Source organism: Arvicola amphibius, chromosome 6, assembly GCF_903992535.2.
Source record: "Arvicola amphibius chromosome 6, mArvAmp1.2, whole genome shotgun sequence".
NCBI lineage: Eukaryota > Metazoa > Chordata > Mammalia > Rodentia > Cricetidae > Arvicola > Arvicola amphibius.
In genome coordinates, this window is record NC_052052.2 from 152,665,854 (window position 1) to 152,736,895 (window position 71,042).

The window sequence follows — 71,042 nt, forward strand, 5'->3', positions numbered from 1 at the left end:
ATCACTCCTGTCAGCCAAGTCCTGGGTTTGGGACCCAGGGCTGCACCCCTGCTGAAAGCTAGCTGGACACAGGTGGGCACAAGGTCACCTTCCTTAGAGGCAGGGAAGGCAGGACATTCCAAATGGAACAAAGGTGCCCCATGTGGCCAGCCTGGATGTCCCTGGACTGTAGCGTGGGGCTGACTGGGTGTGTGGTCTGCCTACAAAGCAATCTGAGCTAAAGAGGGCCCCACTTTACCTTTGGGCTGGAGCAGTGTAGGTTGAGGCAGCACCTGGTACGGATCCCCACCACCATCATCGCCCCCCAGCCATACCCGAGAGAGACTTTGGACCATTAGGTGCTTTGAACACAGGTCTCCGAGAGGACACAGCTAGAGGAAGGGCCTCAGCTGATTGGAACCACACTGTCAAGCCAACACAGGACAATACTAGAACCTTCCAAATGCCATCTCAGGCTGGATGTGAAGGCAGAGGGGCAGGAGAAGAGGTGTTGAAGGAAGATGTCAGAAAAGGCAGGTGGCATCTGTAGATTATCCCTAGAATTCTGCCATCTGTAGCTGTGGGATAATGCCTCCAGCTTGATAGGGTCTTGTTTGCTTGCTCAGGACCTCAGTTTGCGTACCTGTATTTGAAGACGCACACAGTGATAGGGAGGACTCATCAGGGCTCTACCTGAGAAACCAAAGCCTCTGTATGTAATGTCAGAGTTGACCTGAGCCAGTCTCATGTGTTGAATGGACCAGAAGACTGAAACCAGCCGGCAAGAGCTGACTTCTTCTTTCAGGACACCACATGGTTTGTTTTTAGGTCGTTTAAATTGGTTGAATGAGGCTTACCCAGATGATCAAGGTTCCGCTGACTGCAATCCTGGTCACACACATGGATACAGTCATAGCTAGCATGGCTAAACCGCTGGGCTAGCATCCTAAGTCACATGCACCATCACCCACCCACAGCCATACACACACCCCTCATGGCACCACCTGGATTAGTGTTTGGTAGAATCGCCCTGCCATGTGCTTCTGCCCCCAGGAGGATGGGGCAGTGTGTGCTAAGCCCAAAATATCCTCTGGCTGATGTATGTTATCCAGTATCATAAATACAGGGGGGGGGGTGTGTTCCTTGAGGTGGGTGAGAAGAGTTTCTGCCAAGCTGAGAGAACAGGACTTGGGCCTATGAACTTCCCCAAAGTACAGCTGTGCCTGCCTGGAATTCTGGCCGAGTAGAATGGGAGTGTCAACGGCTTGGGTTCTGGCAGCTGCTTAGTAGGCTGAAATGCTCCCTAGTTATATCTCCTTAGCTCCAGACAGGTTCTGGAGGGAGTTGCCAGCCTTGTCCTCACTGGTCTGAAGGCTGCCCAGGGTGAGGCAAGCTCTCTCTCCAGCTGTGGTATGGTGGTCTCTGAGAAAGCCTCACTCCCACAGAAGTTTCTGCTGAGCTCCTGACTAGTCCATGAGAGTGTTGTGGGTGTGGAGAGATGGGATGTTGCAGATGGAAAGCCAAAATTGTCTGCTCCTATAACCATCTTCTTATCGTCCATATGTGCATCTGGCTTATACCCCTTGGGCTGTCAGTAAAACATCTGGACTGAGGTGAGAACACTGGCTTCTACCAGCACAAAGGCTGAGAAGGCATCAGCGAGCGTCTATGGCCTAGAGTAGAGTTTCCCTTGCTTCAGTTCAGTCTGTGAGGAGGCTCTTGTGTCCATAAGGGGCCCACTCAGGCCAGACCTGTCCATGGGAGGGGGCTGAATGCCCCAATTAGAGGAGACTGCAGGACTTTCCATTCTGGGTAGGGTTTTCCCTGTGGAGGCCAGGGTTGGGGGAATAATTTGGAATCTGTTCTCAAACCAGGATCTGGCCATGTTACTCCTCTCCTCTGGCCACTTTCTGAAGGATCACCATTTCTGTATGAGATGCCTACACATTTTATACTCTAAACATAACGGCTTTCCTGGCCTGGAAGTGGGCTCCACAGACTTGCTGAAAGGAGTAAGCCAAGGCCTCAGGGAGGGTGCTTCAGTTAAGTGCAGGATAGTGGCCTCATTCAGAGCTGGCTTGAAGCTGGTTTCTGGGTGAGGTGCCTCCCATACCTTATTCAATTACTCACTGATAGATGGGACTCTCAACCCGGGGCATGTGGATGCTGTGTGACCTGGAGGAGGAGGAACAGTCTCTTAATTCTAGAACTGGCTTGGAAAATTGTGTGTACTCCATCTTGCAGTGAACCGGTCTTGGCTTTCAAAAGCCCATCGAAGATTTAAAAATGCTGTTTAATTACAGTTTGTGTGCATGCATGTATGTGCACATGAGTTCATGCATGTGCATATGTGTGGTTAGATGAGAAAAGGACCTAAAGTGTCCTACCCTGCCTTCTACTGGGCTGGCTGTCAAGCAAGCCCCAGCAATCCTCCTGTCTCTGTGACCCCTGCCCCCACCACTTAACCATGCCAGGCATTTATGTGAGTCCTGGGAACCCAAATTCAGGTCCTTATACTTGGACAGCAAGTGCTCTTTCCCACTAACCCATCTCCCCAAACCTTCAATTAGTTATTGCCAGCTGAGTCCTATTGCAGGCAGCCTTTGGTGTTTATAAACCACCTCCTCCTTCTTCGGAACAACTTTGCAAATGTGCCCTAAATGGGCTGGCTCCTCTGGCTGTCACTTTCACCTGGAAGGCCCCAAGGCTGCGTTATTGAGAAGCGCGAGGGAGGGTGGTGGCCAGAAGTAAGTCTATGAGAATTCCCCTGGTGACTGGGGCAGCCTCCTGGATCACATCTAGTGAGTGCTGTGCCTTTAAGATCCTCTGGGGGCGGGTTGTCAGCCACCCTCATTCGCTGACTGCCTGAGCGGCGGGTGGCTGGAACACTGAATTTGGGGAAGAACCTGCAGGGTGATCAAGTCTCGCTCTCGCGGACCTGGGCCATGCCCGACACACACTGAGGAGGGCCATTGCTCTGGCTGCGGGAGGGAGAGGAGGGAGAGGCGCAAGTCACTTTGGCCATGGGCAACTTCCAGCTGGAAGACTTTGTGGCAGGCTGGATCGGAGGTGAGTGTGCTTTCCAGACTCCCTCCTCCCTCCCCTGCATTACAGGGCAAATAGCGGAGGCCCAGTGCCAGCTGTTTGCACCTGGTGTTCTCGGTGCGCTTTGCAGCTCTGCATTGCCGGGTTTCATCAGGAGCAGAGTGAGCTGAGCGATGCCTGCAGCACCTGGCGTCCCTAGCCCAGTCCGCTTGGCTGGTCCTGTCCTTCCTAAGCCGAGCTCTTAAGATTCACGGTGATTTCTTTGAGCTTCTGGTTTGCCTCAATGTCAGGTTCCGAGGAAGTTGGATCCCATAATGATTAAACGGCTGGTAAGGGCAGACAACCAATGAAGCCACCCGAGTGTGTGCACACCCTTCAGTGACCCGGAGCACACCTGGGTTTGGGGACGAGTCTCCAAGAAACTTGTGCTTAGGTTGGCACTTGGCTTGGCTCTTAAGTCCCGGTGTCAGGGTGGCCAAGAACCTGGACTTTAAGATCAGGTTGGTCTCAAAGGCGTTGCCCCTGGAGGGAGTGGAGCCCTTGGGGCAGGGAGTGGAGCTCTGTGGGGCATTTGCCCAGGGCAACTGAGAAGGATCCCTTTGGTCCAGCTGCTGTCAGTTATCAGCCCTCCTTTCTTCAGTGCCCTCCTCTCCTGTTCTTCTGAACCCTTTGGTCCCTCTGCTTGGCTGTCACTACATTTTACCATAGCAAAGCCAAACAGGACTGGAACAGTTAACATAGTGACAGACAGTAAAGCCCACCCGCTCCTTGCTATGTGGCTGAGGTCCCTGTCAAACGCCTTAAGTTGTCTTCCTTGATGACACATGCAACAAACTCACCACAATGCCCTCCAAGTTTGTCTGAAGCCCTACAGACTTTCCCAGCTCTGGAAACTACTGCTCTAGCACCCTACTTTTTATTTTTTATTTTGCACCCCTGCTTTCAGATATGTAGGCTGAGTGTGAGCAGGGGGAGGGGCGCTTGGCTCTGAACTGCTGCTCCGGTCCTGAGGATGCCTGCCCCACCCTGGGGAAGATATTGGCACTTGGGCATTGGAGCTCCTGTCTCAAAGCTGGACCAGCAGAGCGAGGTTTTGGCTGCTGTTCAACTCCATGATATTCAGTTCAGGGGAGAGTGGAGGGTGAAGAGGACAGGAGCTTCTAGACCCAGCAACCAGTGTCCCTGTGGCCTGACTTGTTAAGCCACCTCTGCTGGCAGAGATGTTGCCTTTTTTATCAGTGTGGTGGAAGGATTCTCGCTGGAAAAGCAGCCCTGTATGAATGTCAGTTGCTAGGGACCACAAAGGCTTCTTTATCTAGGTGACTTTGAGACAGCCCGACACAAGTATGTGTGTAGCCAGGCGTTTCTGTTCTCTCTCTTCCCCTTTCCTCCTTTCCTCCCCCTCCCTTCCCTGCCTTCTCCTTATCCATTCAATTGTTACTCCTAATTCCCTTCCCCTGGAACCTAGTAATCTGTTTTCTGTCTTTATGGCTTTGCCTATTCTCCATAATAAAGTTGCCAGCACATTTGCCTTTTGTGTCTAGCTTCTCTTGCTTAGCATAATAAGGTTTTTTTAGGGGTCACCCACATTGTAACATGGTCTGTACTCCATTCCTATCTGTTTTGTGACTTTATCTGGGGAGATATGAACAAGTGGCTATTCACCCCAGATAGAGCATTGATGACAGACCAAAGAAATGATTCTATCAAAGTCTCGTTGAACAAGTCCATGAGTTTACTAGAGTTACTTTCAGGAGTATAGGCAAGGGGTTAGTTATGGGTGCATGGGTGACTGACTCAAGGAGAGCTGAAGCCCTGAAGAACCCACCCCAGCATGACTGACAGTTCTTAAAGTAGCTGCACATCTGGTCTCATTTCAGCTGGACAGAGTCTCCTCCTTCCAGCAGCCCTTACTGTGTATATAATTTTAGGAAGAGGACCTTGTAAATCTTATGAGTTTCAGGAAGTTCTGAGACTTCTGAGTTTCCCTTCCCAAGTCTTAAGGATTCTTCTTCCAGGATGGGATGTTTCCATTTGGAGGAAATGGCTACATAGTACTAATCACAGCTAGGTAACGGTCCATTGTTACCTATAAATGCCATATTTATTCACCGTATGTCACTTGATGAATTTGTCCCCTGCGAGGAATGCCATGGTACCATGGATGTGCTTATTCTTGTTTGAGTTCTTGCTTTCAGTTCTTAGGGATATATCTAGGATGGGATACTGGGGATAGGATGAGTCATGTAGTAATTCTGGGTTTAACTTTTTTGAGGAATAACTGGTTTATACAGCGATGGCACTGATTCCCATTCCCATCCACAACATACAAGAGTTCTCAGGGCTGGAGAGTGCTCAGGAGTTGAGAGTCTGCCCTGCTCTCCCAGTGTAGTTTCAGGCATTCATATACTCATAACCATCTATCTACATATGTAATTTCAGGGACTCAGAGTCCTCTTTTAGCCTCTGTGGGCAGGCACCACACGCATGTGGTGCACATACATATATATGTGAGATCCAATTTCTTAGCCAGGCAGTGGTGGTGCACACATTTAATCCCAGCATCCAGGAGGCAGAAGCAGGTTGATCTCTGTGAGTTCAAGGCCAGCCTGGTCTACAGATTGAGTTCCAGGACAGCCAGGGCTCCACAGAGAAACCCTGTCTTTAAAAAAAAAATCCAATTTCTTTGTATCTTTGCCAACACTTTTTTTTTTTTTTAATTTTTCAAGACAGGGTTTCTCTGTGGCTTTGGAGCCTGTCCTGGAACTAGCTCTTGTAGAACAGGCTGGCCTTGAACTCACAGAGATCCACCTGCTTCTGCCTCTTGAGTGCTGGGATTAAAGGCGTGTGCCACCACCGCCCGGCTTGTCAACACTTTATAATTTATCTTTCTTTAAAAAAGAATGTAGTCTATCTAGTGGAAGTAGAGGGAAATTTCATTGCTTTGGTTTACATTTCCCTAGTGACCAACGAAGTTGAGTATGTATATTCATGTTGGCCATTGGCATATCTTCTTCAGAAATGTTAATTTTGGCCATTTAAACAATGTTTTAGGTGTAAGAGCTTTCTGCATATTCTGGATTTGAGACCCTTAACAGATAGGTGGTTTGTAAACAGTATCTCTCAGTTTTAAGCCACCTGTCTTCCCTTTAATGAGAGTATCTATTGTGATGTCTAGTTTTAGGGACTCTTTTTTTTTTCGTTGTTTTACTTTATTGTAACTACAAACGTTTCAAAACCCAGGTTAAAAAATATTTCCACATATTTGTGACTTTTATAGTCTTAACCCTTTGCTCTATTTTGGATAAAAGTGAGGCAGAGTCTAAATCCATTCTTTGGCACATGGATGTTTAGTTGACTATGAGCCATAATTCTCGTTTTGGAGTACTTTAAATAATAAGGTCCCAACTTGAGTCTACTCTCTCTGTCTTCCTCAGTACTGGATCAGGCCTCGCACGCTGGACGACACCTCTGGTAACTAACGGTTGACTGATGTACCTCTGCTTTCCAGCCTCCTCGAGGGGATGGCAGGGACACCCAGGAGGCCAGGGTTTGGGTGACCAGGTGTTGTTCTTTGACCTACAGGTGCAGCCGGTGTCATTGTTGGCTACCCTCTGGACACAGTCAAGGTACAGTAGCTGTGTTTTCATGACCCCTTGGGAAGATACCTGGAGTAGGGCCGCCCCTGGAGCCATGCCTCTCTCTGATCTCTGAGGGCTCCCCAGCCCAGGGCAGGCCTTCTGCTGGCCCAGGGGGATGTGATGTCAGGAGGCTTGTGTTACCCCCATCACTGTCTCCTGTCTGCCTGCAGGATTTTGTGAGCTGGTGAGGAAGGATACAGGATACTGATGATTGTCCGCCTCCAAGTACCTGGGGAGTGGACAGTCAGGAAGGGTTTCAGATGTGAGATGGGGTCTGAGTTTGAAGTATGAGACTGGGTTTCCAGTCATTGGAAATATATGCCAGGCACAGGGAACAGCATGGAAAGGGGCTGAGGTAGGGACCCTGAGTAGGGATCATGCTTGGCAAAGGCCAGCAAGACCAGTTTTGCTGATGCATCTGGTTCTATGTTACAACTGTGGACTCAAATCTAGGCAGGTCAGCACTCGGTCCTTAGGGTGCTTTGCTGTCAGATTGGAATAGTTTGAGTAGGCATATAGGATATGAGGACTCTGGAGCCAACAGAGCCATTCCGACAGTCACAGGTACCCCCGAAGGAATAGGGGAGCCTGTCTCAGGTCCTATCAGGAAGAGCAGAGGAATGAAGGAATGAGATTCCACAAAAGGACAGTCTGAGTCCCAGCCATCCCACGTGTGACCCATCCATGGTGAGCAGGACCCAGCCCTGCCCCAGACACATGGCCACCAATAGTGCCCCAGCCCTTCCTAAAACCGCCTGGTCTGTGTACAGAGTAAGCTCTGAGGCCTGACTCAAATATCTGTAGTTTCTTTTCTCTCGGTCTTCCTCTGCATACGACAACGGTCCCTCTAAGGTTAGGACCAGGCTTAATCTATGCCTGATGTATACTTCTCCAGGGCTAATCTATTGTCCTTACTTTTGTCAAGAGGGCCCCTAGATTTATCCATCAAATACCCTCATCATCAGGCCCTGGCTCAGGGAATGGCTCTTTCCCTTGCAGTGAGTAACTGGGATGTCTGGTATCTAGAGCCTTATGACAATATCCTTGTGCTGCTTCAAGCAATGATGGAAACTAAAGCTAGCTGTGGGCTTCATCTGTAAGGTGTGGCACTTGCTGGATACACTCAGGTAAGGGCTTCTGATGCACATCTGCATAGCCTGCCATTGGTGTGCACTGACCACCGGCTCCTGGTGTAAGCAGTGCCAAGAGCCTTGGCTTGGAAGCACACTGCAAAGGCTCAGCATGTCTGGTAGACCTCTGCTGATGGCCCCGAGGAAGCTCTGGGATTCACGCTTTGCCCTTGAGTCAAGACCACTCAGAGCTTGAGTGCTTTGACTATTCAACCTTGGTGGGGACTTACTCTTCCATGGTCATCTACTACTCTGTGGCAGAGCTGGGGCCAGTGAGGGATAGTTTAGGGCCTCATGCCAACTTTAGGTGGGATACATAGAGAGGCCTATATCACCCCCATAGTCCTTGTCATTGTCCTGGTTGGGAACACCCTACCCCAAATTTGACTTCTGTGACTCTCGGCCCCCACACTGCTGCAAATTCCAGAGTGATTCTCCCAGCCAGCAATGCAAAAGACTCCTTCACCATCACTCAGCCCTTCTTAACATGGGCCTGTTTTTTTGTAACTTTCAACCAGCAGATATACTTCATTTTAGATTTATTATTTCTCAAAGTTTTAAGGTTTGCTGTTTGCTGTATATTCCAATGATTTTGCCACCCTTCATTTAAAAAAAGTAATGCTTTCAGCATTGAGTGTATTTCTTCATATTTACTCCCTTCCCCCAGCTCCTCTCAGACACACCCCTCCTTACTATCCATCCTGCTCGGTGTTCACTCTAATTTCTTTTTAAATTTATTTATCATGTGTGTCTGAGCATGAGCCAGCATGTGTGTCTGTGTACTGTGTATGTACAGTGCCCTCAGAGGTCAGAAGAAGTTGTCAGATCCTTTGGAACTGGAATTATAGGTAGTTATGAGCTGCCGTGTGGTGCTGGGAGTTAAATCCAGGTCGTCTACAAGAGCAGCGAGTGCTCGTAAGTGATGAGCCACCTCTCCAGTTCCCCCTTCTCCTCTAATCCATCTAACCCAGTGTCTGTTGCCCAGCTACTGTGGGGGAGTTTTTTCCACTATAGTGTATGTATGTATGTACGTGTGTGTGTGTGTGTATGTATACACATATACAACATATATATCTATTCCAACCCCACTAAGCTATATTATCCATGAGGTCTGAGATGTTGCTATCTTTCTGCTGAGCCTTCTGAGGGTGGGAACAGATTCATAATATCGACACATAACAAATAGTATCTAAGTAAGGCAATTAATCCATCCCCCTAATTATAAACCTAGCGCTTATGAACAACATGATGGCATTTCCCATCGATCACCTGTAGCTATATATGCTTATGAATGTAGATGGATGTCAGTCAAATTCCTGGTCATGCTATTTGCCATGGCTGCTCCTCAGAGGAAAGTGGGTGAGATAGAGTTGATAGTAGGCTCTGGCCTTATGGTGAACCTTTTATTGAGAGGATGTATTCCCATATTAGTTGTACAGTTAGTATTGTCTTTAAAACTATATGTACTAAAAGATACCCTTGCTTATCATGGAAGATTGAGCCTGCAGAGGATGCCAGCTAGGAGACCGTCACTTTGATGGCCTGCTTCTAGGGCCTTCATTCCTTGCTGGCCATTAGGTGCTGCAGGGGACAAGGCCCACTTTGGGATCTCACAGCTTCTAACAGACAGTGCAGGGCATAGGGACTAAGAAAACCTCTTAGGGAGAATTTATATATAGATCTATAAAGAAGTGGAACGCTCTGAAGCCTGGGCAAGTGCTCTTCTGAACAGTTCTGTGGGCTTCTTCAGATGCTCTGTGCCTCTCGCCTCCTGCCCCTGGTTACCCAGATTTCTTAGAGGATGCTTTTCTATGTAACCTCTTAAGTCAGTGCAGAGTTGTTACTATTACCAAGCCCATTCTCAAGGCAAGGGCAAGAGTAGAGGGAGATGGGTGGCCCTGTCTGGTGGGGAATCTAATGTGTACATAAGCTTATGTGTGTCTTAATCTAACCTGAACCCTGGTTTGTGTGTAAGCTCAACAGGAGGATGGGGATGGAAGGCCAGGATGGGGGCAGCAGAGCGAAGGTTGGAGTCAGGAAATGTATATGTGGTTGGCACGGAAGGGAGAATACCAGGAGAAGAAATGGCGTGGAGGGTAACAGGAAGGCCAGTCTCCACCTCCAAAGTGTCCTGGGCATAGGTAGCATTTGATAGGGGGCCCTGGAGAGTTTTAAACCGGGTGACATGATCGCAATTATTTTGAGAAAAACCAGCCTGGCTGTGGTGTAGAGAAGGGCTGGAAGTGAGTGGGCTACACTAGGGCCAAGGCCTCGTCCAGGTGAGAAAGGGGCAGACTAGGAAGATGGAAAAATGAGCAGGTGTCCCCAAAGACATCCTGAAGGGCGGAGTGATGGGCAGCATAGGTAGGTAAAGCCAAGGTCTGCCTTTGTGGACTTAAGAGGCAGCCATCATCACTGCACAGCCGACTGATCTCGTTTGTTCTCTGGCTCAAAGTGGCCTTCTGCTGCGTGGAGCTGGGCTTGATAGATAGCAGAGCAAATGTCCCTAAAGATCATGGGGCACCAGGCTGACCAGGACTGAGCCTGGTCCTCCTTCCAGGCTGGGTCACTGGGGACAGGGCCCATCTCTTTGGGTATCTTTGGAGGTTTGTGACCTGTATCAGTGTCTCTTTGCCCTCTGCTTCCCCCACAGACTCGCCTGCAGGCTGGTGTTGGCTACGGGAACACATTTAGTTGCATCCGCATGGTGTACGAGAAGGAGCGTGTAAGTGCCCTGGGGTGGGTGGAGGATCCTGCCAGGGTCCCCCATGGACTGAGGCCCAGGCCCTGGGGTGGGTGGAGGGTCCTGCCAGGGTCCCTCACAGACTGGGGCCCAGGCCCTGGGGTGTGTGGAGGGTCCTGCCAGAGTCCCCCATGGACTGAGGCCCAGGCCACACACCTACAGTGGCACAATAGGCATGAGAGAGCTTGTTCCTGCTTATCATTTGTTTTTTTCATTGCCACATGGCAAATGCTACCTTACCTCAGCTTACCCTTGGACACCTAGTACATCGCTGGGGAGAAACTGGGTTTGTATGAACTCTCTGGAAATCTCTGAGGACTTTAGAACCACAGCATGGAAAGTTCCTGCATCAACAGGAAACTTGTTAGTTTCACAAAACAGTGATTGCTGGGTAAACTGAGTCACAGCAAGACTTTCCTTTATGTGGGTGAAGAACCTACCCATGTGACTGAGGTACTGATTTTCAAATAGGAAATGGAGTGAGATTTTGTAACACAAACTCCTGTTTTAAGAATGAGTGGGTTGAAGCCGGGTGGTGGTGGCGCATGCCCTTAATCCCAGGCAGAGACAGGCAGATCTCTGTGAGTTCTAGGCCAGCCTGGTCTACAGAGCGAGTTCCAGAACAGGCTCCAAAGCTACACAGAGAAATCCTGTCTCGAAAAAGGAAAACAAAAGAGTGGGTTGCTTCCTAAGAATCTAAAATAAAAAAAAATTAAATTGAGGCTGAAATGACCTAATTGAAAGAAACAGCCGAATGCAGTTTGTGGGGTTATGCGGCTTTTCTCCGAGTCCTGGAAATGTACCCAGTTGTACATGTACAACAGTTGTGACTGTTGATGCCACAGGCCCCATAGTAACAAATGCCCTAGGGTTGCATGGCCTCCTGCAGGTACCAAGCTTGTCAACAATCACCTTGATTGCCAGTATTGTTTTCTCTCTCTTGATTGGCCACTGAGGTCAGGGTGAGTACTGCCAAGCTCAGTCTTGGTGTTCCAAGGCAACGGGCATGATGCCCCAGTCTCCTGAAAGGTAGCCACTGGGTCTTTTTTGGCTCATCATCCCTGTGGCACTTGCCAGCCCGTGTTCCACTGCCAGCACTCTGGTGGGTGGGGACTTTAGGTGGTGTTTCTGAGGTAGTGTTTGTGCAGAAGAGCCTAAAACAAGATATGTGTGTGTGTGTGTGTGTGTGTGTGTGCGCGCGCACACACACGTAAGTGGGGTGCCCGCCCGGATCACCAGTCTGTGGCACAGCTTTGCCCATGGTCAGTTTCTGAGATGCCCTCCTCGAACCTTGCCACCTTTGGCACATGTCAAGACTTACACGTGTGTGTGTGTGTGTGTGTGTGTGTGTGTGTGTGCATGCACATGCGCACGTGTATGTGGAGTGCCCGCCGGGATCACCAGCCTGTGGCACATCTTTGCCCATGGTCAGTTTCTGAGATGCCCTCCTCGAGCTTTGCCACCTTTGGCACATGTGCACTGTTTCAACTCTCCAACGGTTGTGGAATTTTCCAGTTTCCCTTGGAGCGGCTGTGGTTTGATTGACCACAGACACAGAAGACACCCTGCCCCCAGCAGGAAACATTGCTTTTCAGCTTCCTCCTTCTCGCTCTACCGCCTTGTGTGTGCACATGTGTGCATGCATGTAAGCGGAGACTGCTCTTCCGTTCCCCGCTGCCCAGACCCAAACAGTCACACAGGAACTACATTAATTACAACACTGCTTGGCCTCTTATTAAGTTAACTCTTGCATGTTATATTAACCCATTTCTATTAGTCAATGTATCACCATGAGTTTGTGGCCTACTGGTAAATTTCTGGCATCTGTCTCCTTTGGCAGCAACATGGTGTCTCCCTGACTCTGCCTACTCTCTCTCTCCATCTCTGTTCAGATTTCTCACCTGGCTTTATTCTGCTCTGCCATAGGCCAAAGCAGCTTTATTTATCAGCCAATAAAGCAACACATATACAGAAGGACATCCCACATCACGTGCATATGTATGTGTGTATGTATGTTTGTATGTATACATATTTATGTGTCTGTGTGTGGAGAGGGACCTACAGGCTATTCCTAGCACCCCTGGGAGATCCCTTTGTTAGCCCCTTATCACAGATTTACACAGACTTAGTGAGTTGTATTGTATTGTCTGTCAATTTGTCTGTACTCTCTATCCCACCCTCATCTGCCTTACTCCCAGACCATGAGCTCCATATGGTGAAGACTGTTTTGTTATTTTTGTTATTGGTACCTCCCAGGGCTTGGCACACAGAAAGTAATGAGAGAGAGAGAGAAAAAGGGAGAGGGAGGGGGAGGGGGAGGGAGAGGGAGAGGGAGAGAGAGAGAGAGAGAGAGAGAGAGAGAGAGAGAGAGAGAGAGAGAGAGAGAGAGAGAGAGAGAGAGAGAGAGAGAGAGAAAACGCTTTGCTTGAGTGGCACGTGAAGAAATCTATTAGTACTAAATTATCCCCCACTACACAGAGCCTGGTTTTTTCCAGCTCCAGATACTGCCATTTGGGAAACACACACACACACACACACACACACACACACGATCTTTTTTTTTTTTTTTTTTTTTTTTTGGTTTTTCGAGTCAGGGTTTCTCTGCAGCTTTTTTAGAGCCTGTCCTGGAACTAGCTCTTGTAGACCAGGCTGGCCTCGAACTCACAGAGATCCGGCTGCCTCTGCCTCCCGAGTGCTGGGATTAAAGGCGTGCGCCACCACCGCCCGGCCACACACACGATCTTAACATCAACATCATATATGACACCAAGATTGCATTGTGCAAAGGCTCATCTTTAGGTCTAGAATGACTACCTGGGTGGCATGTGGCCTTCCTCCTCTGTTTTTTCCATGTCATCTAGACCCTTTGGGGGGCTCTTCTCTGATACAGTGGATTATTTATTCTGGATGCATGCATTACCTGAAGCTTCAGGAGGGAGGCCGAGAGTATCAGGGGAGTCCCACACCTGATATGCAGAGACCCTGGGGCATGGTTTGACCTCACACTTCCTCCATCTGGTCCCCTTGCCACAGGTGTTTGGCTTCTTCAAGGGCATGTCCTTTCCCGTGGCCAGCATTGCTGTCTACAACTCGGTGGTGTTTGGGGTCTTCAGTAATACGGAACGGTTCCTCAGCCGGCACCGCTATGGGGAGCCTGAGGCTGGCCCTGGCCGAAGCCTGTCTGACCTACTCCTGGCAAGCATGATGGCTGGAATGGTCTCCGTAGGGCTGGGCGGTCCTGCGGAACTCATCAAGATCCGACTGCAGATGCAAACACAGCCTTTTCGGGAAGGTAAGAGGCCAATGGGGGAGATCCAGTGCTGAGGACCTATGTGTGACCTTTCCGCTCTTGGGTGGATCTGGGGTGCCATTGTTCCGAGCCTCGTTAGTGATCAAGGCCATCCCCATTCTGTTCATTACAAGTGCCATCTCTCATTTTCTCTCAAGAGTTTTCCATGCTGCTCTTGAAAGTGGCTTCAACAGAGGAAGAAGAAAGGAAGGGGTGCATGTTGTTTGTCAGCTTTGGTAGAGTCTGGTGCCAGAGAAGGGAAAGGAGGAGGGGGCGCATGCTGTGTGTCCGCTTTGGTGGAGTCCGGTGCCAGAGGAGATAAGGGGGCAGGGCAAGCGCTGTGTGTCTGTTTTGGTGGAGTCGGGCGCTAGGGGAGGCATATTCCAATGCCTCAGAGTTTTGTTCTTGGTTCTTTCGCTAATTTTTACCAGTTTCCCAGACGAGGTATTGTTCTCTCCCTTTCTGTTTCCCTTTCTGTAGGCTGGAGGGGCTGGATTCCTGGTCTTTGCTGTCATATTATGTATAAGCTAAGCCCCTTTTGGCTGGTTGCTGTGTCTGCTTTGCTCAGCGACGCTGGGGTTTGGCTGTGTGATACCACGAGAGACCCACAGTTTATTCAGGAGCATCCTGGCCCCGGTCCATAGCTCTCTGTCCAGGGAGTGTCTAGTGCAGGCCTGAAGCCCTCTGAGAGTGAGGCTGATGCTCCCACTGGGCACAGGGAGAGCCTGTGGCCCAGCTGCCCCGAAGATGTGTGTCTCTCCAATACATAAAGTCAGTGTCGGCATAGATGAGATAGGAGATCTATGTACGTGTTGCATGACACACTCAGGGCTCTATCCCGAGGACCCTGGAACAAGACCCGTTCACTTCATCTTTGGATGCCTCCGTCTAAGAGCTAGACAGAAACTGGATGTCCTATGGGTAGAATACAGACTCTCAGCCAGGCTAGATCTGGGGGACTGGGAGTAGAGTTGAGAACAGGGGATAAGGAGGGCTTGAAAATATTGGAGCGGGACACTCAGGCCTGCTTCACCTGGAGTGTGAGAGCCTGAGGTACGGCCTGTCTGGGTCAGGATCCACCCATCTCAGAAGTTCAGATCTTTCTAGCATACTACTTCTTAGGTGATCCCTTTGACTAGTGGAAACACAGAGACCATGAGTTCCCAGCCCCAGGAGAGGCATCACAGGGGGACTGTGTGAGCACCCGGCTATGGCCTTCCCTGACCACAACTGTGTGAGCACCTGGTTCTGGCCTCATGTGGCAGTTCTTCTGGGGTCCTGGGGGAACCCGCTGTCATAAACCCCTCGAGACAGCAACAGAAGAGGAATACGTGTCTGTCTGTCCTTCTGAGCATGCAGGAGACAAGCCCTCGGGGAGCTCAAAGAGGCCTCTGTAAGTGTCTGGAGAGCTGACACAGCTCTAGTCCTCAGAGCCTATGTTCAGGTCTCAGATGACAGAGAAGACAAAGACAGCTTACCTGAGCGAGTGGAGGGAGGAGCCACCTCAGCAATGCCCACGAGTCCACTGAGTTGGGCTCAATGGGTCACAGCCATAGGGGCCACATAGCACAGAGCCCTGTGATACATTCGATTCCATGGCAGGATTCCTGCTTGTCTGATCTTCACAATGTCCTGATCTCTGGGCACCTGCCAATGGGAAGCAGACAGGCCTCATAGCCTGGGGTCCTATCCTAGCTGGAGGTTTAGCGAGATAATAGCACAGGTCTCACTCTGAGCCCATGGATGCGCTTCTGGCTTATAGAAGCTAAGGTTATAGTGATATTGTAACTTCTGGCCACCTAAGACTTTGAACAAATTTTTCACATACAAAGTTTCAGATTTCAGGAGAGAGCTGGGCTAGGGGTATGTCTCCAAAATATCGCTCAAGATGGCCCAGTTCCCAGTTCCTGGACTCTGAAAGGGGCTCAGTCGCGTAAATCAGGCTGTGCGCTTGGCCATTCCCCTTTTCACCTCATCATGGCTGCTTGGGACAAGGCCTCTGCTGACCACAAATGTCAGAGGAACTCTGATGAAGGGTTGTGGGAGGCAGAGCGTCACCAGATAGGACTCTCTAGAAAATGAGGAAGGATGTGGTTTTCATTAATTTGCTTCTTGTGAACTCTCAGGCTAGAAAGAGCAATATCAGGCAATTTAGAGGAGGTAACACCAGTGAGCAGAGGTCCTACTAAGTCTTCCCTCTGTAACACGGGGACCAGAGGCCCTAGGAAGTCCTCCCTCAGTAACACGGGGAGCAGAGGGCCCAGGAAATCCTCCCTCGGTAACACAGGGACCAGAGGGCCTAGGAAGTGCTCCCTTTCCCATCTTGTTGAGACGCGGCCTTCCTTCCCTATTTTCCTCTTGATTAAAACGCGAACTCGAGGCATATATCACTGCATGTCACCCTCTGCTCTTGAAATACTACAACCCAGGCAGATGGGGCAGCGCCAGTATCTGAATGCAGCAGGAGCAGCAGGGGCTGTGGCGACCTGCACGGTGTCCTTCCCAGGGGTCAGCCATGACTGTTCCCACATGGCTGCTATCCTGTGGCCTGACGCGTTTGGAACATCTGATTATTTGAGGACAAGACAGAAAGTTGTACTTTAAATATTGCAGTTGGATAATGCCAGGTACTTCAGTTCCAAGGACATGCGGAGAGACCACCCCGTGGCCTGACTTGTGCAGGGCCAGAGAGGACTGTAGGATTGCAGTCTCGGCTGCAGGTCCGGCCCTCGTGAACGCTGGTTTTGCTGAGCATTCACAGGACGTGTGGGCACCACTGGGGAGATCTCCCTTGGTTTGTGGTTTTAATTCAGATTTGCCAGCTTACTTCCAGGGCAGTGATCGTGTGATGTGAGAGGCGGCCTGGCATTTGAAGCTAATTGCCAGATGACCGTGTTCTCTACTTTAGGAAATGTGACAGATTTGGACGTCATAGTGAGACGGCCCAGCTCATCTTTCGGGGAGAGCCAGTGACTTCCTCCTGAATGTATATGGGTGGTGTCTCATGGCTGAAAACTGACCAGAACACCCAACCTGCCCTGCCACCCTGGACCACCCCCCAGGAGACACACACTGCTGGCTCACCAAGGTGTTGGCCTTTGCTACTCTTACTTAGCCTAAGGATTTTAAGAGAATTCACCCAGAGCAGACACAGTTTTATATCTTCTGGTTCTCCCCACGAAAGCAGACACAGTTTCTCTGTCATTCAAATAGCATATGCATTTATTTAAAATAGGTGCGGTTCTCAAAATAGATGTGCACTCTTCCCTCAAACACTCACATGTGCACATGTACACATGCATGCACACACATGCACAAACTCACGTATGCACACAGACAGGGCCAGTATACTATGGTAAGAATTCCACTTCTGGAGTTAGGCTGCCAGTACCTGAGAAAGTTAGGATGACTCACTTGGTGCACAGCGAGGACAGAATGGAAGTCCATGCAGCTATTAGCACAGTGTCCTTGTCCCCTGTGTGGCTGGTAACTCTACTACTTAGAACTATCCCCGCTGGTGGCCATTTATCCTGTTTGCACTTTGTCTTCTCCTGAAAACAGTAAAGTCATTGGCCAACTTGTTTAGAAAGAATTGCCTTCATTAGGGTTATTTCCCAAAGTGTGTGGGCTCTTTGGTTCACATGTGGGCGCAAGGGTGTGGTCATTTTTGAGATTCTTGGACACATTGTGAAACTTCTGTGCCGAAGGGTGTTGTCATTTGCATCAGCAGCTGCTGAAGTTGAAAGGGAATTCCCTTCCAGGCAGCACCCAGGGCTATTTAACCCACCTTCAAACTATTCCGGCTCACCGGAACTCGTCTCCTGGGGGTTCCCGCCCATCGGTAAGCGTGTAGGGATGGCTTGGGTTCTTTCAGATGTGCCCCTAACAGGGAAGAAATATGCTTCCCCTTCAACATTATGACTGGCGTGAAGGAGCCGACCGACCTGGGTACCCTATTGGGCTTGACTGGAAGTGGGAGCTAGATGCTGAGGCCAGCAGTTTTCCTTTTGTCCCCCATCCTGTTGTATCCTAGCGACAGATGGCCAGTGGCCAGTGGTGCTCTCATCTACCTGGACGCTTTTGGGTCGTACATCCACCGAAACACTGGAGTGCAGCTCCCGAGGTTCATATGCAGCAGAAGGAGGTTGGCGGGCCTGAGGGGCCTCAGCATTGGCCACGATCCCAGTCCTCTCCAGGCTCAGTTGGAGGAAAGTGTGCTATGTCCCACCCATTGACATTTGCTCTGGGACCCGACCATCCTTCACAATCCTTTCCTGAGCCCTTCTGAGCCACTAAGTGGGTAAAGCAGAGATGTGGGATTCACAGTCCCCTGCCTGAGGAATGTCTTGGGGAAGTCACACAGACATGTGTCAAGGGCCCTCTCTGGAACCCTGGCCTCTGGCTTTGTGGATCAGGAAGGCACTGGAGAGGCAGCAGCCCTGATGAGCTCTCTGGGTGCTAAGTAGGATTCAAAGATAAATTCCGGAGTGGAGGTGTTTATCTTTCTGAGGGAGGAATATAGAGCAGTGGTCAGTGGTGGGCAGTAGTTGGTATATGACTGCAAAGCAAGGAATCTGGGAGAACAGGGACTTGGGGTGATAAAGACTGAGTTGGGAAGAGCTTGGATTTCTTGGCAGAGGGTGGGTAAGAGTCTAGCCCACAGTAAAACAACCTGAACCCTAGCATGAGCCCACCAGAGCTGTGTCATAGGAAGGTAGATCTGGCCACTGGGAGGTGCATGTGGCAATAGGAATGGTAGGATGGGTAGGTCGAGGTGGTGATCGCTGCCCTAGCCCAGAGCCACAGACTTGGGAACCAAAAGGAGTGACAGATCAGATGTATTGATGGTGCAGAGCCAACGGGCCTGGTATGAGGAGAGAAATACATCAGAATTGGCCCAGGGTTTTAAAGCTGGGTGATAGGCCATGAGGGCATCGGCGAGCAGAGGGTGAGGACAGTGACTGGCGTGCAGTGGTCGTCGATGGTGGGTTCCAGTGCCAACAGGGTCATCTTGGCTGGGTTGTGTTGTAGGAGGTGTGTGTGAGAGCAGCTGGCAGCGTCAGGCTGGAGGAGCACAGGAAGCTTGGAAGTGACCACTGAACGGATGGTATTGGGTGCAGGAGCTTGGGTTGTGTGACTCAGTTTGTTCCCCCCCAGCTGTTCATGGTGACACAGGTGAATAGCTCAGCTGTGCTACTCCATGTCATGTAAGAGCAGAATCCTGAGACACAGGTTAGGGTTAGGGTTAGTGTGCTGGTCAAGGTGGTCGTGGGTGTGTTAATATTTCAGGGAAGAGATGGAGCACAGAAGGGAAAGGGGGAGGAGGAAACACAGATTTGCGAGGGTGGGCTGAAGGACACCGAGGGAGTGCTGGATTGGTGCAATTATCAGGAAGACACTCTTCCTGGAGCAGGGGACAGATGAAGCTGGGGCTGGAGGAGATGGCCCTGCTTTTGAACTTGCCCATAGGGGTTGAGTTGTGTGGAATTAGTGAGTGGGAAAGAAAGGCAGCTGAGGGTTGATCGGCTCCTGTGGGGCTCACATGTCAGATATTTATGATTCATAACAGTAGCAAAATTAGAGTTGTGAAGTATCAATGAAATAATTTTATGGTGTGAGGAACTGATTAAAGGGCTGCAGCATTAGGAAGGTTGGGGACCGCTCTAGGCAGTCTGGGTATTTTAGAACACAAAACTTTTAGGACCAAGGTCTGTATGACAACCAGGGTGGGAAGAGACCTGTTTTCTTGCTTCACCGGGTCCTCAGAGGTCCCCAGTTGGGAAGGATGTGACCGGTGTTCCTGTGGTCCTGGGTGCACCAGTTTCTCTTTCACAGCATGGCTGGATTGCTGCCATACAGATGTGTACCACCACCACCACACACATGCATAACATATATACACACTTCACATACACATACCACACGTACATACCTCACACTCACATGTATACCACACATGCACACTTCACACAATACACTACTACTCTTGCACAAACCACACACACATGCATACCATACATGCACACTTCACATATGCACACACCACACATGCACACCTCACACACCATACTACTCTAGCACAAACCACCACACACACATGCATACCACATATGCATGTCTCATATACACACATACCACATTTGCACACCGCATACTTCTCCAGGCATGTTGGGAGGAACAACAGGTATTCTAAGATTCCCTAAGTGCAGAAATTACTGATGATCGCTCAATTCATTTCCCATTTAAGGGAACTATGTGGAAAGTCAGGACTCCCCCCTGGGAACACAAGAGACAAAACCTGGGAGAAGTTCCAGGACTCTGTACCCTGGCTATGCTTCTCCAGGAGGCTCTGAGGTGCCAAAAGGAAGTGAGGGCTGGGGCTCTGGCTGGGGCTCTGGGAGCCTAAAGTGGAAGGAGGATGTTTGTAGAGAGACTATGCATATAGCCACGCACTAAACACAATAGACCTTTGTTAAAGTTACATGCCTTGGAGGAACACCATGGTGTTGGTTTTTGTTTTTACTCAATGGACAAGACAAGGGCTATTCTGATTTCTGGACTTGATTTCAGTCTTGAACATTCTTGTTCCCAGATCTCCCACAGGTTTGACTACAGGTGACAAGGTTGACAGGTATATCCTATCCGAGTAGGGCAGCACACACAGGAATGGAAACTGTTTCCCTTGAGCCAAGTCCGTTCTCACAACACACAGTTCACAGTGTGTTTATATCATTGTCTAAATCACAAAGCCAAGGAAGTTAACTGACTGTTCACCTCTGCCCCACTTAATAGATGAGGAACAAAGGCCCATGAGGTTCAGGCCCTTGTACATTGTTGTACAGTACTGAACAGTAACTGAACTGGAACACACATCCTGGCCTACTTATAATGCCGAGTTCTTTCTATGGAAGCACCTGACTCTTTTGGAGCCACCAAGTCCTGGGGAAACTAATGGACTCTTGGGAAATAATAGCCAGCAAATAACATCCCAGCTGAGAACTTCCTGGGCATGTGATCTGAGAGGCCTGCCAGCCTGCTCATGCCCAAACCCAACCCAAGGTGGGCATAGCCGGTTTGTCTGTCCCGGAGAATGCCACCATGCTGTTGGGTGCCTGTTCCCTTCGACCTGTGGATGAGAACATGATTTAGGGAGTCAGTCTTGGTTGAATGTCAAGCGTGTGAGCCTGTGGAGGTCCTGCTCAGGGACCCAGAAACTGTTTGGAGACAGGCCACGGTGCCAGAGTCCTATCATGAGGAAGTGTTTTCCAGAGTGTTCACTTTCTGTTGCTGTGATAAGACACTGATAAAAAGCAGCTCGAGAGAAGAAGCTTATTTCATCTCATATCACGCAGTCCATCCTGAAGGGTAGGGACCTCAGAGTGGGGACCCGTGTGTAGGAAATGAAGGACCGTGGAAGAACACTGCTTACCAGCTCGCTCTCCATCTTAGTTAGGGTCTCTGCGGCTGTGATGAAACAGCGTGACCAGAGCAAGTTGGGGAGGAAAGGGTTTATTTGGCTCACACTTAGAGATCATAGTCCATCATTGGTGGGAGCCAGAAGAGGAACTCAAGAGGCTGGAACCTGGAGGCAGGAGCTGCTGCAGAGGTCACGGAAGGGAGCTGCTTACTGGCTTGTTTCCCATGACTTGCTCAGCCTGCTTCCTTAGAACCCAGGACCACCTGCCCAGATGGCCCTTATCCATAATGGGTTGGGCCTTCCCCCATCAACAATTAAGAAAATGCCTTATAGATAGATCTTATGGAAGCATTTTCTCAATTAAGGTTTCCTCCTAACAGATGACTCTAGTGAGATCATCCAGCACACTTTCCATGGCTTTGCTCAGCTTGGCTTTTTTTAGACAACTTACAGCCTTACCTGCCCAGGTATGACACCACTCACGGTGGGTTAGGCTCTCGCCACATCGATCTTCAATCAAGAAAATGTCCTGCGGGCTTGCCTACAGGGCAGTCTGACGGAGTCATTTTCTCAATCGGTAATCCTCTTCCCAGACGTCCTCAACCTGTGTCAATCTGGCAAACAAACACTAACAATGAAGTAAAAATCTCACCAGCACAAAGGATTAGACAACATACTCAGAAAATGGAAGTATCAAAGCCAGACCTCTACTCCCTGCCCCCAACCCCCAAAAAAGCATCCTACAGAGGGAGACACTTGTCAGAGGTGAGGCCAGCTGACAGGACGCCAACACATCCAGAACCAGTTAGAACCAGTTAGCCATAGAACCAGCCACAGTCTTCTGTCACAGAGTCACGATGGGACTAAGCTGATGAGGCAGGGGGGCCTATAGATCCACACAAGGGATGGGACACTCCAGCCCAAGGCGAAGTGAGTCTCAAGGCAGCACCCATTCCCGTCTTGGCGTAAAGCACTTGAATTGGCACTAAGGGAACACAGGCCTTCTGAGATCCAGAGCGAAGGTAACACGCCTTTGTTTTAGGGAGGCCGGTGGCCTTAGTGGCAGTGGTCTCGGTGGCAAAGCATTCACAGTAAGAAATGATCAAAAGCTGATTTATGTATATCCTCATTATACAATAAAATTATAGTTGGAGAAATTAAAACACTTCACTTTAGAAGAAATTATTGTTAACTGTCAGTCCTTCCACACATATATGCCCCAACTCCTACCCCAGGACGGACGCTGGAAGGCTCAGGGTATTGGTGGGGCATCAGTAGCTTAGTGAGCTGGGCCCTGTTCCATCCTCTAACTTTCCGTAGCCTCCCTGGGCAAATGACAAGCAAGTCTAGGAAATTCAAGTACACGCATTTGCAGGAACCACTCTCTGGTTACTCCCAAGTCAGTGTATAAAGAATCATTCCCATTTAGGCTTCACAACCACGTTAGCCCCTGCTGGAGTTACAAAGGACTCTCACCCAGGGCCTTCCTGAAGCCAGTGGCTGAGAGTCCAGATCACACCCTCTGGGCCCAGGCATAGAACATATGGTTCTGCATGGTGTCCTGATGGGGACTCCTGTGGTCTTCTGGAAGAAAATTCCAGAACCTACTCAGCAGCTGTCTATTGACAGGCATAGCTTACTCTTGTTCCTACCATAGCTGCTGAGTTGACAAGTACAGTACAAAGTCTTCATCCTTTGAGGCCTTTACTGTTGGGACTGTGACAGATTTTTATGTGGGCCTAGAATTGTAATATCTGCAGCTGATGACATTCTTTGTGGCACCAACATGAATTGTGCGTGCCGCTGAACTTGCGAGGTATACCCCAAACAGCCAGTGCCCCAGAGGTGGTTTGTTCTCCTGATTGCCCTGATTGTATGGTGGTGTTCTTTGACCTTGAGTATCAGGATAGCATTGCAACTGTGGAGATCACAGCCATTTGCTGACTGTATAGGAAATGATTTTTATGTGGGTGTGGTTATAGAGGTGCATGCAGTCGGCAGAGCTTACCAACTATACACTTCAGTGCTATGTTTTTTATTAAATGTAAATTTAAAAACTGATTAAAAACAAGTAGGAGGCAAAGACTGGGGGCTCAGGAAAAGGAGGCAAGACAAACAGGGAAGAAACAAGAGGAACAGACCACTTCAGTGTAAGAACAAGGGTACCTCAGACACTCCCTGAACGAGAATGTTCTACAACAAGAAGAGACCGGCAGTTTTCCTCTGGCAAGTCGGTGTCATAAAAAACTGCTAAAGGCCGTAGAAATGTCATAGATGGAAAGACTAGATTCCTTCCTGAAAAATGCTGTAAAGGACATCATGGGGTCAAATGACAGCTTCACTATAGATCCTAGATTAGATAGAGGTCTAATCAATGTAGAGTTTGAACCCGATCACTAAGGGAGGCAAGATGACGCCTCGAACTTTAGGACTTGTGTTCAGAAGTATTTAGGGTTAGGCTTTCAGTGCATGCTGCCCGCCCTGAACTAGTTCGTAAAATAAAATTGTGCAGCCTGCTTATGTGGAGAAGGGCTGCTTATGTGGTGGGATTAAGGGCCAGATGCATTGTGGGTAGAAAACCTAGGGCATCAGTCCTGACTCTGAAGCCTTGGACCCCAAGGGTGTGCTTGAGGCTGAGGTGGCCGAGCAAGGGGGCACCTGTGCTGCTGCAGAATGAGAGAGGAGTGGGAGGGAGAGAGAGCGCCAACTCTCCAGACTGAGAGCTACACACTCAGCACAGTGCCCCGGAAACTCGCTCTGAAAGGAAGCGTGTGTGTGACTGTTCCCAGGCAACACATACTCCACACATCTGCTTGTAAAGCTTGGAACTGTAATCGCAAGTTGAACTTCCTCCAATTAGCAGTTTGCCCCAGGAAACATCACAGCAGGGAAAGAATTCAAAACCCACCTGGCTAAGGGAGAAATACTGACTGATGTGGTATTTTTCACCTAATGGACTTTTATATGCTGTGTTTTTATTTTTGGTTACTTTTAACCTTTGTTAATTTATAATCTTCACTCTTACAGAATTGTATCACACTCATCTTATCTGAGTTTGAATATTGCTTGGTTAGGTTTTACGATTGCCCTGTGTTTTTCCACCTGACCCAATGCCCACAATCTACTGTTCTCTTCCGTGTATTGTCGTTCATTCCTATCTCTCCTCTTTAGTTCCTTGCGCTTTCAATTTTTATTTCTAGCCTTCCATAGCTCCAAAAATCTTTGAGCTCCAAAGGTCCCTAAAACTATCCCAGCTTCCCCTTCTTGGCTGCTTTTCCATCCCAACATTTTCCTCAGTAGATGTACTGCTGCTAGCCAGTCTACTTCCTTCTCCTCCTGATCTCAGCAATTAATACCCTTGTTCTTTTATTCCTTGCTACTTATTGAAGTCAAAGGGATGGTTACTTTCAACTGGCTAGTATGACATTGACGTAGTGGTCTTCCTAGCCAACTGCTATGGTTGTTTCTGTAGTTCATGTTCTGGGTGTGCTATAGGGGACCATACCTGTGCCTTGCGCCGCATATAGATTGAGAGTTTAACTGCTAAGTTGTACACTCAACCCTGCCATAATCTAGCCCACTTTGGACACTGCAGATAAAGCAACAGAAATAATACAGCTGATAAAATCCAGTCAGCACAATATGCACAAAGGTGTAAGTCTGAACAGAATATATAAGAAGCATGAATATCAAGGTAACAATGGCTCTCAGTGAGAAAGCATTGTATTAAAGCCCAGATAAATAATTCAAAGGAAGGATTGTAAGAATGTTTAATAAATCAGAGGATACAAATAAAATACCAAATGAACTGAATAGAATACAAATAAATAAATGAAAGAATAAAGTCAAGCAGGACAGGAGGAGCCACACGCCACGCATGTATGTGCCCATCACAGGATGACTTGAGAGAGTTGGTTCTCTCCTTCCATCCTGTGGATCCTAGAAGATCCATCTCAGGCCGTCAGGCTCAGCAGCCAGCGCCTTGGCCCGCTGAGTCTTCTCCCTGGCCTGTCCGCAACCTTTCAAGAAATCAGAGTAACAGTCATCAGGTGGGGGCTTGTGAAATTAAAAGGCTTCAGCACAGCAAAGTAAACAACGGAATGAAGAGACAGCCCCCAGAAAGGGAGTCTCTTGATGGCTAGATAGATAACAGAGGGTGAATACCCAGATTCTACAAAGAGCTCATAGAACTGCATAACAAGTCAAACAACCCAATCCATAAATGCCCTAGTAGACGCATGTCAAGGCCAATAAACGCATGAACAAATATCAGCCTCACTGATCACCAGAGAAACACCAATTAAACTACCCTGAAATCCCATCTCCAGTCAGAATGGCAATCATTAAAAAGTCACAGCTGGGTAGTAGTGGCACACTCCTTTAATCCCAGCACTTGGGAGGCAGAAGCAGGTAGAGCTCTGAATTTGAGGTTAACCTGGTCTACAAAGCAAGTTCCAGGACAGCCTGGGCTACACAGAGAAAAACCTATCTTGAAAAATCAAATCAAGAAAATCAAACAAAAAAGAAGTAGCTAACAAATGCTGGAGAAGATGTAGGGATAGGGAGGAACTTTCGGAAGGAGTATAGATCAGGCTACCCACTGTGGAAGTCATGTGGAGGTTCCTCATGAACTAAAATCCCGCTGCCTGTGTCACTCCACATGGGCACCCCACAGAGACACCTACACATCAGGGTTGACGCAGCACCATGAGCTAAGCTCTAGCAGCAGCCCAGCTGTCAACAGCAGAAGGCACTAAGAAAATGCGGTTGTACACACAGTAGACTTGTTTCAGCCATGAAGAGTAGAGTTACGTTGTTTACAGTACAGCTGACTTAGCTGGATATTAAGCAAATTAATCTATTAAGCAAATTAAGTTAGTTTCAGAAAAAAATATTGCGTCTTTCCTCTCATTTGTGGATCTCATATTTTATAGAGGTGCACACAACCATATGTACACATATACTCCTATTTTATAGAGGTGTGCAAAATCATGTATGTACACATGGCAAGAAAGCAGGCTGAGTGGGGAACAATGGGACTAGGAGGAGAGAGAGGGTGAGCAGCAGGACGTGGGGCAGGTATGCTCATTGTACATTCTATGCTTGCGTGAAATCGTCTTATGTAACCATGGTGCTCTGCTTGATCACTGGAAGAACACCCCCTTCGAACTGTGAGCCAAAAGAAACCTTTTCTCTTCAGAAGATGATTACCACAGGTATTTTGTTATAGCACTGCCAAGTTGACAGGTTTGAACACTATGAGTTTGGGTTAGTGCAGAGCTGCGCCAGCATCCTGATGGTTGTTTTCACGTCTACGATCATCGGTTTCATATTTCGCTGGCTATTATATCGGTTTAATAGCCACAGATGAGTAATAATAAACCAATAAAAGTTAGATTGCTTATGTTGCAAACTTAGGAGAATGTGAAGGAAATTTCCTAACGCTTACTTGGAAGAGATGATAATAAAAATGGTTTATTGACAGGGCTAGTTGGCAGTTGGACCAGGGGTTTTGTGACATCTGTACTGCCAAACTAGCAGATCCTTATCTGGATGTGACCTTTCAATCAGTAACTCCTGGAAGCCACCCTATAGAAACCGATCTGGGGAAGCCTTGACCCCTGGCTCAGGCCAGCGTTAGCTAGAGAGGGGCCACCCAGCCAACGTTTACACAGCCAGACAATGACACCTATTTGGTCTAAGGCAAATTTCCCAGGATAACACTGGTAGCATGGTCCCAGTTTGGAGAAAGAACGTATGATGATGTCTGGGGCCTGTCAAAGGCCACAGTGTCTGCTCTTGTTCTAAAGAACTCAAAGGTGGCCTTCTTCCCCCTCGCCTTACTTCCTCCACACAGGTGGAAATGCTTATGTCAGAGTTTGCTCAAGCATGTTTCTCAGGCAAGTGTTGCCTCTGCTTGACCATGTAGAATTCTGGGATGAGTTAAAATTCGTGCCCATTACTCTTCACATTGAACTAAACAGCCACGGGGCTGGATGTTCATAGGAGAAAGATGGGAATGTCTGGGGACTTGAGAGTTAGCTCCCAGGACAAAAGGCCACTTCCTGTTTACAACGTGTACTTCCTGTTTACACCATGTGTGAGACCAAATCAGAGCTGGGATCAGGGAATCATACCCAGGTGACTCAGTGTTGTGGTCATGGTTGGCTTTCCTGAGTGTCCCTGGTTCCATCACGGAAGGACATGGAGAATTGCTGTCTCGGTGTTGGAAGGCCTTTCTGACCATGAGTCGCAACAGAGAAGATGAGCATACGGGAGGGCCTCAGGTGGTCCGTGGGAGGACTGGCTGGGCTAGAGACCAAGGCTCTGCTGCTGTGCGCAGAGACGCTACAGAGAGAGCAAACCACAGCCAGCCAGCATAACCCCTGAGCCTGAACGTGTTGTGGGGGACCCACCAGAGAAGACTGATTGAACATGGGTTTAAGCCAGTAGAAAGTCTTTATTAGCAGGCTGGTGATGGCACTGGGTGTTTGGGATCCCAGCAGTGTAGCCGAGCCTTTCTCAGGATGCACTCTTAAGTACAAAAACCACATCCTGGTGTTTTTCTTTTGTTTGTTTGTTTGTTTACTCTCTTAACTCTTATTGAGGGGCCCACCACCCAGCTTCCAAATGAGTTACACACAGAGGCTTATTATTACTTTGGAGTGCCCGGCCTTAGCTTGACTTGTTTCATGCCAACTTTTCTTAAATTATCCCAACTGCCTTTTGCCTCTGGGCTTTTATCTTTCTCATTTCTGTATACCTTTCTTTACTTCTTTCTCCATGACTTGCTGTGTTGCTGGGTGGCTGACTGCTGGCTCCTCCTTCTCTTCCAGATTTCTCCTTCTATTTATACTCTGCCTGCTAGCCCCGCCTGTTCTTGCTCCTGACTCATTATTGGTTTGTTAGACCATCAGGTGTTTTAGACGAGCAAAGAATCACAGTTCACCGAGTTAAGCAAATGCAGCATAAACAAAAGCAACACACCTTAAACTAATATTCCCCAGCATCCTGGGTTGGCACACTTCAGTTAACAAGAACAGACAGCCAAAAATGGAATGGCAGAAGCCAAAAAGCAAGGCTAGTACGTTTAGAGACTTTCCAAGAGCTATGGACTTTGATGGATGAGGTCTTTGTTCTCATTTTAGCAGGTGGTGCTGTCTATGTGCTGCTGAGTTTCATGGCCTGAATGATACTTCTATCATAGAGTCAGTCATGCTAAGGTCTGGGGCCTGCTACACAAGGAAACAGTGCTGGGCCCCGGACTTTGAGGTCCATTGATGCTGCCTTATAGCTATTTTAGGGCACAGCCAGGCATGAGTGAGCACATGCCACCCTCTAGCCAGCCTCTCACTGACCATCATTTCCATAGCCTTCTGCTAGCCAGCCAGTGGGTCCTCTTACCATCATTTGCTAGCTTATTGGACCCAACACTAATCCGTCCATCACACTGAGGACTTGGCCTGCTGCCTGACTCGTATCCATGACAGCAGCCTGTAGTGGCAAAGGCCGCTTGTTGGTTCTTGGCTGCTCAGCCCCGAAATAACCACACAAAAACCATATTATTTAAATCACTGCTTGCCCCATTAGCTCTAGCTTCTTATTGGCTAACTCTTACATTTTAATTTAAACCACCTCCATTAATTTGTGCATCACCACGAGGTCATGGCTATCAGCAAAGTTTTAGTGTGTCTGTCTCTGGCAGAGGCTCCATGGCTTCTCCCTTGACTTGGCCCTTCTTTCTCCCAGCATTTAGCCCAGTTTTCCCAACCTAGCTCTGTTCCCCTGTAGCTCTGCTATAGGCCCAAAGCAGTTCCCTTATCAACCAGTGATATCCACAGCATACAGAGGGGAATCCCACATTAGCAGCCTGCCAGTCTTTTAAGGATTAGAAAACAAAGGCAGAAAATGCTGACATTTGTAAGTGGTGGAGGAGGATTTGCATCCAGGGCAGCCCTGGCTTCAAGTCACATTTATTTTACCACACATTTATTTTACTAGTACAGGCATTCATATTTGCATGCATGCACGCACGAGCATGCGCACACAAACACACACACACACACACACACATACACACACACACGTGTTGGGAGAGACAGGTGGAGGGAGGGAGGCAGGGACGGAAGGAGAAAGAGAGAATATGAATATCAATTCCCCATCAAATGCGAGCTTGACTTGACCATCTTAAATGAGTGCAGGCTTCTTCTACAATCACAGCTGCTCAGACATGCAAAGCGATGGTTGACCAGAAGGCTCTGGGAATCCCAGCAGCTTGGCTGGAGGTGTCTCCAATCTGGTGTATGGGTTGCCAAGGCTCCTGGTTGGCGTCTAAAAACTCTGGTATCCGCTGCCAAAGGTGACAGATACCTTGGTAAAAACAAATGAACTGTGTGATTGGATACTGTCAAGGGATGGACTGGCTGTGACGCCAGGGGCGGGCCAGTCTCTTACCTGCCTGGTCACTTGCCACCATTTCCCTCCTGTCTTCTCAGCCAACCATGGATTGAAGCCCAGGGCAGTGGCCCTAGGGGAGCAGGCAGCGTACCAGGGACCAATACACTGCTTTGCAACTATTGTGCGGACGGAGGGCCTGGCGGGTCTGTACCGGGGATCCAGTGCCATGCTGCTGAGGGACGTCCCCGGATATTGCCTCTACTTTATTCCCTATGTGTTCCTGAGCGAATGGATGACTCCTGAGACCTGCACAGGGCCCAGCCCCTATGCCGTGTGGCTGGCAGGTGGCATTGCAGGTAAGGACGACAGCAGTGGGAATCCCTGGGTCCCGGGCCTGCCACGGTGGTGGTAAAGTGCAGAGGAGTCCCCCACGACCTTCCCAGCTCTGAGGAGGCAGGACTCATCCAACCATACGTTCAGGACCCTTCATTTCACTTACTGTGTGCCTATCCCTAGGGGTACCGCCCTTTGACCTCTGGTGTCCTTCCTTCCAGGGCTGTTGAGTCCTGGGTGAATTCAATGGACTCTGAGGACTGGGTTCACTCTGAGCTTGTTCTCTGTGGCAGGCACTGCTGAGCTTTGATGACAGTTATTCTTACGGTTCACTGTCACTGAACATCGGACTTCGTTAGGTGTGGGGGGCGTGTGGAGCTAGTCTCCACGCTCGGCAATGAGATACTCGAGGCTGTGAAGCCAGTGCAGACTGGCTCTGCAGGCAGGAAGATTCAAATGTAGCCATGATGGCTCATTTTGTCACCGTGGACTTGTTACTGTCCAACCCTGCACATGGCCGCAGTTCATTCAGAGGGAAAGTCAGCGGGCATTGAGTGCTCTGTCGTGCCAGCTTTGATCTGACTCTCTACCTCTCAGGCATCTTTCTCTTCTGCTCCCCCTCCTTCCCACCCCTTCTTCCTTCCCTCTTCCTCCTCCTCCTCAGAGATATCTGTGTTTTAAACTCATAGCAAGAACACATAGAGCCCATGCCTTGACCATACAACAATGGCATCTGCCAATACCCCTGTGTGCCTGAGGTCCATCCCTGGACCTGCTCCCAGGAGGAGACCTCAAGTTCCCATCTGTTCTCATTTGTGTGAGAGTTGGTGCCAAGGGCCTGCTGACCTCATTTCATGACAACCTCACAGTGACTGAGGGATGAGTGTCCCAGGCACACAGAAGGAAGCAGCTAGGAGCCCTGGCAAGGGCAGGAGAGAATGAACATTGAGACAGGCTCCCAGAGGCCATGGTAGAAAGCTGGGCACCGGAGGCCTGCATGGGCAGAGGGTCCAGGATGTCTCATTGGAGAGCTGTTGGGCACTAGTTACCAAACCTAGCAAGCCAGCTGCCCTGGACTTTGAAATTGGGTGTTGTCTCTCGCCAGCCAATAATGTGCCAATTTCTGTGTTAGCAAAATGAAGCAAGCAAACAAAAAACTACCCCTGTTTTCCTAATCCTTTAAAGGCACACTAATGCTTAAACTGGAACTTTTGAGCTGATCCCATGAGGATGACCCTTATGTGTGACCCCTCGGTTCTATGGCCACAGATTTAGGAAAGCTTTTATACAGAAAAAGACTATGCCTGCAGGCTGGTCCTTCTCAGTGAGCAGTTGTGTGACAGGCTTTGTTGGGTTTTCCAGATTCAAATTAAACCCTGCCTCTGGGTAGCTGCAAGCCTGTGGCCACAGGTCTCACCCTGAGTGCTCTGTGCTTACTACAGAGTTCTGTGAAGCCGTTGCTGTCCCACTGATAAATGCTGCCACGTGTGGAGCCTCCCTGGGGCCTGGTCTCATCCTCCAGGCTCCCACAGGCATCACTTCACCGTGCCCTCACAACCACCTCATAAATACAGCGCTTCAGCCCCAATCGGCAGAGCGGGTGCAGGAGGCTTCTGCTAGGTCCAGGAGTGGGCGGAGGGAGAGGACCAGAAGTCCAGTTCCCAGCCCATGTCCCCCACCACTTACAGGGTTTCTGAAGGACAGCGTCCTCAGGGAGTCATACCTTGAGGACTCCAGACAGCCAGCTTGTTTTCTCTGACTTTACAGGGGCAATCTCCTGGGGGACAGCAACTCCGATGGATGTCGTGAAAAGTCGGCTCCAGGCTGATGGGGTCTATTTAAACAAATACAATGGAGTCCTGGACTGCATCTCCCAGAGTTACCGGCAAGAAGGCTTGAAGGTGAGCTACACACAGCCCCCCTGGGTCAGCCACAGCCTGGCTGAGGGTTGGGACACGTGCTGAGGGCGAGGTTGGGGTCTGGGAGAGCAGCTGTTGGAGACTGCCAGCCTGTCCTGAAGTTTATTTCTGGACATCTTCTGTTTTATGAAGCAGTGGGGATGGGACCTTTTTTCCCACCTCCTGATTTCTTTCTCAGCGAGTTTGTTACTAATGTATGGAAAATTAGATTTTATATGTTGGTTCTGTCCCCTGCTACTTTGCTGAAACTGTGGATCAAGTCTGAGTGTTTGGTAAAAATGAGATTGTGCTACCTGCAAACAGGGGTGACTTGAATTTTTCCTTTTCTACTTGAATTCCCTTTATTTCCCCTCTTGTCATACTTCCCAGCTCAGATTTCAAGTGCCGCCTTGGACAAGAGAGGAGAAAGTAGATACCCTCGTCTCGTTTGAGATCTCGGAGGAAAATTTTCAGTTTGCTGCAGTTAGCATGACTTCAGTTGTCATTCAGGCCTTGGTGTGTTAATATGCGTTCCTTCTAGTCTCAGTTTCTGCTAGGCTGTTGTCGTGAACATGTTCAATGTTGTCAAAGGCCTGTCCTGTAGCTATTGAGATGGTCATGTGATTTCTGTCTATACTAATTTGCATATGTTTAGTCAAGCTGCCCATGGAAGGGAAGCACCCTGATCATGGTGTATGGGCTTCTCATTGTGTTCTTTAATTAGGCTTGTGAGGTTTTATTGAGAATTTTTGTATCTATGCTCATTGGGAAGATTGGTCTATCATTTCCCTTTTATTGTCTTTTTCCGCTTCTGGGATCAGGGTCATGCTGGTTTTGTAGAATGAGTTTGGTGGTGTTTCTGGCTTTTCTGTTTTATGGAAGTTTCTGGAGAATGAGTTTCAGCTCTTCTTTAAATAATTTAATTCAGCATGAATCCATCTAGGTCTGGACTTTTCTTTGATGGAGACTTTATTACGGCTTTATCACATTGATTTTCCTATATCTTTTAAATTGTTTATATACGCTTGAACTAATTTAGTAGGCCACATGTGTCTAAGGCCTCATCCATTTCTTCCAGACTTGCCAGTTGTTCGGAGCATGGGTGTTCTAAGTATTCCCCAGGGAATGCCTGACTGTCACCAGAGCCTGTGGCAATCTCAGCCTTCTCATCTCCAAGTTTTAATGCTAACTCTCTCTCTCTCTCTCTCTCTCTCTCTCTCTCTCTCTCTCTCTCTCTCTCTCTGCAATTGGCCAGGGGTTGTCAATCTTGTTTGTTTTTCAGAGAACCAACTCTTTGCTTGACTCTATGCATGTTTTTAAAAATTTCCATTTCACTCATTCCTGCCCCGATCTTAACGATTTTTAAACCACCCACTTCTTGGGGTTTGGCTGCTTCTTGTTTTTCTAAGACTTTGAAATGCACCAATGGGCTATTTCCTGACAATCTCTCTGGACTGTGTTTGGAGCATTCATAGCTATAGATGTTTTCATTTCCATCCAGTTCTAGGGAGTCTTCCATTTTCCCCCTTACGTCTTCAAGGGACCTTTAAGAATTATTGATGGGTGCATTGTTTGACCTCCGTGTGTTTGCGGTGTCTACAATTTATCTTGTTATTGAGCTTTAGTTTTATTCCACTAAGATTTGATAAGAAACAAGAAATTATTTTTAAGACTTTATATGTGCCAAGATTTAACTTGTGTCCTAGAATGTGGCCTATTTTAGAGCAGGTTCCTTGGGCTGTTTAGAAGCATATCTATTCTGTATCTGTTGGGTGGGATATTTCATTGATATTTGTTAAGTCCATTTAATCCCTCATGTAATTTAAGGTTGAACCATTTTTGTTTGTTCACTTTCAGGTTGGGGGGTCCATCTTTAGATGAGAGTGGGATGGTTAAGTCACCCAGATATTATAGCAGTATCTGTGTGGCCTTTTATGCCCTTTACTGTCTATTTTAGAAATTGGGTGCCTACTGTTTGGTGCATATATATTTACAATTGCTGTCTTCTTGATTAGCTGTTCCCCTTCTTCAAATCTTCTTATCTCTTCCAATTTTGGTTTGATGTGTACTTTACGAGATATCAGTATAGCTATGCCAGGTTGTTCTCATCTTCTATTCTCTTGATAGGTTGTCTTCCCCCTTTAAATCCTGGGTGTATGTACCAGTAGCATGTGTTTCTTGCAGGCAACAGACAGCCGGGCTAATCTTTTAAACCAGTCAGCCAGTCTGAATCTCTCTATTCCTGAGATAATGGCACTTACATTTAAGGATAATATTGAGAGAAGTTTACTATTTCCTGTCATTTTTATTGTTATTTTTCTGATTGGTTGGAGCTATTGTCTGTTCTTGTCTGTCTCCTCTATTAGTGATGGAGGTTTGCTGGTTTACTGTGTTGGACACGATGGATTCTTTCCTAGATCTCCTTTCTTCATCTGTTCCTTCCGTGTCATTTATTCTTCCCACTGCTGTCAGTATTGAGACTTTATCCTCCTCTGTGTGCAGTGTTCCTGCGTGTGTCTTCTGCAGTGCTGTGTGAGTAGTCCTGCGTGTGTCTTCTGCAGTGCTGTGTGAGTAGTCCTGCGTGTGTCTTCTGCAGTGCTGTGTGCAATAGTACTGTGTGCATCTTTTGCAGTGCTGCCTCAGACACTGGAAATTACAGTTTTGTGCAAGGACGTGAGGGCCAGCTGAATTTGTGACCCCTTGTGTGGGCTGTGGCTTGTATTATTGATTACTCTGTGTTGAACAAATGCCCCTTGCCCACCAGTGCTGTCTTCACTTTGCTATTATTTATTTATTAAATTAATTAATCAGTTTATTTGTGCACCATATTTAACTGCTGGCTATATTTAACTTTGCAGTCTGTGGACTAAGCAGATTGCCTCACTCCTCTGAAACTCTCTAGACTGTACCCTGGGGTGGCTATAGTCTAGCGAGGGATCTCCTCTGTGTGTCGGCAGCATAGGAAGCAGGCACAGCACCGAGACTTGAGCAGGTGGAGGACCTGTCTTTGTAGTTTCAGTGCCTCCTGGGAATTAATCACCGGCTGCAAGGATACAGATGTGGGTCAGAGGGAGCTTCTAAAGCAGACAGCTGCCTCCAGAAATCAAGCCATTCACTGACCTGAGTTTTAGGGTTATTAAATTCCATGGTTAAAATCTGTTTCCTGCCATCAAAGGCTTATGCACTTGCCTGCTTGAGCCAACTCTCCTCTGACCTGTGCCCTTCTGACTGCCAGCGCTTAGCTGGCTTGCTCACCACAACCTCCCTAGTCCTTTCCCAATCCTGAGGCTGTGGCAGAACCAGCTGAGGCTCCCTGCCCTGTGAATTTCCCTTTATTATAGGCCCTGGGGTAGTGAGTTTCTGTTTTCACTGTGTGTGCAGGCAGGGCTGGGGGCACATTTGAGGGCAGGTGCCCCGGAGTCTAGGAGGAGGTTATCTGATACACTGGAGCTGGAGTTACAGGGAGTTAGGAACCACTTGACGAGGGTGCTGGGAATTGGACTCTGGTCCTCTGGAAGAGCAGCAAATGCTCTTACCCACTGAGCCAGCTCAGCTTGGCTCTCTCTAACCTTGCTGTTCACTTTTTAAACAGTAGTCTTCTCAAAACAATACCCAGTCATTGCCCTTTGAGTTATATTACCATGACAAAAATGGAATTTCTTTCCACAGCTGACCAGAGGAACCACTGCCTTACCCAAACCTGCAGCTGGGTTTGAGGCTTATGTACGCAGAGGCATGCTCCCAGGCAGTCTGCCTGCCCCTCACCTCACTCACCTTTCGGATGTACCTTCTGCTTCACTGCCCCTGTCGTGGAGCTGCAAGACTAAAGTTCCTTTTCTGGTTCTTGTTCTGTCTTTTTCTCCACAGTTTCCAGGTAACCTTTCACCCCCTTTGTGTATTTTCAACACTCTTCCTCTTTTCTGCTTGGAATCTTTTTTGCCTATTCTTTCTCCTTCATGAGGACACACAGAGGCAGCTGCTAGCCCACATCTCACCCTGAAGCTCCCGAATGCTGTTTTTTCCTGAGGTAGTTTGATTAATGCATGCTCCCACAGGGCCTGTGTCTATGCCCATGTATTGCTTCTCCCCCAAACCCTGCCAGTTGGTTCCATCCATCCCTCCATGCCTAGCACACCTTTTCCCAGTGGCCACTGCATATATGGATGCTACTCACACAGCACCGTGGGGCATAGAGCTTTCTCTACTGCCTCCTCTCTCTTAAAGAAGTTGCCTGTTCTGTCTCCTCCTCTGATCAAGGAAAGATCCAGAACTTTGACTGAGCCAGAGGTGAGCCAGCATGCTGTATAAAAGGATGCAAGATCCAAGGGACACCCCACCATCTAGAGGGAGACCAATATTAAAGGCAGGACTGTCAGAATCAACATCATATCCAGCTCTTAGCCGTAAAGAGTTAGTTGCCAATCAAATTTGGCAAACTCTCCTGGAGAAAATGCCTGAGGGTTTCCTTTTTCATAAGTCCACTGTTAATTTGCCTAATTTTAGAAGGTTGGGCTAGGTCAGGTGCAATTTTAGGAGTCAGGAACAGAGCAGTAAGTAAAGAGGAAAACCCTACTCGGACGGATCTGGCAGTGGACCAGGGTGCATGCATTGAAATACCAGAGAATCAAGAGGAGGTGGCAGCCTGGGCCCTGAGCAGACCACAGCTGGAATGCTGCACCCTCCCCCCCCCCAGGCACTTCCCACCAATCAATACACTGCTGGGACCCAGCACACATGTGGGAAGGCCGGGCATTGGCATCTGTCCAGGATGCAGCTCAGAAGAGCTCTTCTGTCTTTAGGGATGGATACATTTGGAGCTTCATTATTTTAATTCTTGTTTTATTTAACAGGAACCACTGACAGAGGGTACCACTCAGGCACAAAATTAATTTTTTGTTTGTTTATTTTTTGAGGCAGGTTTTCTCTGTGTAACAGATAGCCCTGGCTGTCCTGGAACTTGCTTTGTAGACCAGGCTGGACTCGAACTTACAGAGATCCACCTGCCTTTGCCTCCTGAGTGCTGGGATTAAAGGTGTGCGCCACCTTGACCAGCTTTGGTTTTTGTTTTGTTTGTTTTTCAGAAGACAAATATCTTGTGTTTCCACCAGCAGTTAGAGGGCCCAAAGAGATTCATTTGGGAAGCTATCTTTTTATTTGAGATTTTTTGGTCTATTTTCCCCAAATTAATTGTATCATAATTAAAGAGAAATCTGTAGAGGCAAACAAATTGCTGATATCACTCTCCCCACCCTATCGCTGTGCTCCGTAGAAACAAAGACTTGAGAACAGCAAGACTGGGCAGTTGCTTCTCGGTCTCAGCAGTGTCTGTCTGCAGTGCTTATTCAGAGATGGGTTTTATTTGCTTTCTGTGGTGCTGAGAATCGGCCTTCAGCACAGTGCTCAGGGGCTGAACGGCTCTACCAGCCCGGTGATCAGGAGCGATCATGTACTAGTTGATGAACAGGTCGGTGATCTGTGAGAGCAGGGGAGCAGGACGCTTCCAGACACCAGGACACATGCCTTAGTGTCCTACCTGTCACCCCATCCTTTCTGAAACAGATACCAATATGGGTCTCTTGTGATATAATCCCCCAAATGCACAGCGCGCTCGCAAACATTCAAGTGAATGTCTGTGTGCTCGCGTGCGTGGACATTTCATATTGGTAGGACAGTATTGCACAAGCAATACCCCATGGGTTGTCTCAAACTTTGCAACCACAAGTGGGAAGAGTTCCTTCATCTAAGACCAATAGCAACTGCAGTCCCCATGACGTGGGCTCTGCTTGCTGGAGAATACTTGTAGAGCATTCTGCCTGTGGCTCATGAAAACCCTACATACTCCGTCTGCGTGCCCACCCCTATGTTCCCATGGAACTCAGTTATAATAAGAACTCAGAAAGGGCTCGTGGCCCTGGAGAAAGGTTGATCTGGTCTTCATAACTCAAGGGTTGCTGGGAGAGGGCACACCCAGAAGCTCATGGTTCTGAGGGTTGTCTTGGGCGCCGTGGGATGTGGTTCATGAAAGGAGTTTTAAAACCCTCAAGTGAGGAGGCTGGAGTTGAGCCTTGTGTTCCTGGTGGTGCGACGAGGCTGGCTCAGGGCTGGAGAGGCACGTTTGTGATAGTCAGGCTTCCAGAGGGACTGGTCAATTGCCTGGTAGTCTCGCCCTTTAGGGTTCTGTAGTCCTAACTCTATTTGAACCCCAAAGCTACCACCACCAGAATTCCCTCGGCACAGGCTACTCTCTTGTTGTTCATTGACTCACTCGCCCTTCATGGACTCATTAAACAGTTAAAGAAGGACTGCTCAGGTCTCCAGTAACTATGAGTGCTGAGACGGGGGTAGGGAGTGGGGGTGGAGTGGGGGAACTACACCCTCAGACTCTGCTTCTTGTCCTCTCAGGTACTAATAAGTCATGGCCCATGGGGAACAATGAGGGCTCGGGGTGATTAGAAAGGTACTCTTGTCCACTCTGGGGTGGCCTTGGTTGGGTGGACAGAGGCTGTAAGCACATCTGGAGAGCATTCAAAGTAGAGGGGACCAGAGATGGCCCAGGGAGACAGAGAGACTGGTAGTCAGAACACAAGGCTTGGCTGGAGGCTCATCACAGGCCAGTGAGTAGTGTAGACATATCCCAGGTAGTAGGGAGCCATTAAGGATTTAGGAGGAGGGTCTTGGCCCTAAAGTTCTCAACGTTGTTTGATGGGCAGGAGGCTGCGTTCCAGGCTGGGCCCTCCTGGCGCTGCCTTGGAGTAGAGTTAAGTCAAGGTTACAGGGAGTCTGGGAACCCAGCATGGAATTTTCGCCTTGGAGCTGGATTCAATTCCTGGCTATTACTTAGTCACTCCTGGTGAGCCTGAGAAACTCCAGTACGGTTAGGCATTAAAGAGGAGTGCTGATATTACCCAGAGCCCATGTGGGGCTGCCTGAGTGGCTCCAGCATTTGTTCCATTGGCTCCTCTGCTAGTCCCAACTGAGTCCTGTGGCTGCCACTGGCCCCTGAGACTAGACACATGTACATGCTGGCTGCCTCTTTCTGAAAACGTCTCACTCTGGTTTTTTTGTTTTGTTTTGTTTTTTCGAGACAGAGTTTCTCTGTGGCTTTGGAGCCTGTCCTGGAACTAGCTCTTGTAGACCAGGCTGGCCTCGAACTCACAGAGATCCATCTGCCTCTGCCTCCCGAGTGCTGGGATTAAAGGCGTGCGCCACCACCGCCCGGCCTCACTCTGTTTTAAACTGTTAAATGATTCTGTGTGAGAGACAGTTCATATGCCTGACAGCATTCAGGTCATGCTTAGGGGAGGGTTTACCTTTTGATTATGTACAATTTCCACAGAACACCTTAAGAGGCAGCTCCCTATCCCAGGGCTCCCTAGACCCCTTTCTGTTCCCATCATTGCCTGCTAATATTGCCATTGCTCTAGAGGAAACTCATCTCATCTAAGAGGTTCTGGGCTCCCCACCTGGCACCAAGCACAGAGATGTGGGGAGGAAGGGGGCACCTGAGAGCCATGTCATAACCTTGCCCAGAAACTGTCAGGTTTAGCCCTGGAATAACTAACTCCTGCCCAAAGGTGTTTTTCAGGGGCCTCCCTGTGAATGCCATTCGTGGCTTTCCCACGAGCGCGGCCCTGTTCCTCGGGTATGAGCTCTCCCTGAAGGCACTCCGAGGCGACCACACTGTGACAAGCCCATGAATGTAAGGTGAGTGTGGTTTCTCCCAGCCTCTCCCTCACGAAACTGCCTTGAGCTTCTGAAATTCCCCTCTGTCCGCTGTGGAAAGTCCAGAAGTAGAGGGGTCTGCCTTCTCCAGTCGCGTTGCCATTCTGAAGCAGCCATGGTTGACAGTGGCATGCTGGGCCTCTGGTGATCGAACTGGGCCCAGCTCAACATTCATAGCCCGTTCGCCTGCTCTCTCTTCTACCCACAGCCTCCATAGTCCTTGGAGAGAAGCGCGTTTAGCTTCTTCCTTAAAATGTAGTGATCCCTGGTCTGAGGACAGTGTGGTCACGCTGTGCCTACACTGGGCCAGCTCCCCACTTCCTGCTACCCTGCTCCTTCGCAAAGCTCCAGAGGGCAGGCCACTCCTTGCCTCCCGCAGTCAGAGTCCTCCCTTTCCTGTCTCACTGCGGAGGGATCAGTGTAGCGCTGTGCATCTTGCTCAAGGGCTCTCAGCAACTCTCCACTTCATGCCACCTGGGAGTTGGTCTTTGGTGCCACCTCCTCCTCTAGCACCGCCCCCCCCATCCTGAACACTCTGCCCCCTCTCTCCTGGGTTCTGTAATCCTGCTGTGCCTCGAGCCAGCTCCCCCTTGATCTTGATGTCATCAGCTCTTTGTCCTCCAGTTCTAGTTGCTGGTCTCCTCCAGACAAACAGCTCGATTTCTTAGTTGAGATGTGGCCTGCCTACTGCAGACCCCATAGCTGCCTGCTGGTCCCCTCCATTCTTCCCAGTGGGGGTCCTCTGCACAGCAGCTCCCTTCCCTGCACCCCTTTCCTGATGGTATCTCAGCCTGGTCCCCGGATGAAGAGTGGCTGACCTCCACTGTCCCTCTCTCCCGTTGCTGCTCCTCACTTGTAAGCTCAGAAGATAGGAAGGGGTTGATTGTTGGACTTTCTCATCAACCAGGAAGCCAGTTCACTAGGCCTCTTCCTCAAGGAAGATGGCCATCATCAGGGAAGCCTAGAAGCCTAACTACTGACCTCCAACCCCATGCCACAGGGGCTGCTGGGAAGCACAGACAGCATACCATGTCCTAGATGGAGGCAGAGAAAGCCATCAGTCAGGCTGACCACAGCGAACCCTGAAGCTGGCCTTAAATAAACCTTTGCAGGCTCTTACTAGAATTCTGACATTCACGGTTTCTCTGGCTTTTTACCCTTTTAAAATACAAAATGAAAAAGGGTAGTAACACATTTTGCATAATAAAAACTCTTGGTGAAGCATCCCCGTATTTGGGTGATGTCCAGGACAAGGCAGGGCGGAGCATGGATGTTGTGATAATTCCTAAAGCTGTGCTCAGACATCAGCTCCACCCTTGAATCCATTCCCATCAACAGGGAAATAAAATTTTAAAAGCTTGTAATGAGATCATTGTATTTTTATACTGCAGGAAATTATAGAAACTACAGAAAGAACAAAGTAAGAATTCCAGCAGCCACCCTAAGGTCTCAAGCCCACAGCCAGCTTTGCACGGTGCAGCTGCCTTCCTGACTAATGGCAGAGACACATCACACATGGCTAAATCTTAGCTACAAAATGGCTTCAGTACCAAGGCCTCAGATCTGGCATGGCTGGCACCTGCCCTATTTGTCACACAGTGCTACTCTTTGCCACCCTGAGGACTGGTTCTTTAAGGAGGCTGGAGGAAGTTTCTAGAGAGCCAAGTCAGGACTGTCCTAGATTTGGCATTTGAGAGCAGTAGCTGGGCCAGCTGGAAGCTTTTCATTCTGAATGGGCTCTCTCTTGCTAAGGGCTGGGAAGCACAACTCCTTAGGAAAAAGCCGCTAAGGGTGGAAATGGTAAGAACTGGTTCCCCTAAGTGGTAATAGGTGATCCCAGCAACTTTGTCTTGAACAGACTTCACCTGAGGTATTAGCATCTTGCTCTAATGAGGCTCCTCTAACAAGCCTGGGCTTTGACTTACAAAGGTTTGGGCCATGATCTGAACAGCAGAATCATGAACTCTCTGAAGAAGTGCACAGCAATGGCACCCTCCTTGTCCTGACCCAGAATGGCGGAGATGGTATATCTCAGATGGTCCTAGAACACTGCAGACCCTAAGAAGCGGTGGAATGGTGACTCTCCAGAGTCCCAGGCACAAGGGTCAATGAAAATTATTTCCAAACATCTCCATGGAATGGAGGATGAAGCTCCCTAGAGCCTCAGGGAGACAGGACCCTCCTTCTTATCCACCCTTGTTCTGCTTCTGTCCAGGCTACTCATAAGAGAGACACGAAACTCTATGGGAAGGGTGTGAGGTAGTTATTTTGCCATGGGAATAATCTGAGAAAAGGGGTCCTAGTCACTGGTAAGCAGTCACTTCTTAGGCTTGTTCATGAGTCCTACTGTGCCATCCTTCCCTGCCCTCTCAGGGTCCTGGTAGCAGAACTCTCCAAGAACAGTGCCTCCATTCTGCATCCTGCCCTGATGTACATGTCCCAGTGCAGGGAGCCTGCTCCCCGTTTACAAGGAGCTCCATGACCTAAGAAAGGAGGGATAGCCTTCCCATGACACCTTGTTTGAACATTGATAAACAGTCCCAGACAGCTGTCCTGACTGGCTGCAGTGTTTTGGTGATTTCTATACTACCCCATCTCTCCATGTGGGTTGTCTGAGCCTAGATCCTGCTGGCCACAACTCAAAAGAGGATCCTTTACATCCCTTCTCTCTTCCCAGGGCAGACCAGGCTTCATCCTACTGCAGGTTGGTGCTGACAATACCTGTAGAACCAGCAGCAGTGAGTTATTGGAACGAAGGAAGACCCAGCCATCCCAGTTCTATGCCAGGTGGGCCACAGCCATCCTACTGAGCTCAGAGTCACTTCCTTCAGGATTACAGGCTCTCTGTTTCTCTCTCCAGCCCAGAGTGCTGGTAGGAAGCAGCATACCATGGACCAAACAGTCACCATCTTTTTTTCCGCTTGGGATTAAAACCTGTGAAAATCTGGGGCAAAGCACCTGTGCCCCTGGATGTTGAAAATTCAGCCAAGATACGGGGAGAAACTCAAGTTGGCTCCATGATTCCAAATAAAAGCACCAACTGTCCTTTGGGTTATTTCTGTGTCACATGCCTCTACCTGGCTTCTGGGAGGGCTTGGTCACCCTTGTCTCTGCTCAGGTTAGGTCTGTGGAAATGTTGCCAGCCCAGAGAGAAACCAGCTCCATACAGTCTGGTAGCAGAACTAAGTGGGTGGTATCATTTTCTCCTGGGTCTTTGAGGTGTACAGGGGGCACAGTAGCTGGAAAGAATCATGTAGGGCTGAGAAATCCAAAGGTTCTCAAGCCTGAGCAGTAGTGTGTGTGGGTGTCATAGATGGCAGATGGTAGCCCAGGCTTGCAGGAGATGGGTGCTCTCTGGACCTGACTTTTATATGGAAACCATAATAAAATGCCATGCCATCTACACCCTGCCTTCTTGTGTGATTTTTATGCTCCCGTTTCCTCTCCTATTGGAACCGTATAGGAGACTGCATTGCTGTTACGTGGCATGTGTTCATGATGTTGCTTCCAATACTGTCCCCGGAGCAGCCACACCTACTCCACTACATCTCAGGGTACTGCTGAATGTGACCTCTGAATTGTCTAACACTGTCACCTGGGCATCAGCCAAGAAGAAATACCATGCACGGTGATCTTAAACCCGAGCAAGGGACCTTGTTCTCGCAGTCATATAAAAACTAAGGGTCTTCCTTGGTTTCTCTTATGCGTCATCCCCTCCTGCCTCTGTGTGACCTGAGCTAAATTCCCGACAGCTCTAACCGGACAGAGCCAGCACCAGGTCACTGCTGCCCCCCAGAGGCCGACTAGTCATTCTTCCCAGTGTAGCTCACCAGTGCTCCCCTCAGGGTGCTCTCCTCCATCTCCATCCTCCACAGCTTCCAGGGCTGCAAAGTCCTCTGGACAGCCTTGAGCCCAAGGCTATGGGGCCTCTGGTCACTTAGTCATTACACATTCGTTGTGCCCCTGCCCTGTGTAGGACCTGTCTCCAGGGTTGAGGATGGAGGAGCCCCAGCAGTACCTTCATGCTAATTTATTAAACCCTTTCAGCAGAAACGAGCTGGATCCCTGTCCTCCTCAGCATCATGAGCAGGTACTAAGGATGCTGGAGAGGAGATGCTCCTGGCATGTTAGATGATGCTGATGTGAACCCAGGGTACCTCTTTCATCACATCCTAGGGCGTGTCGAGTAGGCATGCCCTAGTGCCTGCCTTAGCTCTGCAGCCAGACTGGATGAGGTAGCGTATAGGGTCTCCCACGGTGTCCTCCTGACTGGGCTGTTTACTCCTCTGTAGTGAATGAATTGGGGGCAGCTGGAGACCCTTCTGCTTGTCTGTGATGTCACCTGCTGTGTAGCCTTTGAAAGACCCCCATATACACATGAGAAAAACAGAGTGGAAAGGAAGGTATCTTAGGTCATATGAAGATAATTTTGGTCTTGAGGACAAGATGCTCAACAAGAAACACCGGTTCTCAAAAGCCTTTTTGGCTGATATACCACAGAATTGCCACTTGGTGGCAGCAGAGGTCAACTAAACCCCTAGAGGCATCTGCTAGATGGTGACCTAGGTCTTCCTGCCTCTCCGTTTCCCTGGATTCCAGCATCAGTGGCTATCTGAATAATCTCAACAGATTCTGCCTGTTTGGGCCTCAGTTTTCCTCATCTGCAAATGCCCACACAGTCTTCTTTCACTTGCTGTCCGAATCATCACTAAGAACTAAGGACAGAGTAGTTTGGGGAACTGTAGAGTGTCCTGTGTACAGGTTAGAAGACCGTGGTGGTGGGGGCACTGTGTTCTGTGTGTGTATGTGTGTGTGTGTGTGTGTGTGTGTGTGTGTGTGTTTCTGTCTGCCTTCCTCTCTGAATCTGGGCTGTTTAGCTTTTGTTGGGAGATTGACAAAGATTGGCTGCATCTGTGTTCTCTGAGCCTGAACTGTGTAAAACCCTGACAGTCATAACAGCTCCTTTGTGCCTTCAAGTGAATGTCTCCTAAGATTAACTCCCATAATCCTCTCTGCTAAGCTCATGTCAAAGAAGATTCCAGAAGTGTGTGACCCAGCAGAGGAATCCAGGGAGCCAGACATCCAGAGAAGTAAGGTTTCTGGCCTCTGACTGAGCATAGAGAGAGCCCACTTGGCTCAGTTCCCCTGAGCATGGAGAGGGCCCAAACTGGGTTTGGTTCCCCAAGTTCTAAGAACCATCATCCTACACGCCTGCCTCGGTACTTCATAGCTCCACAGCATCTTGCTATGATGCCGAGCTGGCACCTGCATGCTTATTCTGGCTGTTGAGTTGTCAAACCACATCCTCAGGTGTGCGAGATGCGGGTTTACATCCTCAGGTGTGCGGGATGCAGGTTCACATCCTCGGGTGCAGGATGCGGATTCACATCCTCAGGTGTGCAGGATGTGGGTGCAACTTGTCCCCCTCCCCCAGCCTCCATTCTACCCTATAGCTGGGGAAAATGGAGTTTTTGTCACTTCTGGGGAAAATTTACGAGTTCTGAGTGAATTGTTCAGCTCAAGACGGTCTCCTTCTTCCCTGGGGGAGACTTGGGGCTCTGGGGTTGGGATGCAGGGAGGATTCTCTAGTGGTCTCTGTTTTATTCTCTGGGTTCCTGGAACAAATCTGCTGGCGACTTAGCCACCTGTGCAGGGCAGCAGTCTCATCCGCTTGAACAGTGTGCTTCTGAGCCTCGGCTCTCCCACACATACAGTGCAATCGTACACAACCATTAGTGAATTCGTCATGGGCTCAGCGTGAGGCTCTGACTCACTCGCTCACAGATCGCACTTAGTGCTGCCCTGATGCCCAGAAACACCTCTGTTTCTTCTTTCTCCAAGGTGCTCCTTGATAGAGCCCAGCTCTCCCAGGACTGCCCATCTCACTCAGGTGAGCCCTGCTCAGAGTCTGCCTGCAGGAGTGAGTCCTTATCTTACACAACTTCACAGACAAGCTGAGGGAAAGCACCCAGCTGGCAGGTGGTTTTGATGTGGCAACAGGTTTCAGTTTGTATTGCTCAGTTCCTCTCCTCTAGCAGTTGCTTGTGTCGTCGGGCTGAGACTGTCCCCAACCCTTGCCATCCTCCCTTGCCTGCGCTCCTGCTGAGGTGAGGTCAGACTGCACACCACAGAGAGTAGTGTGACTCAGAAAGCCCAGGTGCAGGGGAAGCCAGCAGGGTTAGCATGTAGCTAGCCATCCAGGGAGCTGCAGAAGCCTCCGTTCCTCCTGGAGATGACCCAGAGCCAGGCAGGATGGAAGTGAGCCCCAAGCTGGAGCAAAGCTGTTTTGTTCATGCAAGTCCCCAATCCCTTATCACCGCCCTGAAACCCAAACAGCTCAGCCAATTCAAGGTTGTTGTGACTCATTTGACTGTAAACCTTGACCGCTCTGTGTGAATGTTCTCTGGTTTCGCTGCAGAATATTGATGCATTTAATCACAGAATTTTGCTCCAGGCACTGCTAGGGGTGTTACATAATGTGGCCCATGAATTGTGCATTAGCTTTTGAAAGGACTAAAATGTTTGAAATCTGAACCCTGCCTGACCCTTGCTTTCTGCATAAGTGGGTGTGCACTGGGGCTGTGGTGACCCATTTGACCCCCAGGCTGTGGTCAGAGGACTAAGCATGGAAATCTTACCTAGAGAGAAGAACAACAAAACAGGGCAGGCAGAGCGATGGGTTGGCAAACAGAGCCAGCTGGAAGTGGCTCTGTGCTCTAAGTTTTCACCAGCTGAGGGAACTTGGGAATATCTCCAACCTAGAAAGCGTCCATGTTCATGCTTATTAAAAAAGAAAAAGAAAAAGAAATACTAGTGTCTACTCCCCACCATCCTGGGTGATTAAATAAAGTTCTCCCTCCCGGTCCAATCAGAGACGATGCCCCACGTGAAGTGCTCAACACTAATGATTATTTCAAGTGTGTGGCTTACTAGACCTCCTCAGCATTTCCTGTGTATCACACTTTGGTAAATTTGGAAGGGGTGGGGGAAAGGTTTTGGGGGATCCACAGGCCAGACAGCAGGCATGACACACATACTCAGACATGCTCCCTATCCAATGCACTGAGTGGAGGCAGGAACCTAGTTCTGGAAGCTTCACGCATGAAGACCGAACCCACGGTTCCCACATACCTCTGTATCAGTAGGTGGGGGAGGAGAGGACCATTCTGTCTGTCAAAGACTCTCACCCTGTCCTTGATCCTGTGTCCTCCAGTTCATTAAACAAGCCTGAAGTCTTTTCCATCCCAGGTAGGCAGGTAGCGTAAACTGACCCTTGACCTGACTAGGGGTGTTGCAAAGATACCCATAGAATGTTCTGGGTCCAGTCTATCCACCATGCATGCATATTCCTGACTCAGTGGTGCCCTTGCATCTGGAGAGCCACCATTCAGACCGCATGCACATGGCACCTGCTCCATAAGCTCCCTGCTACTATAGAAGCGGACAAGCTGGGTCCCTGGAGAGAGCGGCAGGCAAGGGGGTGGGGTAGGTAGAGGGTCAGGGTGAGGGGTATGGCTACACCCACACTCTACCAGCCGTGCAGTGTGATTTAAGGCCCTCTGGGGGTTTGCTCATTAGGGTTTGCTGGCTGACACATGGTGGGAGCTCCCTGAACAGCTCTAGGTAAACAAACAGACCATGTGGACTCCGCACTTCTTTCCCTCAAGCTCCACCCTAAAGGCCACGCTCTGTGACTCAAACCCAAGCCCGCTGCCAGCCCTTTGCATTCTTATATAAGCCACACCCATGTTATGTGTGTGTGTGTGCACATGTGAACATGTGCACATGAGTGGAGGCTATGTATGTGTGTGCACATGGGCATGTGCACAGGAGTGAAGGCTATGTTACTGAGTGTGGGCATGTGTGCATGCATGGAGGCTATGTATGTGTGTGCATGTGGGTATCTGTACAGGAGTGAAGGCTATGTATGTGTGTGCATGTGGGCATGTGCACAGGAGTACAGACTATGTATGTGTGTGCATATGAGCATGTGCACATGAGAGGAGGCTATATATATGTGGGCATGTGCACATGAGTGAAGACTATGTAGGTATGTGCTTATGCGCATGCATGGAGGCTATGCATGTGTGTGCATGTGGGCACGTGCACAGGAGTGGAGATGCTCTTGGAGGGCAGAGGCATCAGATCCCCTAGAGCTAAAGTGACAGATGGCTGTGAGCCTCCTGACAAGGGTGCTGGGAACTGGATGAGCAGCAAGGACTCGGGACCACTGCTACACATTTCCAGCCCCCATACCCACATTCCCAGCCCCCATACCCACATTCCCAAGGAGTCTCTCAGCCCTTGGACTCACCAAACAATGGCCCTTCCCATTTTGGGTCCACAGTTTGTACCACAGGAACAAAAGCCCTTGGTAATGTGGGTGTGCCCTGTGCTTCCCCGAGGCAGCTCTTGGCCTCTACTGCTGTCACCTGTCAGACTGTCCCACATTGCTGCTCACCTACGGACCGTCAAGGCTCAAGCCTTGAGTTCTGGGCTCAGGCTTATGAACCTGCTTATTACTGAGTCTTTGATCCATTCCACCTATGAACAGCGTTCAAAGCTCTATTTGTTCCGAGCAGCAGGAATGAATAAGGTAGGAGACAATACCTGAAGGCAGCTTGTATTTTTCCTTCCCTGTGGATCTTTATTCCAAAAGCAAACGTGGAACAAAAGAGCACAACTGGCTTTGATCTAGAAGAGCTGAGTTTATTTCTTTATTATAACAATTAAAAAGGAAAGGCTTTATAAATTCAATAAATAGAATAAATAATGTTCATCATCACGCTTGTTTCCACCTTAGCACCCCTGCCTTCTGGAACGTCGTCTGGAGACTCTTCAAAAATGACAGCGTGTTGCCTGCTGTGGTCTGGTTGCATGGCTTTTCACAGGAGAAAAACTGCAGAGAGGGACAAGGGCAAGATAGAGTGAGCAACTGCAGTGCACACCTAGCAACCGCAGGACCATCGTCCCCAAGCAACTGCAGTGCACACCTAGCAACAGCAGGACCATTGTTCCCAAGCCTTGGGGACAGGCTGATGGGCAGGGGAGAGAGGAGTGAGATGTAAGGAAAATAGGAAGGTGATCCTGGACAGACTATGTAGGGGGTTAATCTGGGGTCAGGATTCCAGGAGTCTGCCTCTCTCTCTCTCTCTCTCTCTCTCTCTCTCTCTCTCTCTCTCTCTCTCTCTCACACACACACACACACACACACACACACACACACACACGTGGCCTTAAATGTGATTAGGGAAAAATCTTTTCTCGGGATTCTTTAATGACTAAATATCTGTATACTTTTTATCTCCCCCACCACATCCTTCCAAGATCACTTTATAACACAGTAGTTCTGAGTGAGACTTTGGGTTCACATAAACCAGAATTTAAGTTCCAACTTGGTCTCTTATTAAATACAATCTCATCAGGAAAAATAATTTTCCTGGGTATCACTGTCCTCCTTTAGGAGGGGAGACAGAGTTAAAACTGGTCTCTAAGGCAGATGCTCAGTCTGACAGTGCAGGTGGCATAGCCAGGACAGATGTCACGGTGGGCATAGATATATGACCAGCCTGGCTGGCCAACCACAGCACTTCATACCGCTGGTGCTGCGCTCCTATGAACACCAAGGCCCAGGGAGAAAGGACGGTGGCCTGCCACTGCCCCAGGAACCAGGACGTGTTGATAGGCTGCAGGGGAGGTGTCAAGTGCCTACCTAGACCTTGGTGTCTTTTTACAAACCTTTTAGGCCATCAACAAACAAACAAAAACTCTGACTTAGAGGTTGCCACATCCTAGGTTAGTCCATGGAGTACTGTGTGGGCCATAGTCTGGCTCTCTGAAGTGTAGCTTTTGGTTACAACAGGGTGAATTCCAGGGCCACCAACTCTAACTACCGGCCTTTCTCATTGGCTCAGAGATGAGGGATGGCTTTTCTCTGCTGCAGCTCTGACCCCAAGGCTCCACTCCTTTGATGCCAGCATTCACTCAGAAATCAGTTGTCACACGTGAACACAGAACTCACCGGACACTTGTTGCTCTTTAGGTTTTCAACTGTCTTTTTCAACCGAATGAAAAAAACCGTGAGTTTGTTTTCCTGTGTGGCATTGGTCACCTGCGACAGTCCCTCCTGGAAGCACGGTGTGGCACAATCATCCTGGTAAATGAGAAGGACTTGTGAAAAGGGTTCATGAGAACTCTCTGGGACACCTTTGAGAAAGAATCGCCAAGAGAACTTTAAAGAGCAACTTAATTTAACCAGGGTCACCCGTGCTATTTTTGCATCTGTTCCTTGACACTCTAGGAAATGATATTAAATGATTTAAGGTGAGCCGTCTTCGCAGCGACACTCAGAAGGAGATTCTATCCAGGAAACGTGGGCCTGCTGCCCCGCAAAGGCTGCCCGGCATTTTCCGTGCACCCGCTCGCCCTGTCCAGGTCCGGTGGCTGCAAGTTTGAAAGGACAGAAAAGGAAAAGCCTTTCTCGCATCAGCTGAGACAGGCCATTAGAAAGGGCTTGTGTTTCAGACAAGCTAAAATCCTGCCCTGAGAAAGGAGAAGATAGGCGGACAGTTCCCTAACCACATCAGCTTCTCCCAGGTCCGGCTTGCAGACTGAGCCCTTCAGTGGCCGCGGGTCTGGCTGACTGTGCTCTCATCCTAACAGAGAGCTAGAGTGGGACCCGAGCCTCCCTGCTCCATCCTCGCTGTCAGTGTGCTAGCTGCTCTCGGGGTCCCATTCGGTCCCAGCACCAAACTTGGATACTGTCCTCCCAGAGGATGGTTGGAGCCATTTGTCAGTCACTGAAAACCGGCAGGAAGATGGAGGAAGAGGAAGAGGTGAGGGCAGGGAGGAGGAGGAGAAGGAGAAGGGAGAGGTGTGCGTGACGTCTGGACAGTCCATGCCTGATGCTGCTCTTTTGTGCCACAAACCTGGAGCCATCAGCAGACGAATCAGAGAGCAATAGTCATTGTTTTCACTTTGTACATGGCCATTTATCCCAAAAGATAGTCAATAACTTTTAGACTCTGAAAAATATTCAAATTTCCCAGGGGCCATGGTGCTATCTTAAACATATAGATATGTATAATATAGTAGATAGATAGATAGATAGATAGATAGATAGATAGATAGATAGAGTTTTAAAGGTCTATACTATAACATTTAGGTAATAATTTAAAATTTAGAATGCGAAGTAAATTGTGTTATTTTTCTTCAAAGCTTGAACAGCGACCCAGTGCTCTTTTTTAGCTGTACTTACCGATGGGATGGGAAGACACAAGCAGCTGGTCACCTGCAAGAGAGAAATCACAGCATGAGCACTCCAGCTGTGAAATTTAAGACAGGTTTGGAAGGTTCTTAAGAAATCAGTCACTCACGTTGGTGCTGCAGCTGCATTTTGAGGTTGGGTCATCCTGCAGCAGGCAAAGAGAAGATAATGCAGAGTGAGTGGAGAGCCCTTCCTCACCCTCCAGGGATGGCTCACACAGCTGCTAGCTCTCCCCAGCCCAATAAATCTACCTTCAGATTCATGATAAGGTGGTTGGTGTCTGCGATCCCAGAAATGGTACTGCATTTCCAGTTCAGCACAGAGCCCATAGCACTGAAGAGCAGGGCAGAGGCAAAGATGGAGGCCACATGCATCTTGGCAGGAGTCTGGAGCTCAACCTACTGGCACCTTCCAGGCTAGCCGTATTTAAAGCTCTTCAAACCGGGAAAAACCCTGACATCAAACTGATACCCAGTGCCCACTTTTTCTCTGTAAGTTGAGGCCGATTGATATTGAAAACCAATCAGTCTGAGTCACTTGACAAAGGCTGCCTTGTGCCAGGAAATACCGTTCCTCAGAAAGGATGCTTTTCAAATGGTTGGGTTCTGAAACGCTGAAGGAAAAGTTAAAGATCTGCCCCCACCCCCTTGAAAGGCAGGAATTCTGGTTGTGAGAATCAGGGCGCTTTCCATGAAAACCCTGATCTGTGTTTCCCCTTTTCATCAGTGGAAATGCTGACAGACACTCACGGTATTGCAACGAAGGGGTCACGCTGGGGATATCAGGGGAAAGCGGGGCACCCCTCTCACTTATTGGGGTTTTCCTCTGACCATGGTATCCTCAGTTTACTAATGCTTGATTGCTAGATGCTCAGAGCCTCTCAGGCCTCTGCGAGTGGAAAGTGTGAGGGGCTGCTCCCTGTAAGCGCGGGAATGCTGGAACTGTCCTTACTGACCTTGGCCTTGAGGGTCCTTGGACTCTACAGACCCTGTGCATCACTGGGTAGCATCAGGTTAAAAATACAAACCAAGACAGTACTAAAACAGGGTCCTACCTCGTACCTAGAGTACTTACAATATATCAGTCCCCATCCTAGGTACTTTATGTAAATTAAGCCATCAGGTGAGATGGGTATTAACTTGCCATCCTCATTTCTACCCCTTAAGCCACTGAATACGTCTTAGCTGCCAGGTTTCCTAGTCTGGCTTCGTCCATCAACCTCTACTGCAGTTATTCTTATCACTGTGACTGGAGAGCAGACTCTCTGTGGTCCACTGGTATAAATACTGTAGTCATCCTCAGTATTTTACACACGGGGAAACCGAGGCACAGAGAAGCAAGTAATTCCCCCAAAGTCATACAACTAGGAATATGGAGAAAGTCCCAAGTACAGGTATTTTGGGGGGTGCAACCAGCCTTTCGTCTCCCTGTTGTCGCTTGCCTATATTTGGAACCTTTTTATAAAACTATTTATTTATTTTGATTTTATATATGGAAATGTTTTGTGTGCATGTATAAGTTTACCACATGTGTGCAGTTCTCATGGAGGTCAAAGAGAGCATTGGCTCTCCTGGAATCGGAGTTATAGATGGTTGTGAGCTGCCATGTGGGTGCTGGGCATCAAACCCAGGTCCTCTGCAAGAGCAGTCAGTGTTCTTAACCTCTGAGTCATTTCTCCAGCCCCATCTTAGGAGCCTTTGGGTTCCTCGCTTCATTGAACTTTAACTTCCTACTGATGGGCTGGATTATTACACTTGGACTCCCTCCCTCTGTCTGACTGTGTCTTTGTAATTACTACCCAATGTCTTTTAATCTCTCTTTTCCTCTCCCTCTCCTATATCCTAGGAATTATTCCACTTTCATCTACTGTGAGAACAATAGTCTTGATTTCCACGTGTGAGAGATCCTTGCTTAGAAAGGACGTGGGATGTGGTTTATTTCACCGTAATGTCTTCCAGATGTGTCCATCCTGCCACAGATGATGGGTTTCAGTTTTATGGTAGAACCACACTCCATTGCGTGTGCACACACGACATATTTTCTTCTTCTGTCTGCCATAGACTTGTAAGTTGATTCTGCATCTGAGCTGGTGTCATAGGGGCACACTCTGCCTGCAGCACGCCTCCAGTCTTTTCCTCTGAGCTGGTGTCATAGTACCATACTCTGCTGGATTGCTGGAGTCTCTGGATAATCTGATTTTCCTTTCTGAAACCTTGACACTAAAGAAGTCTGTACTGATCTACATTCCACCTGCAGTGCTTGAGTCCCGTCCTGCGCTCACCAATCAACATTTGCTGTTTTTTATAATAGTGATTTTAAATTAGGTATCAGTAATAGGAAGCAAAGAAACCAAATTACTTGCTTCAAAATTGCATAATATACAGATTTAAAAAAAAACCAGCTTCTGCAAACTCTACCAAAAGACACAGATAAGGGAATTCAGAAAAACTGAAGGATATAAAATCCTTCATAATCCAACATAAAAGCCAGCCGTATTGTACACACTAGTAATGAACTTACTCAAAAGATATGAGTCGATGCCATTAGCATGCTGTAAACAACAGCGGCAACATTGACGTGGAAGAAGACAAGATAAATGCCTTGGGATAAGTCAGGTGTGGAAGTGCAAGCCCATAGCCCCAGCTACTCAGGATGCTGGGGCAGCAAGATGGATCAAACCTGGGAATTGAGGGCCAGCAGCAAACCAACCAACCAACGCAAAATGCTTAGAAATAACCAGTCCTATAATGAAAATTAAAAAACGCTGACAAAAAACCCTGAAGATACTACATGTAAATACAATGGAAAGACCATGTATGCTCGTGGACTATGAGGATTAGTATATTTAAAATGTTATACTACCCTAAGTAGCTTATAGATTCAATGAGCTTTCCACCCAAATACCAATGGCATTCTTATAGAAATAGGAAAAATAAGTTCTATGTTTACTAAATGCTTAGCAATTACTGACCAAATAACTAATACATTTGCTTCTGTTAAAACTCATTAGACATATGTATTATTAGAAATAACCAGCACACCGTCCCCAGCAGATGATTGTTTAATGTTGTAAGCGGCTGAATATGAATGCATTTGAGGAGTGAGTTGGGTAATAAGCAATCCTTGTGCTCTGAGCCCTTGCTGCAGGGCTTGCCCTTGTCGAGGCTGCTCAAGGAAGGGCCGTGGGACTGGGACTCCCACCACCCTCAGCACACACACACACACATGCACACACACTCAGCTCCGAAAGAGGAGTAGGCACACGACAGAAGCCCTGCATTTGAACACCATTGAAACAGCAGGCACTGTCCAAGCCATGTGCAACTTTTGAAGCTTGACTTCTAGGATTTTTCTCAGCATCAAAATGCAAGTATGCAAATAACAGGCAGGAAACACGCCCAACTCGAGAATGACTCACCGACATTAGCTATCAGGGAGGCCGGGGAGCAAAACGCAGGCCAAGATCCAACACAGATAACACCTTCAGCAATAAGTGACGGGAGACAATAATCAACCATTTACTTTGTTCCAAAGATAAAGCTTAGCATACTTATTGTGTGATTAAAAAGCTCATGTGTCATGGATTGTTTCTCAAGGAATACAACAAAATGGTTATTTGTTCTAGGAAAACACAACACAAAATGACCAAAAAATTTTCTTGTTTTAAAATAACATAATTTCCAAGTCAAAAAAAAAAACAAAAAAATTCCACATTTTACTTTAAACAATAAAGAGATAACAAGTTCCTAGAATCTTCTAGCACTAATTTCTTCACCAAATAGAAATTTCTAGGTCAGTATTTCTTATCAGTTATGATGGGGGTAAGGCTCCTCTGGATGCATTTTCCTGCTGAAGAAGTTGATTTTTAACTGGACACAGTTGACCACTGACTGCCCTAGAATCTCCCCTAAGCACCTTCTTCTTTTTCTGACTCAGGGACATGGAACATTCTTCCCTGTTTCCCTGTTTTCCCTAGCCTGAGACCCAGGGTCTGTTCCTCCTCTCCTCACTCCCTACCACTGTCTAGTAACCACCAGCTTACCCTTGTAAACAGGCTCTCACAGCCTGAGTCAGCATATTCTGTCTCTACTTGAAACGTGCCCCATTTCTCGGACACTGTAGGGACCCCCTTGGCTCTGGCTGATTTATTGCCGTCCATGTGGCTCACAGAAGAACTGATGACTCTTGTGGTCACTCAAACCTTCCATTGTATAAAGTTATATTAAACACTGTTCCATACTGGATCACACTAGGGTTTCTCAACCATTTAAAACTCTGTTTTTATAGGGAAAATCAGATATATGAAAATAGATGCTGAGGTGTTGAGCGCCCTGTCTTAACCACAGAATCTGCAGCTGGAATGGAATGTAGCAACTCCCAAGCTTGTGTGCTTGTGGACAATGCCAGGGTTCAATCCCTGTTTCTGTAGACCCATTCCACACCACCCATATCCCAAGATTGCTTAATGTCATCAAGAAAGTAGTGTGTCCCTTTAGGGCAGAGGTAGCTTTTGCTGTCGACATCACAGAACCTGGACTCACTCAAAAGGAAAGCCTCTGGGTGTGACTTGGGGGGATTATCTAGGCTAATTGAGATGAGAGGACCTACCTCATTCCAGGGGTTGAGGGGTCCTTCCAGAGGACCAGATTCCCAGCACCCACAGCTGTCTGTAACTTTTGTCCCAGGGGATCTGAGGCCTTCTTCTGAGGCCTGGCTTCCTTTGGCACCAGTCATGACTGTGGTGTACAGCCATACATGTAGGCCATACCCACACATATAAAATAAATAAATATTAAAATGCTTTTTAAAAACTGAGCTGAGCACAAGGAGCCATCACGTGTGACTTCCAGACTTCAGGCTCAGTGTGGCCCACTGGCTTCTTCTTCCTGCCACCATGCCACTCCCATCAGGATGGAATTTATCCCCTGCCCCCCGGAAGGCAAAACAAACCCCTTCTTCATCATGTTTTGTCACAGTGAGGTAGAGATTGTGTCGCTGTCCCAAAGCTGTCATCACAACATCCTAGCAACTTGAGGAAAGGTAGATTGATTTCATCTTAGAGTTTGAGGTTACAGTCACTCAAGGTGGGGAAGGCACAGGGCAGATAAGGTGACTGGACACATTGTATCAGTGACTGAACACATTGTATCAGTGATTGGACGGGCCAGTGACTGAACAAATTGTATCAGTGATTGGACACATTGTATCAGTGAGTGGACACATTGTATTGGTGACTGGACACATTGTATCGGTGACTGGATGTATCGATGATTAAACACATTGTATCAGTGACTGGACACATTGTATCCACAGTCAGAAGGTAGAGAGCCATGTCTGCTAGTGCCCACCCAGCTCTCTTTTTATTTAGCCCAGGATCTGAGCCTAGGGAATGGTGCCACCCACATTTAGGGTGGGCATTCCCATGTTAGTTAATGCAATCTAGAAACTCCCTCATAGATGTCTAGAGATTTGTCGAGGTGAATCTAAATCCCATCAAGTTGAAAATCAGTATAGACGATCACAGGTCTGTTTCCGGACTGTAGTCTGCTCTAGTGAAATGTCTGTTCACACAGGTGTTTCCAAGATTTTATTTCTTTAACCTTCTAAATGTCTTAACAGATGATAGAGAACACATGCCTACCTTTTATTTCAGCAGAGGTCCTCGCACGTGCTGAGCTAGTTAGTATATTCCCGGCACTTACTATTCTTTCTTACAGAACAGTTTAGATCATTGTAAACATATCTAAATTGTCCTTAAGATCTATCTGATGAGCCCTCCACTAAATACTAAGTTTTATAGACTTGCTCTTTTATTTCATACAAGTTCCATACATTTTTATGAAATTTCTTTCTAGGTTCACTTATTTATTCAACAGTATTTATTGAGGACTTATATCCTGATCGTTGTTCTGGTCTCCTGTGATAAAGAAGTGAATGAGAACCAAATTCTTGGTGTGTGGAGCCTACATTTTAGAAAGTACAGAAAGACAATGAGAAACAAGTAAAAATAAGAATACTGGCACTGTGTCTAGTGGTGAGATGCACCGAGGAAGACAAACGCCAGCAAGAAGGCGGAATGGGGAGGAGAGCAGAGCTACACAATAGCTCTGGCCTATTGTGGAGCCAGTGAAAGCCTCTCCAGTGATGGTGATTTGGGCAGAGGCTCAAAGAAAGCAAGTGGGTGAGTCACACAGACAGCTGTGGAAGAGCATTTCTGGCAGGGGGAAAAGAATAGGACGCACAAAGGCCTCATGGCTCTAGTGCCTACCGTGCAAGAGGGACAGACAACAAGGTAGCTAGTGTTTCTCTGGGTTGATGCAAAGGTTAGAGAAGTTATGATCCAAGGCAAAAAGACAAATCTCAGAAAGCCCTGCAGGCAGTGAGGGTGGACTCCACACTCAACTCTGAGGAGGCTGGGAGCTGCCTGGGAAAGACATGAACTGGTCTGATCTTAGGAAGGCTCCTCTGGCTGTTACATGGAGAATAGCTGGGACAAGAGACACAAGGACAGAAGACCAGGTCCTTTACAGGTCACAGGTCTTCCTCACAGTGTGTGTCTTCTAACTGGTTATTACTGATGTTTAAATGCAGCAGTTAGTTTTTGCTGTGTAACAAGCAACCTCAATGCCTCACTAGCTTCTAATAATGTTCATTAACTTTGCACACATCTATGGGGCTCAGCTGGGTTTTCCTAGAAGGATCTGTTGAACTTACGTGGACTTGAATGACATACTTGTGTACTTGGCACTCACATACCTGAGACTGACTGGGTAACCCAGATATATTCTTCATTCATATATATATATATATATATATATACATATATATATATATTGAAAGTATATACATACATATATATATATATATATATATATATGGAAGTATACCAAGGCTAAGGGTCATATCATGCTTCTTTTCTAATCACATCTGCTAATACTGCAGAATCAAAGCAAGTCATATGACTGATCAGTGACTGAAGAAGGCCATTAGGCCCACTGCTCAGAACTCTGGAAGATGGCACAGCCAAAAACCAGGGGTATGGAGAGAACTGAGTCGTCAGAACCAAATGCAACCCCACCACAATGGAAACTTATTAGCATGTTACCTTCTACCCACCAGCTCCCTACTTCCTAATTTTTAATATTAATTTTCCTAGAAAACGACCTGGGATTTGTTGAAAATAAAAATAAAAAAATTATATGCTATATCCAATTTTCCTCTTGACTAAAACTTTGTAAAACATTTATATTTTGTTCTTTACAGACATTTAAGTTTGTTTTAATTTCCTAACTTTTAAAAGACTTCTTAATTTTCACTGTAGACCTGTATAAGGATGATTATTAATAGCAGCGAAACAGAGTCAAGATTAGGCGGTCTTGAATTTTCCCCTACTAATAAAATTAATCCAATAATCTGCTCTTTGTTTTTGTTTTTCAACATAGGGTTCCCCTGTGTAACTTTGGAGCCTGTCCTGGAACTTACTCTGTAGACCAGGCTGACCTCGAACTCACAGAGATCCACCTGCCACTGCCTCCTGAGTGCTGGGATAAAGGCATGCGCCGCCACCACCCAGCTAATCCAATTCTTTACAATTTAGCCTCAGTCAAATTTTTAGGATAAGGGCAGGAAGCAGCCACATTCTTTGCCAGAATTCACAATTATGACCTCTAGCCCTATTGCTAATACCCCTTCCCTCTGAAGCCTCTTAAGCTGTGTCTCCTCAGCCTGCATTGCTCTCAGTACTACCGTCCTCCAAGATCCTACCAGGATGACCCATTAAGCCCTTCTCCCAGTATTTAACTGTGTTTTCTAATCCAAAGTCCCAAAGGCTTCCATGTGAAAGGAAGAAAGAAAGAAAGAAAGGAAGGAAGGAAGGAAGGAAGGAAGGAAGGAAGGAAGGAAGAAAATAAGAAAGAAAGAAAGAAAGAAAGAAAGAAAGAAAGAAAGAAAGAAAGAAAATACAACTTGTTATAACAGTGGCCTACCCTGGTACCAACTTTTGTCTAAATTTCCTTTCTTAGGTACTTTTCTATTATTGTGATAAGATGCCATGACCAAGGCAACTTACAGAAGAAGAGGTTTATTTAGGGACTGGCAGTTTCAGAGGGTCACACTCTATGAACGTCGTGACAGGAACGTGACATCAGACAGGCAGACACAGCTCTGTCGTGGTAGCTTAGAGCTCACAGCTCGAGAGGCAAACATGAGGCAGAGAGGCATAAAGAATGATGTGAGTCTTTTAAAGCCACAAACCCCAGTGACACACCTCTCCCAACAAAGCCACACCTCCTAATCCTTCTCAACCTGTTCCACCAGTTGGGGACCAAGTATTCAAACAGATGGTGGTGGGGGCCATTCTCATTCAAACCAGCACACTAATTTGGCATTATACAACTTTATTTATTCTCTATTTGATTTAGATATATTTTCCCACTTCTTCCCTAGCTCTGAGGGCTGCACATTGGTTTTATCTTCCACACAAATAGATCTACAATTGTTGATCTTTTGACAGGTAGAACCCCACGTTTAAAACACGTTGTTCTGCTGAGTCCCTATAGCACCCTGGGAGGTACCATAAGGGGTCTTTAAAGCATGGTAGTGATGGATATAGACCTGAGTCAGAGAGCCTCTGCCACCTGTATATTTGTGACTTTATGTGTGTGGAGGGGGTGATAGTAAAATTTGTATTACAGGATGTCCCCATTGAGCCCAATCATAGAGAGAGGAGCAGTGAATTTATACATATGAAGTCGCTACAGCAGTGAGGGACCCACTCACCACCATGGAAGTGGCTGATGCCCTTGTCTGAAGATGAGGAAATGGGGGCCTGAAAGGCCCAGTGCCTTGCACAAGCTCACACAGCTGCTCCCAGAACACAGCCTACAGCAGCTTGTAAAACTTGTCCCGGAGGTCACTCGGTCACACTCCTTTTGAGATTCATTTACTTATGTGTGTGGGGGGGTGTATATGCAGGAGATCAGAAGAGGGTATCAGGTCCCTGCCAGACATGGATATTGGGAACGAAACTCTACTCATCCAGAAGAGCGGCAGGAACTCTTACCCACTGAGCCACTCTAGCCCCTCAGTCGAATGTTTAAAGTCTCTGTCTTCAGTTTCATCTCCCCTTTGGTGAAACTACTGTTCTTTCCTCTCTGCAGGAAACCCCTTAGTTCTTTCTATCTACATGATCTTCTCTATGGAAACTCAGAAACTGTGCCAGGAAGTGTTCAACTATGGCTGTCCTTGGCTATTCCTGACCAGCATGAGGTTGGCTCATTTAATCTTGAGATTGCATTCTCTACTTTTTTTTTCCTTTAAAAAGAAACCTTTTCGTTCTTTGACGTCACAGGTACATATTGTCAATGTTTTCACTCCTGATGCGCCTCGGTTGCTCAGCTGAGGTGGTCCTGCTGTTTCTCTGTGGCGAGGTGAATCATTTCCCTCCTCTCCCCATAAGATGCTCTTTGGAAGAAAGCCACTGCACACTGGGTGTGCTTGGGCAGTCACCAGCTGCCCCCTGACTCCTCGATGTCATCACAGATGGTTTAGAATTCTTACACTTGGGCGTTTGGTCTCTTGTGGGTCTGCTGCCTTTCATCTTATAATCTGATGATGCTTTGCTTATCACTCACATCGTCCCAAGTTTGACCACGAAGAGCCTGTTGAGGTTGTCGTCTGTGTATCCTTTGAGTTCATCAACATGGCTTTTTAAATTTAGTAATCCTCCCTCTTCCCTTCCCTCCTCTCATCCTTTCCTCTCTTCCTTTTCTCCCCTCCCCTTCCCTTCATTTTCTCCTCTCTCTATTTTTCCTCCTTTCCCCCTCTCAACTATGAAGTATTTTATCACACTGTGTGAAGATGTGTCTCTGTCCTTCCTTGCCTAATGAAGGCACCTTCTGATGGTTTAATAAAGAACTGAATGGCCAGTAGCTAAGCAGGAGAAGATAGGCGGGACTTTTGGGCAGAGATCGGAACTCTGGGAAGAATATGAGTGGGTGATTCACCAGCCAGAAGCCAAGGAAGTTGGATGTAAGGTTTTGAGGAGAGGTAATGAGCCATGTAGCAGAACACAGATTAATTTAAATGGGTTAATTTAATTTTTAAGAGATACTTGGGAACAAGCCTAAGTGAAGGCCAAGCTTTCATAATTAATAGGTCTCTGTATGATTACTTGGGAGCTGGTGGTCCAAAGAAAGACCTGCTACCCCTCTCTTTTTCTTTCTTTCTTTTGCCATGATACTCCAGGCTCATATTGTCTATTTTTTTGCCCCAGTTCTAGAAGCTTCCATGTCTCTAAGGAATTCTAGTTCTATTTACAAGGAAATGGCATTAGACACCGAGACAACTCCAGGCATGCTCACTGCTATTAGTGTTCCACTGAGACTTGTCTTCGGTGACTGTTAGAACATGGTTTCCTTTCTCTGACAACCTGCCCTCACCTTATTGATGCTATGTAATGTAAGAATTACAATTAGCTAGGAAAGAGATAAGAACTGCTCTTTCAGAAGAGCCATTGCACTGAGAGTCATTTGCACTAAATGGGCCATTTAAACTGCTGAGTATTTACACCTCTGGTAATGTTTAGCTCTGTTAATGCAAATGGGTTTTTGTTCAGAAAGATAATAAAATCAGTATTAGTGGTTGAGATAACCTCCAATTGGGAATTGTGTGAGTCAAAATAATTTCTCTCTATCCTTAACAAGGAGAGAGACTAATTTACATGTGTACTTTAAATTCCCACCCCCCCCCATTTATTTGGGGAGTGCTGTGCACGCACTGGAATGTGGAACTCAGAGACAAAACTTATGTTAGTTGATTCTCTACTTCCATCCTGTGGGCTTTGGGACTGAACCCAAGTCTTCAGTCTCGGGGCCCCCAGGTATAGCTTAGCAGCTTAGAGACTGAGGATGGGGGCGTAAGATCTGAGGACTACTTGTGTGGAATGTCACCCGCTCCTGTAGACGCTGGAGGCCGTTTGACACAGCAGCTCTCACGGGTGGTGTCTTGGTCATCGCTGATCTCAAGGACTCTTTCTTTTCCCACAGGACGGGCTCTGCTCTTTGATGCCGTAAGGACACAACTTAAGAGCAGGGTTCATGGTCCTACTCTGCTCAGTCTCCAGCATCTTCTTTGGGTACTTGAGGTAGAAGATCTAAAAACACTGAATTTTGTTTCTGCTCCTCACTACCTCATGACCTAACAGTGTTGTTGGGACCCTGGCATTCTGAAGATGGCTCAGGTTTGGCTGTTACCCCACCCTATACTGGTGGGACTATGACAAGTTATTTGTGGCTGTGTACCAAGTCACTTCAAAACTAGAGGTTTAAAACAACACCTGCTTACTGCCACACAGTGTCACATAGTGTCACACAGTGTCACATAGTGTCACACAGTGTCACACAGTGTCACATAGTGTCACATAGTATCATATACTGTCACATAGAGTCACATAGTGTCACATAGTATCACATACTGTCACATAGAGTCACATAGTGTCACATAGTGTCACACAGTATCACACAGTGTCACACAGTATCACATAGTGTCACATAGTGTCACATAGTATCACACAATGTCACATAGTATCACATAGTATCACACAATGTCACATAGTATCACATAGTATCACACAGTGTCACATAGTATCACATAGTGTCACACAGTGTCACATAGTATCACACAGTGTCACATAGTATCACACAGTGTCACATAGTATCACACAGTGTCACATAGTGTCACAGTATCACATACTGTCACATACTGTCACATAGAGTCACATAGTGTCACATAGTATCACACAGTATCACATAGTATCACAGTATCACATAGTATCACACAGTGTCACATAGTGTCGCACAGTGTCACACAGTCACACAGTATCACATAGTGTCACATAGTATCACATAGTATCACACAGTGTCACACAGTATCACATAGTATCACAGTGTCACATAGTATCACACAGTGTCACACATTATCATCACATAGTATCACACAGTGTCACATAGTATCACACAGTGTCACATAGTGTCGCACAGTGTCACAGTGTCACATAGTATCACACAGTGTCACATAGTGTCACATAGTATCACAGTGTCACATAGTGTCACATAGTATCACACAGTGTCACACAGTGTCACACAGTGTCACACAGTGTCACATAGTGTCACATAATGTATGTCTCAGAAATCTGCCAGGGCTCAGCTGCATTCTGTGTTTGGGCTTCTCACAAGGCTGCATCAAGTTATCAACACAGGGGGTGTGGTCCCATCTGAAGACCCCATGGAAGCAGGACCTGCTCCCTAGCTTATGCAGATCTGGTTCCTCCTGGATTGCTGGACAGAGGACATCGAGTCTTCCCTGGCTCTTGGCCGGAGGCTCATCTCAGTTCCTGTCATGGGCTTCTCTAATATGGCAGGTGGCTTCATCACGGTGTGCCCGTTGAGATGCAATAGTGAGCATTGGCTAGCAGAAGTCACCGTCACCTATGCCCACCACAGAAAAGGCATCCTGCCACAGAGTCTGTCTCAGACTCCCGGGGAGAGGACTGCAGGAGTGTGGAACAAGCACAGGACAGGTTCACATGGAGTCTTAGGAGTCTGCCCACTAGAGTTAGGGGTAGGACTCCATCTCAGAGTCTAGTGGAAGCATGTTTTCCTTCTGGAATGTTCTGGGCTGCTAGGAGAGAATATGCACACACATGTGACTTAGTATACCTACTCTTCCACTGTGAACCTTATTTTGAATACGATGAACTTCAAATTATAAATTTTTTCATAAGTTTGAAATATAGGGAACTTCAAGTGACACATTTCTGGAATGGTGAGACGGCTTAGTTAGTATAGTCACATGCCAACAAGCCCGATGGCCTGAGTTGGGTCCCTGGGCCTCACATGGCAGAAAAAAAGAACTCACTCCTGCAAGCTGTCCTCTCACTTCCGCAAACCTCCATGGCAGGTGTCCCCTGCTGCCCCCATAAGTCAATAAAAAATTTAAAAAATTAAATTCTTTTAAAATTTTAAGCTCTAATAAGTAGTTTTCTAGCTAGTTAGTAAGTAAGTTAGTTAGTTAGTTATCTTTGAGACGAGATCTTACTATGTATCTTTTACTGGCCTGAACTCACCGTGTAGATCAGGCTGGCCTCAAATTCACAGGGATCCACCTGTCTCTGTCTCACAAGCACTGAGATTCAAGGTGTGTTCCAGAGCTGGTGTTACTTGGGTATTGCGAACTGGACTAGGGTCCTTTGGAAGAGCAGAAAGTGCTCTGAATTGCTAAGCCAGCTCGCCAGTGCCTAGAATTTAAAATTAAAAAGTCCAATCTGTTGTTCAATGATAATTCCTTTAGCCATTTCTATAAGCCAGCTCTCAACTTAAGTATCACCCATGCACTATCTCATTATGAACCCCACATCAGGTCTAGGGGGAAGGCACTTTAATCACCTGATAAGATATTAAAGGAATAGATAGAGAGGGTAAACAGCTTTCTAGTGCCTCGCCATCCAACATCCTACAAAACTCCCGCATATTCCCACAAGTTGCTTGACTTGCTCAGTTGCATCTTCCATCCCAAAGGCTCTGTATCTGGACAGTGTGTTGGGGTTAGAGTAAACTCTCTTCAGATCTGCAACTCCCTCTGGAGTTGACCCCAAAGACAAATGTTTGGCCTTGTTTTCTATTCCTACCTCTCACTGTGCTCCCTTGGACGGACTGCAGCCCAGCAAACCCCTCCCCCCATTGGTTCTATCTCAATTGGATTCAACAGGTCAGGTGGAATGGGAGACCTGCATAAGACATCCACAGTGGCCACAGTCATGACTGGGAGTTGAGGTCAGGATTTGTGGAGTGGGTACCAGGATCTCAGAGCGAAGATGGGAGACACAGAAAGATGTGGGCATCTTTGACATTCCAGGATTACTTCATTGATGGAAACTAGGTATCTATCTCTGGTGAGATAGTTCCTCCACCCCCAGTTTACCTGAGATACTGAGTGCACTGTCTGCCTCGCCCACAACTGAGCATTTTAGTGTGTGCCTGAAAGAAGGCAAGTGTTTCCCTAATTGATTTCAGAACAAGATAGGCAAAGCAGAGAGTCACCCTGGTGTGTGTGGTACCTAGTGAGAAGCAGACAGCGGTTCCCCTGGAGTGCTTGTACATGTTTCTCAGTAATCACGGGGACTCTCCGGTGGCCAGGATTCACTAGTACAGTCAGCTACTAAAGTTTCAGTTTGGCTCAAAGGATACAGCATCTGCCAAAGAAGCTAACACCATCTTCCTTTAAAATGTGGTGTGAGTTTGTGAGTTTTCCCTGCCAGGGGTCCTCTCTGGTCAACTGAGTTGCTTTATGGTCTGGAAAAGGCATTCCCAGTGTCTTTTGGGGACAATTTGAGACTCTGGGTGAGTGTCTGTGGTCAGGAGCAGAGTATGTGTTGGGTCTTGAAGCTGTTGGACCTTCCAGCAACCCTTGATTTGGCTGCGCGTCCCTCCCTCTGGAAACCTGCTGTCTCTTGGGCTCTAGTTCGCCCCATATCCATTTTCTGACAGTCTTACCTGCAGCCTCATTTCTGTGGGCTCTGAGGCTCCTTCGTGTTTTTCTGGAACCTACAAAGGCTGTCATAGGACCCAACCCTGATCTTTCTGTTCCTCTCTGGGATGACTTGAAGTTCTCATCCAGTCCCCAGTGTTACTCACATGCCAAAGACTCATTCATATGATGTCTCCAGTCCTGACAGCTTCATGGACTAGAAACTCGTGTTACAATTATGTTGTGGTATGTCTCGAAAAACCAAAAAAAAAAAAAAAAAAAAAAAAAAGAAAAGAGTCAGATCACTCCGCAACCACTAAGGTGTAACAACAAGACAGGAAAGAATTCTTTAATTCCATCACTGTATGTAAGATTCCATATATAATCCCAGCACTTGGGAGGCAGAGGCAGACAGATCTTTGTGAGTTCAAGGCCAGCCTGGTCTACAAGAGCTAGTTCCAGAACAGGCTCCAAAGCTATAGAGAAACCCTGTCTCAAAAACAAAAACAAAACAAATCACAAAAAACAAACAAACAAAAAACCAAAAACCAGATTCCATATATAGATGGAAGAGTGCCCTCCTGACTGGGAGCTGAGCCTAGATGCCTCAGGCCAGAAACATGGAATAGGAGGAATGAACTTTGGAACCCTACCTCTTCTAGTGCCAAGGGACTGTGAGGGAAGAGCAGAACGGGGCAGAGGGAGACACTGGGTGACTGGCTTCTCTCTCTGAGCCTCCGGCCGGTCAGGGGAGATGTGCTGTAGATCTTGAGAAAATGAGGAGAGAACGTTTTACTTGTTTTGCTTTGAGGGTCCCAAGAGGCAAATACCTTCCCCTCTAGTCATTATGCCACCCACCTGGGTATTGGGAAAGAGGTGGTAACAGCATACCTGAGTACATTCAATGGTACAGTCAGACAGCAGCATGGGGAAGGAAGGAGGGGCAGATTGAACACTGGAGAGGTTGTGCCTTCCCTAACTGAAGCATCCCAGACTGAACTAACTCTATGCCCCTGCCCCCACCTTTTCCTAGTGGGCCAGGAATCATGGGATAATTCCAAAATATAGTTACAGCTTTGTACTTTTCAGATAATGTTTATCTATAAATTTCTTCAACTGACATAGGTACTACTTTGGCTTCTAACATGCTGCATTTTTTTTTTAAAATGTGTAGCCTAAAAATATTTTACCATTTTCCTGAAAGGAAAATCCCAGTTTCCCTACCTCGGTCATGGTCACCACCACTCCCTGCAGCCTTAACACCCACTTGGCTTCCTCTTTTGCCCTCAGCGAGCACCTCTCATCCACCAGCAACCTCTCCCCCGACACAGGCAGAATCTTCTGCTTCTCTGCTCTCCACAGCAACTGTTCCTTGTAAACATCACTCAGCACACTCCCTGGCCTTCACTCTGGAGGCCGCTTCCACGTGCTGTGCCGTGAGCTATTAAAGACAGATCTCCGGAGCTGGGGGCGACTCCGCTGGCAGAGTGCTTGCCTAGGATGCACGAAGTTCCAGGTTCAAACTCTACTACTTCATAAAGCTGGGGATGGTGGTTCGTGCCTCTGATCCTAGCACTCGGGAGGTGGGAGCTGGAAGATCAAGGTCATGTGAGTCCAAAGCCAGATTGGGCCATGTGAAACCCTCAGAAAACAACAAAACCCCTTCTTTATACAGACGGTGATCCCCATGATGGACATAGGGCTTGAGGAGTGGGCAAGTCCTAGATCTTGGCTCCTTCTTACCTGCTATTCCTGACCTCCTTGGGTGGGACTTGAACCTACGACAGCACAGCCAGAAGCCCTCCTCCGACAGGGATACCTGTGTAAACCAGGTTTCCTTATTCCGGTGAAGAGCCTCGGCTCAGAGGCCAGAGCTGCAGTTTCCCACCATGGCTTGTGGTATCATACCTGATGTGGCCCCTGCTTCCTCCTCCAGCCTCTTCAGTTCCCTCACAACTGGTCCCCTTTCCCACAACATGATGCCTTCCCTCTTTTTGCTCTTGCTGCTCTGTTCGGTGGGACTGGAATAAACAGCCTGGCTCCTTCCAGTCACTCAGGACTGGCTGAAATGCCATGTCCTCAGGACGGATTGACCTAAATGGCACTGTTAATCTAACCCTCCTCTGGCGCTCTCTATCAGATTACCTGCTTTGTTGCCATAGTGACATTTATCAGCCTCTAAAACCATTTCCCCATCCATGCATCTGTTTGTATTTCATTTCTTCCTCTTTTTCTTCCACGGAAGTAAAATCTCCAAAGTCAGGAAAACAGCCTGGCCCACTCTTATTTTCAGAGTCTTGAACAGTGAATGGCACACATTGTTGGATGGAGCTCGGTTAAAGGATCCGTGGCTCAACTTGCGTATGCTGCTATTGTGCACATCTCCCAACAAGACCACAGGCGGCTAGCCGGCAAAGCCAAGTCTTTAGAATTTCTCAGAGATGCTATGACGTGCAGCGAGAGACACATAAACAGAAGGATAAATGCCAGGAAATGAAAAGCAATTTTCTGGGCAGTGAACTCTGCACTCCTCGTGCCCCCAGAGTTGCACAACACAGCAGACTGATGCTAATACCAACCACCATCGGTGGTGCTCGTCCAGTGTCATGGCTCAGTCTTCCAGCATCTCAGAAGCTAAAAAGTAGTTACATTATTAGGTGCTTGGAATATGAAAACCGTTAAAGAAAGTTAGTTTATTTATTTGTTTGTTTTTGTTTGTTTGTTTGTGCGCGCGTGCACGCGTGTGCACACATTGTGGACACCATGGCACACGTGAAAGTCGGAAGACAACCTGTAGGGTTCATCTACCACGTAGGTCTCCAGAATCAATCTCAGATCATCAGCCTTGGTGGCAAGTATGTTTACCTGTTGAGCCATCTCACCAGCCTTATAAGAAAATAGCTTTTTGTTTTGTTTTTGGTTTTTCAAGACAGGGTTTCTCTGTAGCTTTGGAGCCTGTCCTGGAACTACCTCTTGTAGACCAGGCTGGTCTCAAACTCACAGAGATCTGCCTGTCTCTGCCTCCTGAGTGCTGGGATTAAAGGCTTGATCCACCACCGCTTGGCAAGAAAATAGCTTTAAAACGCATTTATGACTGAAGTTATATTTCTTTTCAGTATGTCCCCTTGAAGATTTTTTTTTACAAAAAGAAAATCTCATTTTTATTTAGTATTTACAAGTTTATTGAGGCTTGTTAATTGAGCAGTACGTGATATACCACGGAGAATGTTGCTACAGTTCTGAGTATTTCCCCAGTTTGTGGTACTCTATAGAGATTTAGTATACATAGTTGTTTGGATGAAAAACATTATTTTAATATACTTTATATAGTATCAACAGTAGTGAAATGTTTTCCGCTTTCCTTGTTTATAATGTCTGCATATACATGCATATATATGGGTAATACGCCTTTCGGCATGTGTTTATACCAGTAAAGAGTCATTTGAGGTGCTGCTTGTCAGGACTGGATTTAAAACTAAAAAATGGCAAGTTTTAAAGTGGTTGCCTGCTTTGACGAAGCACGGAAAAAAACTCTTCCCTTTATCATCTTTGTTTCTGGCACCCCAGCTTTTTCTTTTTTTTTTTTTTTTTTCTTGTCTCAGCACCATTCATCTGCATCCTGTTTGTGGTCTGAAAAAAAAATCTGATCACAGAGAATGATATAACTCATACTAAACACCCTTCCCATTTCAGCATCAAATATTCAAATTTCTAAAAACAGTACTCATTATGTTACTAAACCCACAGAGTAGCCACTTTCACACGATTTCCCTCAACGTGAAGCCTCCGAGGAGGAAGCTGCTGGCTGTGCGGAGTCCCGTCATCAGCAGTTCAAGGAACTAGGATGATGAGGATGTCTATCGGGAGTCACTATCTTCTGTTACCTCATTCGCTCCTAATCTTCAAGCCCCTGTGGTCTGAGGTTTCTCTTACAGTTTCTTCTGTTCAGTTTAGCAGTGTGGAGGACCAGCTTCATGACATCCTTTGAAATCTGTAACATACTAGCTAGCAAATTCTAAGGTCTGTTAAATGGAGGAATAACTGTATACTGGAAACTTGCTTGGGTTTTCTTCCTTTACTCCTCCCAATTTCCTCTCCCTCCTTCCTCCTTTTTCCAATATTATTGTGTAGTGATTTCCTTTGAGATAAAACAAACCCTTCCACCATGCAGGAAAGCTCCTTTATACATAGTAGGAGGTGAAATATTTCATCCCACTAAGCTAAACTCAGGAAGTAAACAACTGAATGGCTTCAGGAAGTCCCTGAAACTGACCAGATTCACTAGGTCCCTCCTTCCCTCCCCAAGCATATGTAAGCAGTAAGACCTGATGAAAGACTCTCTTAGACCAGCCAAGGCACCTGAAAGAGAGATCAGCCCACTGCCTAAAAGACTCTCAGACAACCTGAGCTGTTTAAAAGAGGTTCAGATCAACCACCTAGAAGCAGTGTGCAGCCGAGTTGCGAGGCAGAAGCTCAGACCAGCTTCAACCTCTTGAGTTGCCTATAGGTTGAGCAGGAGCGCCAGGGATGCATCTTTCCAGAATTGTTTCCCAGGCTTGGTGGGCTTCTCAGGGACGCGCCTGCCTTTAGTCAGCCAGGCTATTGCAAGTGACCCTGATAAATGCACTCGTTTGCAAGTTAGACGTCGGCAGAATAACTACATTCTATCATTTATGGGGTGAACAGGTATTTGTTCACTTCTCCCCAGCCAGCCACACATAGTTTCTGTCTCAAGGAGGATGAGGTATTTGTCTGAAGTGGAATGGCTAGATTGTGGCCAAGCCTAAGCTAAAACTCATCACTTGCTATGCCGGGTTCACTATGATTCTCCATTGTCCCTATTACTTAACTTTGGCCATGTAGGTGTGCAGCTACTATAATGTAAAGGTTGGTGTCTTAGTCAGTGTTCTATTGCTGTGAAGAGACACCATGACCACAGCAACTCTTATAAAAACAAAGCATTTAACTGGGGCTGGCTTACAGCTGCAGAGGTTTCCTCTGTTACCCTCCTGGCAGGGAGCATGGCAGATTACAGACAGACATGGCAGCTGAGAGTTGTACTTCTGGGTCAGAAGGCAGCAGGAAGAGAGAGATACTGTGACTGGCTTGGGCTTTTGAAAACCCAAAGCCCACCCCCAGCGACACACTTCCTCCAATAAGGCCACACCTACTCCAACGAGGCCACACTTCCTAATTCCTCTCAAGGAGTGTCACTCCATGGTGACTAAGCTTTCAAATATATGAGGCTTTGGGGGACATTTTTATTCCAACCACCACAGCAAGTGACAAGCTCACTCTAGGTTAAAGGCCCCGTTGCTCAGTGTGGTTGGTTTTATGAGGCCCTGGCAGTATCATGGCTGATAACCTGAGCCGCTCTTTGCAGGAGGAGCATTTGGAAGAGGTGCGCTCCACTCTCAGCCAAGCAAACATGCAACTTAAGCCCTGGAGTCGGTGCCCAGGGGCTCACAGATCATCCGGGAATCATTGGGACTTCCGTTTTGTGTAACAAGATGAGATACAGCAACTTCTGAGGTCCTCCAGCCATCTGTGAACGTGACTGAGGACGGCCTGCCGGCCTTCCTTTCCCACGTCACACCAGTGGAGCAGTTCATTGCGATAGAGAAGTGTCACGCTCGGGCATCACAATCGATTTCATCTC

At 47.7% G+C, this 71,042-nt stretch overlaps 2 protein-coding genes across 2 annotated transcripts; one reads left to right on the forward strand and one right to left on the reverse strand.

The window, feature by feature from the left end:
• Positions 1-2,859: 2,859 nt before the first annotated feature.
• Slc25a48 (solute carrier family 25 member 48) lies at positions 2,860-42,639 on the forward strand. Its single transcript, XM_038333118.2, has 8 exons — positions 2,860-3,048; positions 6,610-6,653; positions 10,449-10,520; positions 13,572-13,830; positions 29,740-29,997; positions 31,742-31,875; positions 39,447-39,576; positions 42,272-42,639. The coding sequence occupies exons 1-7, from the start codon at positions 3,003-3,005 to the stop codon at positions 39,567-39,569; spliced, it is 936 nt and encodes a 311-aa protein (XP_038189046.1). The 5' UTR covers positions 2,860-3,002; the 3' UTR covers positions 39,570-39,576; positions 42,272-42,639.
• A 5,737-nt stretch (positions 42,640-48,376) lies between these two features.
• Positions 48,377-51,234, reverse strand: Il9 (interleukin 9). The gene is made up of 5 exons (XM_038334326.1): positions 51,112-51,234; positions 50,970-51,005; positions 50,852-50,884; positions 49,616-49,747; positions 48,377-48,493 (listed from the first exon to the last, which is right to left on the reverse strand). Exons 1-5 carry the CDS (start codon positions 51,232-51,234, stop codon positions 48,377-48,379), a joined length of 441 nt encoding a protein of 146 aa, XP_038190254.1.
• Positions 51,235-71,042: the final 19,808 nt, after the last annotated feature.

What these genes read in the sequence shown, in the direction of transcription:
- Il9 (XM_038334326.1), bottom strand. Translation starts at nt 51,234, where the DNA reads ATGCATGTGGCCTCCATCTTTGCCTCTGCCCTGCTCTTCAGTGCTATG. An exon ending in AATGCAGCTGCAGCACCAAC is followed by an intron (nt 50,885 to 50,969) that starts GTGAGTGACTGA and finishes TCTCTCTTGCAG; the next exon opens with GTGACCAGCTGCTTGTGTCT. An exon ending in TAAAGAGCAACAAGTGTCCG is followed by an intron (nt 48,494 to 49,615) that starts GTGAGTTCTGTG and finishes CCCTCTCTGCAG; the next exon opens with TTTTTCTCCTGTGAAAAGCC.
- Slc25a48 (XM_038333118.2), top strand. Translation starts at nt 3,003, where the DNA reads ATGGGCAACTTCCAGCTGGAAGACTTTGTGGCAGGCTGGATCGGAG. An exon ending in TGTGGCAGGCTGGATCGGAG is followed by an intron (nt 3,049 to 6,609) that starts GTGAGTGTGCTT and finishes TTTGACCTACAG; the next exon opens with GTGCAGCCGGTGTCATTGTT. An exon ending in AACACAGCCTTTTCGGGAAG is followed by an intron (nt 13,831 to 29,739) that starts GTAAGAGGCCAA and finishes CTGTCTTCTCAG; the next exon opens with CCAACCATGGATTGAAGCCC.